Below are 72,089 nucleotides of genomic sequence, written 5' to 3'. Positions count from 1 at the left end.
TTTCTATACAATACTAGTAATAGCATATTACATCATGGCTATTATCATTGACAATCCCTTTTCGACACGAAGCTGCAACGAAAAACATTTTCGTTGCTTTGCAACGAGCTTTGCTCTAGTTTTGTTACTTTATCAATTTACAGCAATTATTCAAATTAGAGCTTCGTGAATGTTATATTTAATTATGACGTATTCTCACGCCATGTAACGGTTACATGGCGTAAGAATACGCACTGTAGAATCAAAAATTAAGTACATGTTTGATATCCACCGCATACTGCGCTACATGAATACAAGTAATAGGTATATTTATTATTAAAACAACAGACCGACGATTAAAATTGTAACTGTTTCAATTAATACCTACTGAATTGTTAAGCTATTTGGTATATATACATCATTTTACCATTTTGTAGAAATTCCATACAATGTAGGAACGTTCCTGATGTAGATGGTGATACGTATCTTGCTCGTACGTCCACTGTTTGATTGATTGTGACATTTAATAACAGATATGACGTTTCATACGTTGGACAACCAATTATCGTTGTATTTTGAACAACTACTTCTGTGTTACATGCATATCCAGCTCTAGATACCACAAGCAGACTACCTTCAAACGACGGGGTCACAATACAAGTGCACGGCCGACTGATTTTATAGAAATCCACGTATACAGATGGTCCATGTTTTATCATTCCTCCACAGCTAGATAGTAGTGCCCTGTTTCCAACTGCATAGAAAGGACAAATTCAATAAACAAACCTTTTTTCTAATATTGAATTGAAATTAGTACAGAATTTATGACGTATTGTACTCACCATTAAATGGACATTGACCTTAAAAAAAGAAAATATGATTCCTTAATTTTTTTTTACATAATTGTCGACGCAACACAAATTGGACACCAGTTTAAAATTTACAGGTTTTGTAAACAAACAAATGTAATATAATCAAGCATTAAATTGTTTAACAAATTCAAATTTTTTTGGATAGATCTTAAAAGGATTAAGCAACATCAAATCAATTTTTTTAGGTATTAACGGTGACTTGAGTTCCATAGCCAAGACATCATCGTGTGCCTCGACAATTTTGTGTATTGGCTATGGCACTCAAGTGAAACATGAAAAAACTGACCCCTGTAGAAAGATGACCCCCTCCATAGACAAGAATAGATTATGGGTTACCCCATACATCAAAAAACTGTCAATCGAACGAAGAATGACTTATATTTTCGTGAAAAAGACAAAGGAGGCAGCGAGCTAATGCTTATGAAAACTTCTTATTTACATCTCTGGGGAAAAATTATTTTTACGTTAATTTTGTTTTCTTTCACGTATTAGATATATATCGATATTCTTAACATTTGCTGTAATGTTGTATTTGTTGATCATGAATGGAATTTTTTTCGACGCAATGGTGAACAGAGTACCTGATTATATAGATTGATTAAATATATTTAAAAATATTACATCTAAAATGTTGATAAAGTAAAACGAATGGCATTTACATGTAGTTTACATTATATCTTTTTCACGTATACAAAGTTCCAACTGCAATTTTATGTAAAAGTAAATAAAGTACATCTAGATCTGTGATCACCGTGTAGAAACGGACTTAAGAATAGTGTTGTTATTTAACACTGAGTTTTTATGGAGGTTGTGTGGTCAACAAATTAAACATAAGACATGCATATATGTTCACATACGAACATTAATAAAGGGAAAAGTAAAAAAAAAAAGCTTTAAAATTTATAAGTTTCCTATATTGTTAAACAAAGTTTTTCTTCAAAGGAGATTCATGCAGTCTAAAAATGGCCATGACAGTCAGATCCTCTTTAAAATCTTTTTTTGAAATGTGATTTCATAAAACAGCAATGCTGGTTGTGAATTATTTAATGTGAATTGTTCATGCATTGTTTAAGTGAAGCCAAAACGGTATTTTAGGGCTTAAGATAGATAGATCATTTGAGTAATAATTCCAAACAGTGAAGGAGAGTTTTATCATTGTGGTTTAATAATTAATTCTTGGTGCTTCACTTGCATATCCAGTACTTATTTGTAAAAGAATTTATTTAATACGTAAATGCAAGCATAATTCAAGACCAATATAGAGTATATTCTGTCATCGCAAATAAATAGAATTTTATTATATAGTGACGTGTATCTTGAAAAAATTTCAAAGTGTGTTCACTCGTAATAATGAGATGAAGGTTACTCGTTGTGATAATTTTACTCTGGTACATTTTTTCAATATCAAACTCCCATAGACAATTTTTTAAAGTAAAAAAACTAAAAGTTCTCAGTAGTTTTAAAGGAAACTTAAAAATAAAAGACAATATATGATGATTATGACAATTTTAACTTTTACAATTCCTTTTTCTTAAAATTCGTTGTTTATTTCAATTTTTTTCCATCCCCCGTTTTTTTAGGTTTGAAGCCGAAAATATCGAAAACAGTAAGATATACAAAAAGTCGTCGCGAACGATTTTGTATATCATACCTTGAATTATCTAATTCCAAAATTTCTTATAATCAAAACGTAAATTTGATACAAGGGTCGTTTTGATATTTTGTATTTTGCAAGTGTAAACCGAAAGTAACTATATAAACCGGAAGTCCAAAAACGAACATTCGGGAGAATAATTAAACATTAAATTTATACTTTTTCTTCTGTTTTCAAAAATTCGCCAACGAATCCTTTTCGAGAATAATAATAATTAAACAGAACGAAAATAATAGGTGTCTTCGACCAAAAGTCGAAAAGCCCTAATTAAGCAGATGTCGTATCTTTTAAAAAAAAATGAAAACACGTCAGGTGATAAATTTTTTTGTCTCAGTAAAAGAAATATTCAGAACTTTTACTTTTTGGCTCTTAACATTTACAATCAACTTACCATATGTTGTCACAAAAATTGTACCGATCACAATCACGCAAAATGGACCTTTCATTTCTACCCTAAATCAAATCACAAAGAGTAGGAAGTTGAAAACAATTTTTTCGTAGAACCGGTGATACAAATTTAAATTTACAACCTGTTTGTTTGCTTCATGTTTTTACTGTATTTGATATCCTCTTCAGTTTTATACGGGGTTGTATAGTAGTTCATTGCTGCTTTCTAAACCCTTATACGGAAGTGTTAAGTGCACATCCGGAGATTCAGCTTTATTTTTCGATTCTTTCGTCTAAAGTTTATAAAAGAGATATCAAGATGCACAATATAAATAAAGTCTTTGTGATGTTCTCAAACACCATCATTTAATATTTTGAATATCATGTACATTGCAGATCTAAGACACTTTGTATGTTAAAAAATGTATGTTACATAATTTATTTATTATTAATTTTATTACATACATGATAAAGCTGCACACCACCAGAAAGACAAATAAAACAATACCTCCAGCTGTAGACAATGCGATAATATCGGAAGAGTTGGAGAGTTAGTAAATACATAAAATTCAACACAAGATCGGTTTTCCTTCAATTTTAATTGAATTAATAAATGATGATATCATTATAAAAATAAACTGAGTGAAAGATGACGTATTATGTGTTAAAGATTACATTTTCTCAAATTGCAATGAAAAAAAAAATCCACTGATGATCATGAAAATTCATCTTTTGTGTGTTATGGACCTTTTATGGTAGTGTTATATTTTGCTTTCAAAAAATAGGACAATGACCTACTTTTTGATTAATGGTCATTGAATATTTATTGGAAATTAAAGAAAAATCCTTAACAATTTTACACTATGATTAAATGGCAGTGACATTAATTAAATACAAAGAATGAAGTTTTCATTTAACATTTTTTTTATAATAATTCCACTCCGAATGTCCTCTATCAGTTGTAAAATCCTACTTATTTTTTATTCAATTAAACAAAAACTAAATGATAACAACGCTTAAACATTTATAGTATTTATACTAAGTATATTGACCTTACTATGCTTACATAAAATATCTCTGAGGTCAGTGGTCAAAATTTTGAGATATGGCGTCTTTTATTGCATGTTTTTAAGCATTTTCTATCTTTTTGTAGTGTGTGCCATACAATTACCTAAATGAAGATTTTTCTTAACTATGATGAACTCGACACGTTGAAAATTGATCATGTTGAGAATTGACCCCAAATCGGAGTTTTGATCTGAACTGGAACTTACTCTACACGGTTTAAATGTACAATCATGCACATATCTGGAAGTTTCAGTTTTAAAATTTTCATACTTTCCGATACATATGCGGACTTGGCTGATTTCTTTTAGGTTGATATGATGTCCGATTAATCATTTAATTTTGAGACTGAAAATATGATATCCATTTACTTTTACAATACTCTGTACGTAAATGAAGCTAAAAATTTAACAGTTTGCTGCGGAATGGAACAGGCGAGTCAGGCTAGAATACTTTTTGACATAGAATTGATTTTCATTCCCTCGTGTGAAAGAATTTAAACTTTTCATAATATCCGATAAATATATCTAACAAATATATTACCCGATAAGCACCTGACGTTGTATATTTTTCTAATAATTGAAAATATATAACCTCTATACAATTGTATTGGGTAAAGGGTATATATATATATATATATATATATATATATATATATATATATATATATATATATATATATATATATATATATATATATATATATATATATATATATATATATATATATATACACACACACACACACACACACACTTATTTCTATTTTTTTTTTTATGACTTAACAATTTTTCAAATTCTTGCCAGATTAAAGTTAAGCAGGATCAAAACCCTTTGCAGTTCTAAACAAAATAAAAAAAAAAAACCACAATAAAGAAACAATTGAACCATATAAACATGTACTACAGTACTACAGCTTATCACATATTTTTGCTATAGCTTTCATACTTCTTATACATGTATCTACAATTTTTCATTAGCATATTTTCGATCAAAAGCGTTTCTGTTATGATATTTTTTTATTCATGTTTATTTGGATTTGTGTTACTTTTATATTTACTGGAAACAATATATGCTCCACAGTAAGAACTACCAAGTTAAAAAGTTCATACATTTCTCTACTTTTATATTTTCTAAAAAAACTGATTGTTTATCAAATTTTATTAAAAAACAAACTGTCTCAAAATATATTCTTCAACTTCAGTCCATAATTCTTTTACTACAGTACATTAATATAAATGTTAAATACCCTCTTGATTTTTTTTTATTTACAGAAAATGCACACAGGAGACTCTTTTTTTGTTTTGAAAAGATATATATTTTTCGGAAAAATTCTATGAAGAATTTAGAATTCTCATCCATGTAATTTTCATTCTCGTATAGATTTAAAATAGAGTTCAAAGATTTTGTTCCGTGTTTCTTGTGCATAGTTATGGCCCTTTAATCTCTATCTTGATTTAGATGTACATGTTTCTCCCTGTTTGCAGCCTTTATACGCTCAATATTAATTAGCTAGTGGAAGTAAACTCAAGATATCTCTATTATACAATTAATAATAAACAGTAGGATATGATCAGGGATTACAAGCCCATATTCTTTTATGATTTGTAAGTTTGATATGTATAAATCTTTGTGTATACAATCTGGTCCTTACAGCAGTTCTTATACCTCGTTTTTTCTACTTATCAACAGACATATCTCAATAGCTGTTATACTTTATTGACACTCAGTGAAGAGATAACTTTTTTGATAAAGGAAACAAAAAGCAGCAAACACTGTGCCGGATAATTATGCCAGTGCCAAGGTGGCATTTTGCACCCGTCTAAGCTGCATATATCGAAAAATTCAAATATGCCATATGATTGACCATTGCTTACAGAGTTAACAACCACCTTTGTTATCATTGTATCTCACTTGTCAGGTGAGATTGTATCTCACCTGTCAGGTGAGATATTTACCTTTCAAAAACAAATTCCTATAGGAAAAACAATATTCCTATAGGTAATTTGAAATTTCCAATCGGAATACAAGAACTTTCTATAGGAATTTTAATTCTGATAGGATTTGATAAAATCCGATAGGAAAACTTAATATCCTATAGGAAAACTACATGTCTGAATCAAATTCCTACAGGAAATACTATTCTCCTACAGGAAATATAATTCCTATAGGACTTTTAAAAAATCCTACAGGATTGTCAATATTTACTGTAGGGGAATCAATTCTTCTATGGGAATTATCATTTTTCTATGGGATATTTATTTTTAAAGGTAAATATCTCACCTGTCAGGTGAAACACACTAAAAACAAAAGTGGTTATATACTCTCTAGACAATAGTCTATAATTTGGTATAAATGGATTTTTCCTAAACTGCATCTTAAGCGGGTGCAAAAATGCCACCTTGGCACTGGCATAATTATCCGGCACAGTGTTAACTGTTGTTTACTTTTCGAAACTGCTAAACATGAATATGATGGCCTGGAACTTAAATCAGAAATCCAAGTAAAGTTTAAAGTTATGTAAGAATATGCCAGTATTATTTACTTGATTCAAATGTCGTTTTTAAACACCAGAGTTATATTCAAATGGAGTTAATGCCAAAGCCTTTTTAGTGTTAATGTTTCTTTGCAACTTGCTCTGTTATATACCGAAGTTTTTTTTTCCATTATTGATTGATATCGTTCCTATTCAGTCATGGTTGAATAATGTACTTTAGTAAAAGAAATATATATCTTTTCTTTTTTATTTGAAATTTAAAAAAACAGACTGAAATAATGATAATAGGCAATGACAAGTGATCAAAAAAGCGAACTGAAGCTGGTTATTTGTACAAGGCTAAACGATAAAAAAATCTAAATACCAAGCAGGCAATGCAATCCCCCATCACCACCATCCCTGTATCCACCTTAAAAAAAGAATGGACCAAAACATGTACACATAGAATATGTAATAAAATTTAGTCAATATTTATTTTCTAGGGGTGTTTTTTCTACAACCCACACAGAGAACTATGACCGTAATGCCATAATTTCTACGATGTAATCCATTTATTCTACACTTCTACAATTCAGTGGGTCATTTTTCTACGTAGAAAAATGACCCTCGGTCAATATTCTACAGGGGTCACTTTTCGTCGTTACACAGGCGTACGGTCTTTTGGTTAACCCTCATTTAACGGTATGATATAAATATCTAATTATTTGTTTCATTAATTTTGTTGCGATCATCAAATTACTTTTTTTTTTACTTTTTGCTAATGCAAAACTTACAAGTTAAACACTGTGACATGATTTCGAATAAATCAAAACTACACTTTAACCACAAATTGTCATTTTAATAATTCTTGACGACATGAAAACGTCATTTCAAGATTGAATTTTAATTTATTTAATACACAGAAAGTTGTATACAATTACCGTTTTGACTAAATGATACACATTAGATAAAGCGTCCTAGCATGCTGTTTGCTGACATATGTTCTGCTTTCGTATCATATCCAACTTCATTGCAGTTGAAACTAACTGCTACTGCTACTCTGGTATTATACATGGATGCTGTTACTTTAAATAATGTCACAAGGAGATCACCAACAAACAATGGCTTTTCAATACAGGTACATGGACGGCCTTTTTTTATTCGTATTACCGGAAACAAAATATCTAGATCTCATCGATCCATCATAGCTAATTATTGTTCTCGAAGCAGCTTCAAATTGAAGAACAGTGGCAAAGATGTTAAACTCAGATTTACCGGTTTTTTGCAATTTGTACAACTCCGTGCTTTCCTCTCCTTTATTTATATAGTTCGGCATTGTATATCATTGTGGATCTAACACACATCGTATTTAAATTAATTTCATTAAATGATTTTGAATTCTTACAACGTAATAATGTATTGAACGGAAGTCAGCTTGAAGATTATGCAAAGCTGTATATTCCATTTTTCATTACATCACATGCACTTTGATTGTCATGCAAACGTACATGTACTTCGCAAACTTTTTAACATTAATGTAACATGGATGATAATCCATGCACAGCCATTTACAACTAAACAAAACAAATTGCATATGTGATACAGATGACTTCACAAAACTCGTATCGACCTCCGGGACTGATACTGGATATCAACCCTAGGGCTGATACGGATCCGTATCACATCCCTTGCGGAAACTCTCTGCCTTTTTTCATTTGTGCATATTTACAGACTAAAAAATAAAATATTTGTTAAAGTCGACATTTTTAAGTACTGTTGAAAACTTCAAAAGCGACCAAATGTTTATGAGAAATAATCTTTTTAAACCTGGGAAATTCCGGTTCTAAAGCTACATGTTGGTTAAAACAATAAGATTTTATATTTTATTTAAAATATGTACATAGTCAGACTATTTTCAAATAATATTTAAATCAATGTTTAATTAATAAAGTATGTAATAAATATAATAATAGATACCCTTTTCCTATATCAAAGCCAGTATCAGCTTTCGACTAACATCATCTCTCGGGCCTTCGGCCCTCGGGCTGATATTGGAGTATTGCTGTAATATGGAAATGGGTATCTATTATTCTCTATTTGATATGAATTTTAACATTTTTATTCCTTTTCTTTGATCTTTGCGCACATGATATTAAAAAAATATCTTTATTTCATTAGGGTATGAAATTTTTATGAGACATATTTCGTATTGATAAAATTGTGATAAAAATTCGGTAAGATTTAAATTCACTTGACTTCCGAATCAAATGCCGTAATATAAAACAATTGACTGCTAACACTGATTACCGGTATTAAAGTACAATAAATTGAGTCCATAATTTTTGTAGTTTAGTAGATTTATATCTAACCTTTATCTTAATCATTAACTGCACGTGCCATTGGCGTATAGAACGGTGAGTTCTTTCCTCATCGACATGCATTTTATCAGGAACTGGAGCTAAAAAATGATAAACGATATGAGAAATGTGTATTTATCAGAAAATACGATTTTTTAAAATCCAGAATGCGATATATTTGCTATACATTCACAATTTTAAATTTAAAAACACAATAAGACATCACGTAATAAATTTTCCAGAATATATATCAAGTCCTAAGACTCATGTTCTAATTTTACTTGATATCCTCTTCAGTTTTACAGGGGGTGTATAAGGGGTTGTCTGGTTCATGTAGCTCATTTTGCGGCTGTCATAAACCTTATACGAAAGCGTTAAAGCAATATGATCTGCATTTTGCATGTTGATTTTTTTTTAACCAAATGTTCTCTTCTACTTAAATGACAAATCATCATGGTTTTTGGGAGTTGATTTTAATCAATTCTCCTTTGCAGTAACTCAGGCAAACCAAAAGTGAAACAGTGTTTGGACCTAAGCACAAATCAACACCGCTGACAACATTTAGTTCTAATCAATAAATTCGATGTAATGAGTTCTTCAAGGAAACGCATTCATAGATACCTTGTAAAAAGGCAGATTTTAAATGGTACGAACAATTTAGATATTTTTTGAAGTCGTACATTTTATGTATTCCTACGCCAGAGTTCAATATAGTCTCGTTCAACCAGAAATCTTCGACAATCATAGAGTCTTTCTTGCTTGTCGGAGATTAACGGATACAGTTGAGAGCCTGGTTAAACGATAGTAGAGTTCAATTTTGTTTGGATCCATATTATGTCTAATAAGTATTTCGATTACTAATACGTAGTTTGATGGAATATTTCTTTGAATATTTCACAACATGATTGATATTGGATTTTCACGAAATTCCTGTAGGATTCATATTATAAAAATGTGCGTAATTCAAATACTTATAGGAATTTACTTGCCATGCAGAATAACATATCGTTGATTTTAAAATAAATAAAAATCGATAAATTCAACTCCCGTCAGTACTTCAGTACTTTGATTAAATTTGTTAGCCATAGTTTTGTGGAAAAAGCCGTTAAGAAGCTTTTTTGGGGAATTATTGTCTGTACAAAAACTGATTTGCTATATATTCCTTAGAAGAGAAATATTTCCTTTGACAAAAATTCATGTTTTTAAATATTATTTATCATAAAAGTTTAAGTTATATGCAGACGTATCATACCAGCAGGTTTTAGCAGCAAAAAAATGTACATCATGCACATGCACAATATAAATAAAGTCCTTGTGATATTCTTATTCATAATCATTTAATTTTTCTAAATATCATTTGGCAAAAAAAAAAAAAAAACCTAACAAGTTGTTGCTTATGTTTGTACGTCGCAGATCAAAGACACTTTGTATGTAAAACAATTTATGTTACATAATTTATTACATACATAATAAAGCTGCACACCACCAGAAAGACAAATAAAACAATGCCTACAGTTGTGGACAGTGCAATAATATCGGAAGTCCATCGGAAGAGTTGGAGAGTTAGTAAATACATACAATTCAACACAAGATCGGTTCTCCTTCAATTTTAATTGATCACAATGATATCATTATAATTAATAAACTGAGTGAAATATGACGTATTTTGTGTTATAGATTACATTAACTCAGAATGAAAAAAAATCCACTGACGATAATGAAAAATCATCTAAATTGTGTGTCATAGACCTTCATGGTAGTGTAATTTTTTGCTTTCAAAAAGTAGGACAATGGCCTACTTTTTGAGTTAATGATCATTGAATATTTATTGGAAATTTTTAAAAAAATCTTTAAAAAAATGTACACTGATTGAAAGTTTCTTAATTGTGAAAATAATCAAAATTGCTTAACACTTTTACAATAAAATATAGTTCATTAATGGCAGTGACACTAATTAAATACAAAGAAATAATGTTAATGTGCCGCCTCAGTTATGTATTTTATTTGTGTTCGTAAGAAGTGTTTTCGTCATTACTGTCAAATGACGTCATTAAACTTTGAGTGTGTCATGCCGCGCACCATGTTGTTGTTGTTTTTGGAAAGTAATATTGGAGAAAACAGTTCTTTACCCATGTAGAATAAATTGGTTAACTGACTGTAATCTTATTTGGCATCCCACGGATCAACAATATTAGTTAGTGACAGTACATTTAAAGAACCATCCCTACAGATACTGTCGGATACTTAGAGAAGATATTTTTAGATCCAGAGAAAAAGGATTTGTTCCTACCAGAGCGAAAAATGACACCAAAAGAATATACTTGTGCTTAGAAAATGTTGTTAGGATATATGTACCTTGAATAAATGTTCAGACAATCACAAAAAAATTAATCTAAAAATTAACCTGTGATGCATATTTGCGAGAAAACATAACATCAATAAATATTACAACTAATGATAAATATACATAATTGTTTGTACTAGATAAAGTCAAGCAATATTTATAAAAAGAGTAGAAAAGAAAAACGTAAAACTATATGAAATAAACAATGTCATAAAATGTTAGCTCTCTAAGTTTGTTTAATTTCGGCAAAACAGACACCTTCAGTTATTTTATTTTTGTTAATGGTGGTTGAGTGTTTTGTGGCAGCAGTGTTATATTCAACTTCCATGTAGAAAAGACCATCTTCATTACGTTTCCTTACCAGAACCTGTGCTGTGCCTCTGTTTGGTTTACAAATTTACATAAACATCACCAGCACTGACCTCAGGTGTATCGTCACTACTTCTTTTTGGAACAGCATTGACGGGCATTGAAGACGCACCATGATCTATGGGTTTATTGATTAGAAGAACGTCATAGTTCGAGTTAATTTCTAATTTGTCCAAAGGTTGTAAAGAGAGATATAGTAGGTCGTTGGGCAATTCAGGGTTGCTATCGAAGATTTCAATTTTATGGACTTTGTCTACTTCCGAAGATCTTTCCTTGTTTTTTGCACTCCTCGATCTGGGAGATTATAACAAAAACATTTACTGATAACCAACAGGTTAAAAATATTAAGAGTTAAAATATAATTGTTGTTTAAACTATATTATCATTGTATTTAGAAGTAAATATTTAATACCTCTTCATTTTCATTAATACTAGAATAAGAACAACAAGCCCAACAAGTATTATCGCGCCTCCAGCAACAGAGCCGACGATAATATCTGAAAATTGGAAAAAAGAGTCAGATTTTTGTGTACATTCTAACAATTTTTTTTATAATAAGATTGTTTAACTGCATAATTACATATCATCTCTGCATCATCTTGTGTCGACTCCACCAACAAAGAATCAAAACTTGTATTACCCGTGTTTGAAGACCTGGTGGCATCAGTCTTTTTGTTGTTGACTACCACTGATGTAGACTCTTTTTGTGATGTAATAATGGGCGTTGATGATACAATTGTTGTAACTGTTGTTTCTGATGGAGATCCGCATATGACTTTTAAATTCCCATCGATTCCACCTTTAAAACCAGTAACACAAGAATATATAATTGTCAATCTTGTAGAACAAGCCAGTGGCTATCGTACTGTCTTGTAGTTACTTATTTGGTATTTGCTATTTCAAAACCATATAGGAACAACACCGAATTTTAGATGTGATTATTTAAACAATAAAATGCTCTCTTTGGTGATTATTGCGGACTATAAAGGTAGCTACATCGCATAAAACAAATACATATCCCGCTTTTTTCCCTGTAATAATCGCTACCCTTATAACCCATATGAATCATTTAAGAAGGCATCTACGAAGGAATTTTATTGGTTTCTTCTCGCAAAATTTTGAATTGATCGTTAAGAGTATGTGCCAGTCAAAGTAACTTAATTATTGTTAATTTACACCGGTACGTTAGATGAAAGAAAGAATCAAATTATATTGAAATTAATATGGATATTCTTTGCAGTCCTTGGCTTTTCTTAGGTTTCGGACGTTTTTTAGCGTTTAATAAACTCGCTATTACAGAACAGTGTAGATTTCAAGTCAGGCATCACAATTGCTTGTCTAAAAAAATAGAGGAGACACTAAAGCCGAGATCGTTGCAAAGCAAGGAGTGAGTCTTTCTTGGCAGCTGCGTTATAAACATGACGTAATACAAATTGATAATCTGGCAATGTTACAATTTTAGATTGTAGGTGTAGGTTCTTATTATAAGAGACAACTGCTTTCCATATACATTTTATACATAATGAAGTGCCAGTGACACCCAATACTATTGCTCTCGATTAAAGCCAAGTTTAGATGCAATACTGTATCTCCTCGAGAAACTCTTGTTGACGATCGTAGACAAGCGGTTCAATGCATACAAATAAAAAGCTATAAACAAAAAGGCTGTATATTAAATGCGCACAAAAAGTTGCCTAAATTGATCTTAAAGTTGCTTAAACCAACTTAGGATTATAAATACCCGAATTTACTGTGGATCTATAGTAAGCCAAGTTGTGATGTATACATTTATGTTACTTGATATACCATCGACATATTATGTTATTATATGCCAAAAAGTCAAGATTAATTCTGTAAGTCTGATGTAATTAATTATGTTTACCGCATTGAATTTGTAAACATAAAGGTACTATTTTTGCTTATTTCGAAAGAAGGGGACCGTTTCACTTAACTGTCTTTTGACTAAGATTTATCTTAGGACGAAGCCTTTTCATAAAATCTCATCATTTCTGTTCCAAAAAACTGTCGTATCTTATGATTATTTAAGATCTTTCAGAATGTTCAGACAACTATATACATGTGTTAAGCCCATGGCAGCAGCCAATGTTTAGGTTCAAAAGAGAAGGTTGAAAATTATTCCACTTAGCACAGCCTTTTATTTTCATGCTGTCGTGGATTTTTTTTAGCATTGTAGTTTTAATTAAGTAAATAATATCCGAAACATCCATGGCATTTATCACCCTGTAGCGTAGAGATTCAAGAAAATAATCTACAACTGCATTGACTGTAATATATGTCGTTTACTATCTCTCATGGCAAAAATCTTGATAATTATTTATAAATGTGCAGTGATCTTACACGAAAATCATAATTCAAAGGTCAAGACCATAGATGTAGCAGACTTATGTCTCTTCTATATTGTCTTCCTTTGTCCATTACAGTTTTAGTATACTAGAAAATGTAAGTTGTGTGTTGTGGCCTTTAACTATTTATTACAGTTAACGGTTAAATAACGCGATTTTCTCATTAATGTACTGAACAGTTGTGACATTAAAACAGAAACAGATTAAAAATATGCTATACAATGTTTTGAGAAGTCTTTCTTCTTGCTATGAAAATTCATTATCACATATTTGGCTTTCGCTTTTAAACAGTTGTTGGAAATTCTTCATATTTTAGTTGCATTACAAACAAATTATTAATGCGCTACTAAATTAATAGAATCAGGTACCATTTTTTCTTCATAAAAGAGTTAATCACTGGATTTTTATATATATATCTTTTTCAATACGGGTCTGAGACATGCCATTATTAATTTACTATACAATACTAGTAGTAGCATATTTCATCATGGCTACTATCATTGACAATCCTTTTTAGACACGAAGCTGCAAAGAAAGACCTTTTCGTTGCTTTGAAACGAGATTGCACTAGTTTTGTTACTTTCTGAATTTACGGCAATTATTCAATTTACAGCTACATTAACGTTATATTTAATATATGACGTATTCTTACGCCAAGTAACATTTACATGGCGTAAGAAGACACACTGTAGAATCAGAAATTACATGTATAAAGTTCATGTTTGATATCCACCGCATACGGAGCTACATGTACACATGTGATAAATATATTTAAAATCAAAACAACAGAACAACGATTAAAACTGTACCGGTTTCATTAATACTGTCTGAATTGTTGAGTTATTTAAAAAAACCATATACATCATTTTACCAACTCGTTGAAATCCCATACAATGTTGGAACGTTCCTGATGTAGATGAAGATACGTATCTTGCTCGTACGTCCACTGTTTGATTGATTGTGACATTTATTAACAGAAATGACATATCATTCGTTGGACAACTAATTATCGATGTATTTTGAACAACTACTTCTGTGTAACATGTATATTTTGCTTCTGCTTTTCTGGAAAACACAAACAGTTCACCATCAAATGACGGGGTCACAGTACAAGTACAAGGACGACTGATTTTATAGAAATCCACAAGGACAGTTGGTCCGTGTTTCATCATTCCTTCACAGCTAGATAGTAGTGGCCTGTTTTCAACTGCATAGAAAGGACACATTTAATAAACAAACATTTTTTTTTCAATATTGACTTGAAATTTCTACAAAATTTATGACGTCATGTACTCACCATGAAATGGACATTGTCCTTAAAGAAAAGAAAATATGATTCCTTAAATCTATTTTACATAATCGTCAACACAATACAATCTGGACAACAGTTTGTAATTACAGGTTTTGAAAACAAACATATGTAATATAACTCATGCATTAAATTCGTTTAACAAATTCAAAATTATTTTGATAGGGCTTAAATAGATTTCTGTACCTAAAGAACATCAAGTCAATTTTTAATAGGCCTTAACGTTGACTTGAATGTCATAGCCAATACACAAAATTAACAAAATTATCAATAATGAACAATAATTAATTACCCCCCCCCCCCCCACCGGGCGGTTGCTAGTGCTAGACTTGCTTTTGTGTGCTGACATCATCGTGTGCCTCGACAATTTTGTGTATTAGCTGTGGCACTTAAGTGAAGCAGGAAAAAACTTACCCCTGTAGAAAGATGACCTTTCCATAAACACGAAAAGATTATGGATTACCCCATATATCAAAAACTGGTAATCGAAGAATGGCTTATATTTTCACGAAAAAGACTTAGAAGGCAGCGAGCGTAGGATTATGAAAACTTCCTATTTACATTTTTGGGGAAAAGTTATTTTTGCGTTAATATTGTTTTCTTCCACGCACTAGATATATATCGATATTCTATACATTTGCTGTAATGTTGTATTTGCTGCTCATATTTGGACATATTTTTTTTCAGAGCAATGGTAAACAGGGTATGTGACTATATAGATTGGTTGAATTTTTAAAAAAAATAGTACATCTGAAAACGTTGATAAAGTACAAAGAAATTGCAGTTACATGTAGTTCACATTATAGAGTATTCTTTACATACATGTATACACAATTTTAATTACAATTTTATGTACAAGTAAACACAGTACATCTGTGATCACCTTGAAGAGAAGGACTGAAGAATTATGTTTAACATTGAATTTTTAGGGAATTTGTGTAGCCAACAAATTGAACATTAGATATATATTCACAAACTAACATAAATAAAGGAAATAGTCAAAGAAATTAGCTTTAAAATTTATTAGTTTCCTATAATTTTATACAAAGCTTTTCATCAAAGGAGATTTATACAGTCTACATGTAAAAAGGTCCACTTCATTTTTGTTTTTTTTTAAATGTGATTTCATATAACAGAGAGCAAAGTTAGTTTTGAATTATTTCAAGTGAGGTTTTCATGCATGTTTTAAGTAAAACAGAAACGGTATTTTAGAGCTCAAGAAAGAAAGAAAGATAGATTATTCATGACCAATATACTGTATCGATCAGACCCAACCTAACAGAAAGTAAACCCCAACTAAACCCAGGGTTTACTTTCTGGGTTTACTCTGGGTTTACTAGAGTGGACACAGAGTAAACCCATAGTAAACCCAGAGTGGACACAGAGAGTAAACCCCGTTCAGAAGTATACCCTGAAAGCAGACGCTACATGTGTATTCGGAATATACAAGGGGCAGGAATCGCAGGCAGTAGGATTTTCAGATAAAATACAGGTCTGCTTCACACTTCAGTGCTTATAGTTGACTCAAGCAATTCTCGAGTAAACCCAAAGTAATCCCCGAGTAAACCCAAACTAAACCCCGAATGGGCCCAAATTTTCAAAAAGTAAACCCAAAGTAAACCCAGAAAGTAAACCCAGGGTTTAGTTGGGGTTTACTCTGGTGTTAGGTTTGGTCTGATCGGTACTACATTTGTATGAGTATATATGTCTTCGCAAGTTAACAAATTTCATTACATGTATACAGTGACTTGTTATCGCTCGTAATACTGAGATGAATGTAACTTGTTGTGATGAAAATTATACGTCGGTACCTTTTGTCAATATCTTACGGTGGCTGCTGTAGGATCCTATAGCAGCCACCATAGTATTTTTTTCTAAAAAAAGTGAAAACACGTCGGGTGATAAAAAATCTGTCGCAGTAGAAGAACTATCAATTCTACTATTCAGTTCTTAACATGTATAATCAACTTATCATTTGTTGTTACAAAAACATACCGACAATCACACAAAATGAACCTTTCTTTTCTACCCTGAATCAAATCACACAGACCAGGAAGTTGAATTTTTTTCATATTAACAGTGTTACTTGTTTTTATCCTTGTCACTCTGTCTCTTTTTTCTTTCTTTGCAAAATCTGTCAACCTTAACGATATACATGTACCTATCTTTCTCTTCGTCGCCATTGTTGTTGTGATAGACTGAGCGTGTTTTCACGTGACCGATTTAAGGCAAAGTTTTTTTTTCAAATGTTGTATTTTTTTTAACTCCACAATAATTTTAATTTTTTTTTATTTATTTCTGTATCTTGTTAACCCGACTGATATAAACTGCGTAATTTATTGTGAAGATCTATCTTTATATAACATATTTAAATAAATAAATCAAATATTTCTTAGCATGAAAAAATGCGCCACATATACCTTTAATAGTACGTGACAATACTTTAAGATTACATAACACGATAGAAATTAATTGTAATACGCGTTGATGTGCCTTTAACAAAAAAATAACATAAGGAACAACATGTGTTTAAAAAGGTTAAGCATAAAATGTTGCTACTTCTGTTGTTACAAAAACATGTAGGCAAATAACTTACCCATTGATGATGTAATGAAAGCACTGGTTTTGATTTGAACATATTTTTTATGAAAGCACTGACTGCAAAGGCAAAGATAAACCTGTTCATTCTGTATAAATTTTTCATATCAGGAATAAAAATCTTTTTTAAAAACCCTGTTAAGGAATTCTACACTTAGTAATAAATGAACCCATACCGATCGTTTATTGCTGCTCATGAATCTTTCCCAGGTTACACTTTTTATCTTTTGATAGTTTCAACCGTAATACATATAATTTATATACTTGTCAAAAAAGTACATGATCAATTAAAACCAATGAGAGAAACTACCTAAAATTTCTTTATTTACACAATTCTTTTGACCCGGAGTAATTGACAGGATCAAAACAGATTTTCTACGGAAATTTATAGTATGAACAATCCACATCTTTTCTCCATTCAGAAGAACTCGGATCACCTCGCGCAATGCAACGTTAACATTATCATCCGGGGTACTCTCATGTCGTTTGCAATGCAAAATCCCCGTAGACAGTTTTGCAATACATAGACACATGACAAACAAGAGGGAACGTTTCAAAGGAGAAATATCCGATAAATATATGACAATAAGATATACAACTCAGAATTTATGTATGGTTACATGTAATAATACACTATGAAACAGAGTGAACGTGTATAGTTGCGTGGTTCCATGAGATACTTCCGAAAAAAAAAACCCCACATATAAAATACTTCCTGTCACAAGAGAATGATCGACTATGATGCACTTTTTTATTACCATTACCCAAGACAGTATACACATGGCTACCAATTGCGTTAATACAATTCACCTTAAAGAATGATATAATTGTATATATTTTCCTTGTAGCCGACTCCAGTTGTATTTAATTTTAATAAAACGTGGTAAATGCTTTCTTTTTGCTATAATAATAGTGATATGTACTGATTTATTGAGTCGGGCATATATTTTACAATGTACGTGTAACGTATTTGCTTATAAATCCTAAAACGTAAAATTTATTTATTAACAATCAATTTCCGTGTTAGAAAAATATCGTTATGTTCTTCCGTATAACGCGGGTTATCATTACTTTAAGAGGGCTGACTTTTCGTGGTCTTTTTTTTTTTTTAGACTGTATTGATCTTGTTTAGAAGTAGAGCTCTGAATAAAGATTAAGTAAAATACTTAAATTCAAAAGCTAAAATTTAACGAATTTTCTTTCCTAGATGTGAGTTTTAAGCTTAAAAAACAAAAAGTAGATCTAATGGTTAACGTGTGGACCACCAAGCGTCCCTAAATTGAAGTTAATTAGAGTGTCCACAGGGGACATGTAAGATTAAAGAGGAAGATATACATGAATTGATCATAAAAAGAATTTTGATAACCAGACGCGTCATTTTAGGGGCGATTTTTTTATTAGACATCTATGTACACATACTAACATCAATAAAAGGAATAACTAAAACAAATAGCTTTAAAATTTATCAGTTTAATTCCTATATTTTTATGCAAATATTTTTTAAAGCAGATTTACAGTCTAAAATTGGCAATGACCATTAGGCCCTCTTCAAAATCTTTTCTTTGAAATGTGATATCACAAAACAGAGACCAATGTCAGTTTTGAATTATTTTCAGTGAATTTTTCATGCATTTTTTTAAGTGAAACGGAAATGGTATTTTAGAGCTTACATTTAAGATAGATATATAGATAGATTGATCATTCGAGAAATAATTCCTAACAGTTTAATAATTACATTGTTATAATTGGTGCTACACTTACATATCGAGTTATTTGTAGAGGAAATCATGTATTACGTAAGTGCAATCATAATTCATGACCTATATAGAGTATATCATCGCAAATAACATAATTTCATTATATAGTGACTAGTGTATCTTGAAGACATTTCAAAGTGTTTTCATTAAAAAAAATGAGATGAAGGTTACTCGTTGTGATGAGAATTATACTTCGGTACATTTTGTTTATATCTTACGGTGGCTCCTATAGGATCCTATAACAGCACGGAAGTATCTCGACCCCCGGTCATAATTCTACGGGGGTCTATTATTATGCCGGCCGATAAAGTCTAGCGAGCTACTTCCGTAAACATTGCTCTCACCAAGTGGGAAAATCGACGATATTTTGAAACGAACTCTAACCGTTTAAAACGAAAACTGAAAGCATGAGGACAACATTAAAGGGGCATGGTCACGATTTTGGTCAAATTTTATTTTTCTGTTTTTATCATTTGCAATGCTTTAGAAATGCATTTCTAATGATCAAATGAAATTTGGGTGCCAGTCGTTGAGTTTTAAGCAAGATACAGGGCTCACAATTCTTCGTCATGTACACAAGGGTCGTGCCCTGTTTTTGTTTACATAGGTTCAATAAACCTATATATACTCTATTATTAAACAGTTCCTAACGATTAACACATTTTTTTAGGTCTAAAACTGGAATTTTCACTTCAACATTCGAAATGTAAATAAACGCTTTGTTTACATAGTGAAGAATTGTAAGCTCTGTAACTCGCTTATAACTCATCAAATGACACTGGAATTTTGGTTGCCTATTTAAAATGCCTTACTTAAGCATTGTAAATATTAAAATCGATAAAATGATTTTTAATCAAAATCGTGACAAGCCCCTTTAATATTTAATTCATACAAAACCGAGTAAGTTTTGGTGTTAACATTATCTTATTGACATTATTCTATACATATTACATGCACGATGTGACACATAATTTAATTTAGGAAGTTATTTTGTTCTTCCTTTCATCATCAAACCAAATGTTTGAGGTCATATCAATACATTAGACACACAGGATATGAATTAACTAAGAAAGGAAGTAAAATTAAAACGCATATTATATCTTTCTAACAAAAGATAAAAACACGTCAGTTGATAAAAAAATCTGTCGCAGTAGAAGAAACATTATGTACGTTTACTATTTGACTCTTAATGATCGATCAACTTACCATTTGTTGTCACAAAAAACATACCGATCACAATCACACAACATGAACCTTTCATTTCTACCCTCAAATCAAATCACACAAAGTAGGAAGTTGAAAACAATTTTTTTTCATAGCACCAGTGTTATTTATTTAGTTTTAAATTGACAACCTGATTGTTTTCATACGAGTTCAGTCAGCATTCAGATTACACACTTTTAAAAAAACAATCAATGTGTGTGTTATTTCCGTTATATCATTGATCCGTTGTCACTGAATTTGCTCTTTTGATGTTTCATTGTGGACAACTGTTGAACGAAATCTATAATGCGCAAATTACCACTTAACATATTTCTATCATTCTTGACATGACCTTTAATCTTTATATATTTAAGCAAATCAAGATATGCTTTGCATCTTATTTTTGTGTTTTAAGACCGGTCATACTAAAACACGACTGCAGGTGAAAACGCACCTACCGAGAGAAAACCACACGCCTGCCGATTACCTTATGGATAATCTAAATATTTTCTTCATAAATCAGCACAAAATTAGTAAAAATTTGGTTTCTTACATTAAATCACATGCACTTTGATCGTCATTCAATAATACGTTTACTGCGCAAACATTGTCACAGTTATTTAATAAACATGGATCATAATTAACGTACAGCTATTTATAACTAAACAAACAAACTGCAGACAAGTTAACTTTGTTCACATCAATACAAGCCGTTCCTAGGACGTCCTGGATTTATTTCTTTATTTCAATTCATTAAATACTGTTAGGTAAATTTATTATAATGTAAACATTTTTATTCCTTTTCTTTGAGGTTTTCTCACATAATATTTAAGTATGTTTAATTCCATTTGCGTATGAAATTTTTATGAGACATATTTTGTGTTGATAAAATTGTTATTAGAAAATCAGGAACATTTAAATTCATTTGACTTCCGAATCAAATAGAGTAGGAAAATGAGGCATAGACCTTGACATATATTCTTGAAATTTTAGTATGTGAGTGTCTTATGATGATTTTTAATTTTCAAATTGTAAATGTATAGCAAATTAAATATATCACATTGTATATATAAAAATTATTTGTACTGATGAAAACACATTTCTCATATCGGTTATCAACTTTTAGTTCTAGTTTATGATATAATATATTAAGTCGATCAGAAAAAAATTAACCGTTCTATACGCCAATGACACGTGCAGTATATGATTAAGATAAGAGTTAATCTACTTCCTTATTGCTAAAATAATGGACTTAATTTATTGTGCTAATATCGGTTATCATTTGAGAACTGTCTATTGTTTGAGATATTATAAACATTGTACTTAATAAGCCACGGTCACACTGTCACGATTATTACTACGATTGCCCACGAATTACTAAAAGTTAAAAATCGCCATTATTCGCTATTTCAGTCTTGCGATAATTCTACAGACAATGTTTTTTTCGAATCTAAGACACTCGACTACGATATCTGCTTGACAATGTACATTTTTTTGCGATTTTGTGCAACAGGACGAGCTGTGGCGATTCAGGTACGAATTTCGGCGATTAAGTAACGAACGCATTGATATCTTCCAACGAGCAAGCAAGATGGAAGACGATTTTTATACGATACTCTCACCAATGATTACGGAATTGTAAGATTGATGCATGTAAATACGTTTTTGACGATTATATATCTGGTATGTTAATTAATAAAGTGATTAAATAACAAAAACAAATAAATGATTGCATTGTTGCTTGGAAGCATTTTTAATTTCACATAACATAAGATCTAGATGAATAACGCAATTAGAGTAATATTCATACATATTATAAAAGATATATGAAAACACATACACGTTGATGATTTGTGAGTTACGATTGCCAAAAGAAAATGACTCGCTTGCTCAAGCAGGATGAAGATTTTGTTCTGCAATGATGCATCGTAGTTGCCTTCACACAATGTAGCTTGTATAAATCAAAACAAAAAAGTGCGTTAATTTTTTTATTATCCCTTTTTAATATTTAAAGTATGGTAATACGGCAAACGTAATTTGAATTAATGCAAAAATAAGTAATGTTTCTTAAACCACATAAAAATTATCAAGCACATTTTAATTAAGATAATATTTACATTCAGGGTATATTACTCCTTACATTTTTATTGGAAAGCTGCAACATTTAATTTTCTATAAATACACTTTGCTAATTTATGCACCTTAAGCTCAAATATAAACGTTTCCACGTGTTTTGAGCATATTTTTTTCTTTACGATTAAACGAAACTTTCAATTTTACATAACCAATTTGATATGTACTTTTAAAAACAGTCATTAATATATATCTATCCTTGATAAAAAAAAATTTCCTTAAAGTTTCTGGCACTTTATTTTTTGTCGCGGAAGCTAAATAAATAACATATTAATATGCATGGCTGTTCCATATTCCTGACAAAGAGCGTAAATAATTGCTTTATAGCGGCGATACACAACATTACCTACAAATAGACATTAGTATTAAAATAAAAATATAAGCATTGAATGCTTAGTTTTGGATTTCGTCGGTCCTATGACCGCGTAAGCCCGGTATGATAATTTGTCTGCAACGCTTGATGTGTCATAGGACTGATGACATTAAAAAATAAGCATTCAATGCTTAATTAAAAGCATATACAAACCAAATAACAATATTAATAGTGCAGTCGAACTCTTCTAAACTGGTTTTATAAAATACAAGTTACTTTCTATACACATCACTAGCATACTGTTGATCAGTCAAGAAATAAAAAAAGCACAAACAACACCATTTAAATAGTAAAGAAAAGGAGTGGTACATCAACATAAGTTTGTAAAAAAAAAGTTCAATCATCACTTTTTAAAAATTTTGCTTTGAAATCTTTATCAAAAGCAAAAAAGGGTCACAAGCATTATTTTACAAGCACTTTCCAATGCGGAACTTTTTTGGCTTTTAAAGGCAAAACAAACAATAATATTAATGTTTACGTATTGTCAGCATATGCATGGAAAATGAAATGTTTACTTATCATCAGTTATCACACTCATGCTATGATACATGTACTCTTAACGTATTACACTTGGCTGTGTATTCTTTCAAGCATTTTGTTTTGGCGAAAAGCCGTTTCCGCTAAATCAAGATCATCGCTAAATGCTTATAATTTATGTAAAAGAACAGGCACGTTGAGAAAAACGCCAATTCAAATCCACGCTAGTTTGTTGAAAAATCGTTCTCCACCAAATATTGGACACGCTGGATATAATAGGTTTACAGTATTTTACAAATTGTTTCAATCTGTTTTCTGGGCATTCCAATGTCATGTGTTACATGTATGCATAAAACAGTTTTCATGAATAATTTAGATCAACCATATAAATGTAATACAGGGTGTTTCACAATATATGTCACACATATTAACGAGTGTCAGGCATAGTATCAAAGAAACTTTAATATCTTAAAGAAGCATAATTACTTAAAAGTATGATATTGCAAAATATCGGGAAAATAATTTTACGATGAAGTCACTGTGACGTTAAAATTGATGTCATAATTTCAGGTGATTTCAAAATGGACTATAATTTACAACAAAAAGCTGAAATTGTAAAACTCTATTACAAACATAAGTATCCTAAAATTTTACAGAATTTGTTGAAGAAACAGTATCCAGAAAACAAAGTACTGTCTATATATCAGATATTAAGATTGCTATGAAGTTTAAACGAAAGGGTAGTGTAAAGGATGAAAGACACTTAAATCCTGGCACTCCCAAAAAGCCAAGGTGTGAACACATTGACAGAGTGAGGTCTGTCATTGAGGAAACACCTAGCAAGTCAGTCATGTCAGTGTTAAGAGAGATGGAGTGCGACAGTGTCCGTGTCTGAAGTGTATTTAGAATTCTGCGGTTCGATTTTTGTCTCACAAGTTTACAGTAATGCAGCATTTAAAACTAACTAGCATTAAAGTTGATTGGATTTTGCAATGTGGATTGAAAGGCTGAGCCAGGAATTGGTGGAAAGCATATGGTTTTCAGACGAGGCACACTTTTATTCAAATTTATTTCAATGCATCTGAAAATAAACAAAACATGCGCTTTTGCGGTCCTGACAAACCAAATTTTTATGAGAAAAAACAAAATCGGACAAAATCACTTTTGGGCTGCAATTTGGTCAATAGAAATCATTCGTCCTTATTTTTTTTTTAAGATTCTGATGGAGAGTGTGAACGTTGAACGATACCTAAATTTGCTGAAAAGAACATTTTTACCAGCCCTGCAACAGAACACAACCAACTTCTCGCGATCGAGTGTTTGATATCAACAAGATGGAGCTACATGTAGTCCACGAACAGCTACAAGAGTGCTTGAGTGGTTAGACGACACATTTTCATGACGATATCTTTCACATAAAACTGAAAATCATGGACATCACATCCCCCTGGTTAAAATCATTGGATTTTTTCCTATTGGGGTATTTGAAAGACAGAGTTTATACCGACAATCTTGATGGGATGAAGTAACTTAAGAACAATATTAAGCGAGGAATCCGCCAGTTATACAGTGAAACATGCAGGGCAGTGATACGGAATTGCCGCACACGTGTCTCTAAAGTTTAGAAAAGGTAAACATCTGGAGCATATCACTTGAGGTTATCGTTGCCGTGGAAACGGAAGTGGAGGGTGTCTCATATCCCTGACATGAAATATTAATTTTGAATATCTCTTGCTGAAAATGATATATAAATTGTATTTGTAACTGTGTTGTTATCATTCTTTTTGCCTTTAGATTTATGACAATTATATTGTTAAACACCCTGTACTACTTCCAATATTGAGTCCAATTGCAAGTAACATGAATTCACCTGTAAGAAAAGTTTAAAAGACATTCGTGTTTATGTAGTTTTCCTGGCGTGAGATAGAGTCGTACTGGTTTTCAGATTCCCCTGACACCGTATTTCCAAGTTCTGTGTAGGTTTCAGCATTAGTTGCTGTCCCACTTCGATGGTCTTTTATACCTTTACAGTTAGATTTCCCGTTCCAAGATTTCTTTCTATTGTGAAAAAATATAATTTCCTTGAAATATGCCCATGTAAACTCAATGCTGGCTTGCAAAAACATAGCTTGCTTACATTTATAACTTTGTTATCAGATTACTTTTTAAAGTTATTATGACAATGTTTTTGAAATATACACACCATATTTTGTAGTGGTGTAAAAATAATAGCTATACATTTATTTCATGTTGATGTTGGACTTAATACATGGTTAAATCATCCATGAAATAATTTGTTTTATATAACACTGCAAACTATAAATTCTTTATTTTACGCGAGTACTTAATTCCGCGATTCCGCTATTTTGTATCAAATCGCGAGAATATAAAATCACGAGCACAATTTTTTGTTATAAATTCCTACAGTTCAAAACTGAAAAAATAAAAACAAGATTTTAAAATCTGCAAATGTTGCTTCTGTCGATTTTATGCGAATATGAATTTCTCGCGTTTAATAAAGAATCTACAGTATGACGTCAAAATGGGTGTTACTTTTGTAAGGTTATTTTAGATAAGAAACTCTCAAGATTTGTTATCATAATCGTATATGTTCTTTATCTAATATCACGTTTTGTTATCCATTAGGTAAAGCTAAAAAATAAATAAAAACCACACATAGTTCGATACAAATCAAACAGATCATAAAAGATTTTCTTTATCATATCATGTCTGTGAATGATGTACAAATATAAAAATAAACTTTTATTAAACATACCTTGTTTTGATGTATCTACAAAAATATATATTCAATATTGTTGAAACTGTCGAAATCATCACGAATAGAGCCAACGAAATTTGTAAGGACAAAAGTGACTCGGCTGAAATAGAGTGAAATAAGAAAAAATCGTTTGCTAAAATACGACCTTAATATGGATGCGGAAAAACAGTAATTACAAAAGGGGTGCTATACGGATCAAATCAGCCCTGCATATCGACATCATCCCTAAAAAGACCCTTATCTGCACAAGAAGATGATAGATAAGATATTCTATGTAATTAAGCATATTTTCTGTATTTATAACTTAGTTTTCGATAATGCGTTACAGAGTGAGAATATACTGTCTATTAAAATAAGAAAAGAAACGTTTAAGGTATTTTCCAAATTCTACAGGTTCTACATGAACTTATTGCATTTGACAATAGTTTAAACGAAACTTCTTTCGTAAAGTTGACAATAATCAGCAGGTTTGGATTTTTAGATATCATATATTAAAAAAAAAATCTACCAATTAAAGAATCACATTTATTTTCCTCCGACAAAGTAGCAGCAGTTGACCCAGTAGCATCCGATATATTCTCATTTATTGCAGATGTAGTTATAAGTTCCACTGATGACAACTCAGAAGTTGTACTTATAAATCGTGTAGTAGACGAAGCGGTTGTAGTAGATGTTTCCATTGATGTTGTTTCTGCTGAATGGTTACTTCAACATACTACACTAAGATTTCCACCTAAACCCCCTGAGAGTATGAACAAAATGTAATAATAAATCCAAGCCTGTAGAACAAGTACATGCATTTGAAAACTGCTTTCTTTTGAAACATTCATTCATTTTTTGGCAATAGATTGAAAATCATACTTTGGAACATAGATATTATGATAACAATCATCGTAAAACTAATTTGCATTTCATAAAGGTCAACTTCACTGTAAAAAGCAGCATAATACATGTATCCATGTTGTATAAATGATACATGTGAAAAAAGCGGTATTTTTTATCATTTTCATACATGTAAATATGATTGGGTTTTTTTTTTTTTATACTTTTAGTAACATTAAAGAGGAAGTTTATAAATCGGTCAAATTATTCAAAAGACGAACATTACAAACCTTAACTCCAATCATAACTTAAAAATGAACGACAAGTAAGTAATTGTACCGTTTTCGTTAAATCTCAAACAATGATAGAACGCTCCTGATGTAGAAAGTGATGAGTATTCAGCTAGTACGGATACCGATTGATTGATTTCGACATGTAAAACGGCAGATACTTCTGATGCCTGACAATTAAACATATATCTGTAAGTGTAAACGGTTACAACGGTTACTTGTGTTTCGCATATACGACCGATTCCTTTCATAGACGTTACGAGCAGATCACCATTAAAAGACGTGATCACCGTACAGTAGCATGGACGGTTGATTTTATAGAAGTCAATGTAAATATATGGTCCATTTTTGGTTGATCCATCACAACTGGTTACAGCAAGGTATCCAACTTGAAAATAAGGGAAATAAAAAATACACATTTTTACTTATTTGCGCATCATGTTGTTATTCAGATAAACTTGAGATAAATGCTTACTTTTATACGTATTATGTAATATACAGTTTACAAAACGTACCATTAGGTGGGCATTGACCTGAAAATAGATCAAACTCATTATGAACCGTGCTTTCTGAAGAAAGATATATGTATTACTTATCTAGCATTTCATAAAGAAATCTGGCATTTAAGATACAGGCATTTTCATACCACAAGAAATTTATTTGACGACATTACCTTACCGATTTACGATTTCAGTTTCTCAATACAACTACTTAATAAAATCTAATATTATTTTCATGCATTATAACAAATTCTATCATTACTTCTTTTGATATCAGGTGTCGAAGTATAAAAATGCGAATTGACCTGTACTTTCTAAAAATAAGCTTTAAAAACTCGGATTGACCTGTACTTTCTAAATATAGATAAGGGAAATTTTGCTCTAATGTTAAAAAAGAATTTGATTGGCTGGCGTGATTCACCCCAACCAACCAAAAACATTCTCCGCGAAAACAAACAACAAAGATGGAAGTTGCAGACGTTAAAGTAAACGGTCGTTTTGCGACAATTAATGACGCGGAAATGAAAGTTATAATGGAAAATGTTGATGCAAGGAACACTTCAACAGGGTAACTGCAACAGCCGTTAAGCTATTTCGGGAATATCTCGAGTCGAAAGCGGAGGCTTCGTAAATTTCGAGTGCGAGAAGTCAGACGACTTGCTAGCTAAATTTTACATGAAAGCTAGAACGAAGGATGGAGATATGTATAAAAAGACTTCAAAAATAATTTACATTTGTATAATATATCTGTTTAACTACTATTCGAAAATGTTTTAATATTTCATTATATTTATATCAAATGCATACGCGTGACATAATTCAATCAAACTGCAGTTGTAGTATTACTAAAAATCATTTTTTATAATTATGAGTAATATGTTGTAACAATTAAAGTCACGCGTTTGTATTTTTGAAATGAATTGTCCGAAAGAACAAAATCGGTATTCCAAAGTGTTACCTGTGCAGCGTCAAAAAAATGAATCTGTGCTTCTTTGTAAACAAAGGGGGTCTTTATTCCAACGTTTACTTTCATTAGTCAAATGATAATACCAACACTACGTGGCCAAATAGAGCTCTCACTACGTGTTGATAATACCCCCCCCCCCCAAAAAAAAAAAAAATAATTTTTTTTTTAAATAAAACAAAAATTCTGCAGCATTTTTACCTTGGATATAAGAAGAGAAGTAATTTATTCACATTTAATTAATTATTTTGTAAAAAGAAAGATATAAATATAATAATAAAAACGCTTTCTTTGAAGATTTAAACTGGTTATGATTTATGCTGACTATCGCGGATTACGTATTTCTTCTGCGGGCGCAGATCCAGAAAAATATTCCAGGGTGCTCCGACGGTTATTTGAGTTTTTCAGGAAGGGTCTGGGGCACATTTTCTGGTTGTTTATTAATGTAAATTTTAAGAAATTTGAATTAATTTTCCACAGGGCTCACAATCTTTTTGATCCCTTCTCTCTAGATATGCGCATGCGCTGTATTGTTGCTACCTTTATATCCCACATGAATAATCAATGAAATTTTTTGTTTTGTTTTAAAACTCACATTTAAATTGTGCATGTCGTACTTTCTTAGAAACAAGCAATAGATTAAATTATAAACTCATATATTTAAAATTTCCAAATTTTTAATTGTAAGTTCAAAAACAGTTTTAATCTTTCTAAGTTATAGTTTTTAAAATAAATGTTGGGGTCAAGTCGGGCATACAGTGGTAGCAACGTTATTGTTGACAAACGACACGCACAATTCTAATACACGAACGATCACGCACGATACACCAACGATTCTTCACGATACACGGACGATCACTAACTTACTGAAATTTCACGATACACGAACAAAAACGATAAAACAAGCAAAATCAAAATTAATTTTTAAGATTAGAATTAAGGAAACGTATTGCATTAACTTGTAATGCTTCATGTTTGTATTTTATTGAAAAGCAGCATGTACAGTAGCCATGCACTGTTTATATTTAACGAGTAAACAATTTTACACACCCATACACAAAAATATAGGATTCATACACAATTTGTTTGTCTCCATAACAAATAATAACTTAAGTGTAAAAGAAATGAAGATAATGCATAAACTACACGAAATTATTTACATACGAGTTGACTGTTTATGTAATCCAATTCCCTCACGTGCGATTTAATTATGAAGGATACAGGTAAATTTGTTACCTTGTTCCATAGAATTTCGATTTTACACAGTCATCCAATATTTTCATAATTTACAGTACATAATTGATTTATTTCTATTTATTCTAAATTTTAAAGCGTCTTAACAAATTTTATTTCAAACAATTGTTTATACAATGTACCAGATAGGAATGCGTGTCGCGATTCTCATTTGAAAGAAAAACGTTGGGAATTATCTTTTAGTTTAAAACGTAGAATGGGTAAGCTTGACCGATTGCATTTAACGTTTCGCTCTTGCTAATATGATTAAAATTATGTGTCAAGATACAATGGATGTTTGATATAGGCTGATTACAAAATTATGCAAAACTAACTCGACCGAACAAATGATAGAATGATCTGTGGAAATACTTGCTGAATGTATTTAACGAGTAAAGAGAGAATGAATGTTAACAGCTGGCAATGGTCTTCTATAAGTTTAAAATTCACATTGTTTTACAAAAAACTACCTGTCGTTGTTTTAAGAATAAATCCTACCATTCCGTAAAAAAAGGTTTTTTTACCGACCACGCACGGTAACAAGAGGCCCATGGGGCCACATCGCTCACCTGAGCAACAATGGCTTTATAAGGGTGTTCAAAGGATATTGTGCCATATGGCCCCTCGGTAGAAAAACAAGAAAAGGATACCATAAAAAAAAGTGTATCAAAATTTTACACTTATTTTCCTTCACTTAATCTTTGACATTGTACCATTTTAGCAATACCATTTTTACCCAAAAAACTAAATTTTTGCTGGGGGTACACTGTTAACTTCCAGTTTCCTTTATTTTAGTTATGCCCCCTTACTTTATAAAACGATCAGATTATATATGAGAATATGCATATAGGTACATATTCATCTTCAACTACATTGTACTAGCTAGTTATTGTATTTTATTGAAAAAAATCTTATTGCTCTGTTTTACTAAGGCCCACGTACCCTTTATTTTCATTTTTATTAAAAATCAACATTAACAAATGGCTACAAATCAAGATGATTTTCCGCTGTAATGTTTTCTTAAAAATAGCGATAATACATTTATCCCCGTAGCAGTAATGTTTTAAACTGTTTTAAAGAGGTCGTTTTAATTTAATTGTGTCTGAAAAACCAACAAAGTTGGTGTAGTTTCATCATATAAGGTGGGGGCCCCAAAAAGTTGTTACAGGATATCATCCTTTAGTTTTTTCTGTACAAGTATTTAACGTTTAGTGAGACATTTCTAGTGATAAATCAAAATGTCAGCGTCAATCGTAGAATTATAAGCAAGATACAGAACTCACAATTCTGCTTGGTTTGAGTCAATTTTTTGTTCACAAGAGTTAAATTCAACTTAAGATTTTTAAACTTTTTATTTCCTATTCAGAATGAACAAAAGCATGGCCTCAGTTCTGTGAGCAAAGCTCTGTATCTTGCTTATAATTCGTAACTTGACACAGCTGAATATGGTTAGTAAAGAGAAAATTTTAAACAATTAAAACAGAGGAAACATGCACTAAAACAAAGAAAAAGCACAATTTATTTTTCATTATATATATATATATATATATATATATATATATATATATATATATATATATATATATATATATATATATATATATATATATATATATATATATATTTTTTTTTTTTTTTCTAGCAGCAAAAACAACTATCGTTTAGACTGAAAATGCAGAGCATCTTAACAAAACAAGTTGCATTATACCGGTTATCAACCATAATGTAGAGATCGTACCGAATTACCAATAGAATGTATAGTATTTATAGTATAATACGTTGTTAGTGCATCAAAATTTGCTAATTTGGCACAGCTAAACAATTAACTGTCTGATTTACCGAAGCTGTGCAAACTTGTTATATTACAAGGTCATTGATGTACAATACGACCAACAGTTTTGTAAAGCAGCTATTTCAAGACTATGTTTATTTTACTTCAAAAACTTTTACCAAGAACAGTCAATGACTTTTTATCTGGCAGATTTAAGATTAGTAACAAATATGTTAAATTTTCTAATTGATGCATATACATGTATATGCAGATAGATGAAGTTTGTGATGTCAGACGTAAAACTGAAATTATACAGTCAACTATTTTTTCAGTCTGTGTTAATTATTTCTTCCTGAGCATGAAAAGTATTCAAAATACGTTCATTATCACACCACATCTTCTATCCTCAATTTTACACAAATAAATGTTTAAAAAAGATATAAATGATGTAGAATTTAATTTTCATCATATTAATAAAGACTTCTAACAATAGTTTTAATTCAAAATATGGCTTTACCTAAAAACATCATTAGCATTTGTAAGACTATCAGCAGATATACTCAAGGCATCATAAAGACCTTAATTAGACTGGTATATAAAACCTAACACAAAATTTATGTTTCAACTTTGTGTCATATACATCCGTGAAACATTCAAATATTTACTGTTACATCAGTGAAACTTTGAAATATCATTTGCACTCATCATCATCTTTATTAAGATCAGATCTCAAATTTACCAATGCAACACAAACGATCAAGTAGTCACGGAGCTTCTTTGCGGAGGTAACTGGAACTACCTGACTTAGTAAGCGGAACACAACACCTTTAAACGTCCAAAAGACCTTTCCATGGGAATCCGTACGATGGCAATTCGTCGCGTTTTTTTTACATCCTCTTCTGAAAGGTGGTCTTTACCTTTGGTATACGTAAAAGCTGGAATGTTAAGTTTCACTTTCAGATGAAAGAGCAAGTCACAAATGGTAAAGCCACGATCGGCCATGATTTCATCTCCTTGAAGACGGTAGTTTAAAATGCCAAATTATTCTACAATTGCTTTATCACTAGAAAGTCTCCCAAAACCCTTAGAAATGAACATTGTTTGTCCGTGTTATGCGATACCAACCACATAATTTCCTGTATTGTGGGACTTGTAATGACTGTAGGTTTCACCTCTTGTTTACAAGTTTTTTGCTCGTTAATTGAAAGTCTCGGAACAATCAATGATGATTGTAGTCTTTGGATAGTTTTCACGAAAAGACTGGCCTAGTTGCTCGAATTGTTTCACGGGGAAGCAAAACTTATAGGTTCTTCAGTTTCAAATCTTTAATTTAAAATGGTGCATACATGAGACCCCGGTATTCCATATCTGTTGGCAATATCCCCGAACAGTAGACTTAGCCGTAACTTTTTAGGAACCAACAAAACTTGACCTGAAACAGGAATGGTAAATTTAAGTGGGTCATCCATATTTTGCATAACACTCAAAACAGTTTTAAAATTTTTCAAAGGCAGTCCTGTGTACAGCAAGGATAAGAAGTCGGACGATATGTCAGCAGAGGTTAAGCGATAATGTAAAGAGATGCAGTTTACTCCCTTGTCTTCAGTCTCACCGGGTCTCATTGGTGTTCCTGTATCTCTAGATCCTGAAATACAGGGCCTTGCATATTCCTGCTCGTGTAGTGTGGGATCTATCCACTGCGTGCCGATCTGCTTTCATTCATTTCTGTTTGAGTGGAAAATGATGTTGTTTTTGGTTCAATGGTAGACCGATCAGTGTTGACAGACTCAACTTCATCTTCAGAAACCAATACAACACACAAAGAACTTGACAGTTCTGTCAAGCTAAGAATATACTTCAAAATATACCAGGACATCCCTGATTATACAAACCTTATTTTCACACATTTTATATGCAACCTTATTTAAATAGCATATCAATAGTCTCATGCATATTCACTGTAACAGTTATGTTAATGTTTTCATTCATAAATATTCGGGTTGGCAGACCGTATTGTCAACCCGAGTTTTTCTACAGGGGCTTGGTTGTTGGATAGTGAAGTTCTTAATTATTTGTTCCCGAAGAAACAATTGATTAAGATTGGTAATCTTATGAGTATTTCTGTGAATTGCAATAAATAAATTCACTGAACCCCCCCCCCCCCCCCGTTTCAGTCATGTTAAAAAAGTGTATTCAATGTACATTAAAAAAAGTAAAGGGACGACACTCGCCATCTTGGATTTATAGGGGGTCCTCGTTTCAAGCTATGTTTTAAACAAGTTCTTCAATTTCTCCAACGATTTCTGACAAGATATAGTTTGGAAAATATTCAAATGACTTATTCCTATCGTCTGACTTCATCTGTATGCTGCATAATAAACACATCGTTCCGAAATGTACTAGATACTTGCCAAACTTATCGAAAGCAACGGAAGTTTAGTTTTGAGTGACGTAAATTCTCCATATAATCACTGAGATGTTCCGAAAATGTATGATAAATCTAGAGAGAGCAAAACTTCCGCGAAAAGATATTCCTCTTGGTTTATCCAATGCTTTCGGATCTCCTCAGTGATTACATGGAGAGTTTGCATCAACTTCCGTTGCTTTTTAACATGACTGAAACGGGGGGTTTTAGTGTATTTATTTTATGCAATACATAGAAATACATCTAAGATTACCAATCTTAATCAATTTTTTCTTCGGGAACAAAAAATTCAGAACTTCACTATCCAACAACCAAGCTCCTGTGAGTTTTTCCGCATACTACCGTTCGACAGCGATGCAAGCGCAGTTAACCTGGGTGTTGGATATCGTGCTGTTGGTCGCCCGTCAATAAAATGCGTGGAACACACGAACATTCCGATGTAATGCCCGCTGCCATTTCAGTCTCTCGCTCTCCTCTTTGAGTATTTTATGCAGGCTGAACGGGACGACACAGGGGCAATCTTTGTGCAGATTAACTCCGTGCTCTTTGTATATTGATTGCTTCCATAAATAAAACACCTTTCTGTCGATAGTGCAATTAAAAACTGCACAGTACAGTTAAAAAACTGCACAAGATTCCCCACTTCCGCCTTTATACATCTTCAAGGTTTCACGGTTGTAATGGCGGGTGCTTCACGTGACTATTTATGTGCACAGAAAATATGACGTAATTGCGGGAAAAAGTCGTCTATACATGAGTGATTTGATTCAAATCCCTATATAGGGAGACATGAAATTTAACATTTTGATAGACGGCTTTATTTTCTTCCTTTATACGCAGTCAGTTTTTATTCAGTATCAGCTGAATTAGAGAAGACAATTTTTTAAACATTAAATGCATTAACACTATATGACTATTTTGGCCCTGTCCTAGAGTCATAACCCATACTCCAGGGGACATTCAATTTATACTGTTAGTCGAGGACTTCCTGTTAAACATAATTATGAAGTCAGTTTTTCTTAGGAGTATAGATGAACATTTTTAAACCTTTTTATGCTTTAACACTCTATGGCCAAATTGCCCCCCCCCTAACTAGGTCCTGACCCAGGGGCCATTTCACAATTAAGGTAAAGAGGTTAGTGGTATCATAACCATGCGTTGTTTTTTCCGCCTGTGGCGCCCCGGGGGTGGTAGAGCCATGAAATTCACAATTCAGATTCCTCTTATTCTCTTACCATAGAGATGCTTCACACAAAAAATGCTAACAATTAGCATTTTAGTTTTTAAAAAGAAGTTAAAAGTGTAAAAATGTTAACGCACGACGCCGGACGAAAACAGATAGCAATAGGTCACCCGAGTTTACTCAGGTGACCTAAAAAGATTTGTTGCAGGCATCATGATGTGGGGAGGGAGGTTAGGAATTGTGCTAATGGATGGGGTGGTTCTTTATTTTAGTCGGGAGATAAACGGAGTAAATACCACTCTCCCTGAGGGATGCATGTACCGAGAGTGTTTATATATTCTTTATTCACAAATTCCTCTAAACGAAAATCCACACGTGATTTATAACTTAAAAAGTAAAGACATGGAACACATGGAGCACTTACCAACCTGACTAGCAAAACCCCTACAACCTCATGATAAAAACTTAAGTTTAATTCGGCTTTAATTCCTATTCCATTAATCTACATGGTCTCCGATGGCAATCTTCCCTTTTTCTTATCTTTGTCAGTCTGTCTCTTATTTCTTTCTTTGCCAAATATGTCAAACTTAACGGAATGCCTATCTTTCGTCGCCATTGTTGTTGTGAGAAACTGCGCGTGGTATCACGTGACCGATTTCAGGCGAGATTAATTCAAGTGCTGTATTTATTGTGGACTCCAGAATAATTAGAAAAAAATATTTATTAGTTTCTATATCTTTTTAACCCGATTGATATAATTTGCGTAATTTATTGTGAAAGTATATCTTTATATAACATATTTAAATAAATAAATAAATCAAATATTTCTTAGCATGAAAAATACACTACATATACCTTTAATAGTACGTGACAATACTTTAAGTTTACAAAACACGATATAAATCAATTGCGACTCGCTTATAATGCCTTTAACAAACAAAATTAACCTAAGGAACAAAAAAAAGGGTTAAGCATGAAAATGTGCTACTTTTGTTCTACAAAAATATGTAGGCCAATAACTTACCTATTGACGATATAATGAAATAACTGACTGCAAACGCAAAGATAAACCCTTTCATCATGTATGAATTTCTCTTTCCAGGAAGAAAATTCTTTTTTAAAATCCTTGTTAAGTAATTCTTTACCTATAAATTAAGGAAACCTTGCCGATCGTTTATTGCTGCGCATGACTTTATAGTTTTTCCCAGGTTACACTGTTTATCTTTTAGTCATCTCAACGAAAATTCATATACTTGTAAAAAAAAAATGCATGATCAATTAAAACCAATGAGAGAAAAAATACCCAATATTTCTTAATTTACATAACTCTTTTGACCCGGAGTAATTGACAGAAACAAAAACAGATTTTCTACGGAAATTTATACTGCAAAATATCTATATTTTTTTCTCCATTCAGAAGTACTCGGATCACCTCGCACAATTTTTAACGTATTCATCAGGGGTACTATCATGTCGTTTGCAATGCAAAATCCCTGTAGACCTTTTTGCTATACATTAAAACATGACAAACAAGAGGGGGCGTTTCAAAGGAGAAATATCCTATAAATATAGAACAAATAGATAAACAACTCAGAATTTATGTATGGTTACATGTACATGTAATAGTACACCATGACACAGAGTGAACCTGTATAGTTGTGTGGTGTCATGAGATACTTCAGAATGAAAAATACATTTAAAAAAATACTTCCTGTCACAAGAGAATGCTCCACTGTGATGCACTATTTTATTATTAATGCCCAAGACAGTATACATACGGCTACAAATCGCTTTAATGATATTCATCTCAAAGAATGATATAATCGTATATATTTTCCTAGTACCCGACCCCAATTGTATTTAATTTTGATAAAACCTTGGTAAATACTTTCTTTTTGGTACAATGTATTATAATAGCGATATTTACTGATTAATTGAGTCGGTGATATATTTTACAATGTACTTGTGACATATTGGCTAATAATTCCTTAAACGTTAAATGTATTTATTTACCATAACTTCCGTGTTAGACAAATGTTGTTATGTTCTTCCGTACACCCATGCCAATGTTATTGTCATTTAAATTAAGCCCACGTGGTTTTATTTGACCCTCTCAGTTTCGCAGTAAAAATCGTGCCTCTTGTTTATAGTCTATTCCCTATAGAATATATGTGCTTGTAGTCATATATAAAAGTTTATTGATTTTGAACATTATCAACATTAATTGGTGGATAAAAATGAGTTATAAACATAAATGTGACAATAGAATATTTTGGTTTTTGGGAGTTGATTTTAATCAACTCTCCTATGCAGTTACTCTGGCAAACCGGAAGTAAAACGGTGTTTGGACCGGGACATACTAAAGACCTGAACGATCTGAAACGTTATATAAATGATATACTTTTATGTTTTGCATAAAAATGACTTAGTGTGTGTGAATATTAGTCCCCTACCGGGTTCATCTGAGGGGACTAAAGCTTTCCTCTGCGTCCGCCTGTCCGTCCGTTTGTCTGTCCCACTTACACTTTTTTTCTTTAAGCGTTTGAGTAATAATATGAAATTTGCTTAACAGCTTCAAAATGTCAAACTACAGATCAAGTTAACACTTTTGTAGCGTCTGGTTGACATATTTTCGAGAAAATTAATTTTTTATATTCCAATTTTTTAATGTTCGGGTTCGTTAGGGGGATTGTTGTGTATTAAATAAACGAGGCAAGTATGAAGTCAGTAATAATATCGTGTATTACTTATATCATTCCTTTTATTGTGTCTTACAAATTAATAAGTTCTGTAAAAAAGTATCAAGCATTGTGTAGTAAATTTAATCGACAGTTTTTTTTCCGACGGAAAAATCCGGTTATTAAATGGTGAAATTGTAAATATATCAGATGACTGTGTGCATATTGCTAGGATTTTGATTTCTGATTATTTATGAAAACAATACCAGCTTTTGAACTGAGTCATTTTTTGGCAAAATATTGCATATAGGGTACCCTCATTGTACGGATAACTCCTCCTACAGTTTTCAAGATAGGAAGTTGTTCTTTTGCAGATCAATTGTACATATATCAGAGGTGTGCATATTGCTAGGATTTAGATTTCCGATAATTAATGAAAAAATACCAGCTTTTGAACTTAGTCATTTTTGGGCAAAATATTGCATATAGGGTACCCTTTCACCTTATCCATTTCACTGAATACAGGTTGACATGGATTATGGATACAGTTCACATAAAAGAAAACCCGGTTTGCTGTCACATTGACAGCTTTTCACTTGTTGTATTATTACAATCGGGTTCGTCATCGGGTTGGTCTGTTGATTCGGGGTACAGAAGACGGTAAGAAATAAAATTCTGCATAACAGTGCATTGTTTTCGCAAATTTCTACCAGCAAATACCTAATGGACTTGGCGAAATTACAGGAGATAAAAAAGAGAGTATTATTTTACCCATTTTTTTATTTCATTTCTATATCAACTATATTATTTGAATTTCTTCTGTTCTTTTATCTCTGATTAAAGCATTACATCTCTTTTATAACAGTTTAAAAAAAATGTAAGCTTTATTAGAATAAAACAAACCGGTAAGGGACGTGTAATGCTTATGTAATACTCTCAAAACGCTTGTTATATTTCTATACAAAAAGTTGATTTTAATCAACTCTCCTATGCAGTTACTTTGGCAAACCGGAGTTAAAACAGTGTTTGGACCGAACATACTAAAGACCTGAATGATATGGAACTTTATATGAATGATATACATTTACTTTTTGCGTAAAAATGACTTGTGTATGTGAATATTATATTTCCATATAAAATGTGGTAGAAAAATATCATGAAATGACATACATATGGATAAGTTGGGCAAAAATATACAAGACTTGAAAATTTGAATTGACCTGAAATTTTATATACAGTACCGATCAGACCCAACCTAACACCAGATAAACCCCAACAAAACCCTGGGTTTACTATCTGGGTTTACTTTGGGATTACTTTTTGTAAATTTGGTTCCACTCGGGGTTTACTAGAGAATTGCTTTTGGAGTCAACTATACGCACTGATCGGTACTGTAAATGATACGTTTCTAGATCTATGTTCAGTGCCCCCCCCCCCCAAAAAAAAAAAAAAAAACGAAGTTTGGGAATGTATATAGGAATCAACTTGTCCGTCCGTCTGTCTGTGCAAAATACGTGTCCTTTCCATGTCCTCTTATGAATAAACATTGGAAGTTCTTACTTTACACAAAGATAGCTTATAATCCTAGGATGTGTCATTACCTTGACCTTAAGTCATTTGAGAAAGGAGAAAGGTCAGGGTCACTGGCAGAAAAAAAGTGCAAAATTCGTGTCCTGTCCATATCTCTTTTTATGTAGACACATTGGAAGTTCTTATTTCAAACATAGATTGCTTATGATCTAAGGTTATGTCAAGACCTTGAACCAAGGTCATTCGGGCAAGGTCAAGATCACTGACAGAAAAGTGTCAAATTGAACCAGCAGGTGTGTTTTGACCTAAGGTCATTTGGGCAAGTTTAATGTCATTAAATAATGCTTAATTCCTCTCTGTGTCATATTTTGTATGAAGGAAATGATTCGAAGCTGGAATTTGACACAAAGCTTGCTTATGTCAGGCCACATAAATTAATTTTTAGATTCTTTTACCCGCCCGCTTCTCTGAGAATTGCCTGACCCGATGTTTTTTTGGCCGGGGGGGGGGGGTGTGGAAAAAAAATATGAAATAAAACTCGGTATTCCAAGAGGCTGCTTGACTTGTGGATAATCGTGTTCGTTATCATAAGGATGCAAATGCCTTTATGCATTAGCAGTTAAGTTGAAATAAAATGGAATTTAAAGAAAAGAAATTGGTTTGTGTACTCATATTTATTTATTATTAAATTAAAGAAAAACAGAGAGTAGTTATTTACGGAGCTTAGACGGCGAAATAAATAGCATGCATTATTTTCAATTAAATAGTTATGATGTTTTTAATTAGCGGGGAGAATCATTTGTGAGCTTGCTCACAGTGCCTCTTGTTTTGATTTGATTTAATTTTTAAAGCGTCGAACTCTGTGTGATACGAGTTGCTATACTTTAACTTTAAAGTGTTAATATCCTGCAAGTAAAGGAACTTTTTCGCTTTAAGGCACTACTTTGTTGTCCTATATATTACACTGTATTCTTAATTTTAAGATAGGTATACCCATCTAATGTAAATCCAGCCACAGCCCTTTGTTTACATCAACATCGGAATACGTTTCATACCAATATTCACAAATGGTAACTTACTGATGAAAATAATTAAATACCTAACAAAAACAGATTTCTGATATTATTACATTATTTCATCAGACGTTATCAGGGCCATTACATCTTTGGTGTCAGTTTTTATCATATAAATTGAATAATGCTCAAGTGATTTAATAAAGCATTAAATGAAATATATACTTCGTTTATCAATTAATGATAAATATTTTTATTTCAAAACTTTTTTTCATTTTGGAAGTCACTTGGAACACCTGATTTTTGAAATGCAAAATCTCCGTAATAAAACGTGAAAAGCTAAATGGGCGCTTTAAAGAGAAGTCTTGGCGTTATTTTTACACTGTTGAATGAACATCGTTATAACTCTGAGGTTTAATTTTGATTATATTGAATAATAAATTTGGTAGCATAAACATCTGGGGACATAGTTCAGATAACAAGACTACATGTGTACCGGGACTCTTTAATGCAATTCGTCGATTCCCTAAGATTTTTTGGCTTTGGCTTTTTTGTACGAACTCATGAATGTTCTTTATATATCTATTTGTCGATAATTTTTTTTTTTAATTTTGTGATTGTGTGCCTAACTCACAACGTTTTATATTACCTTTATCATAGATAAGTTTGGGTTCCTAAAATAAAATTTTGAATCGAAAAGAAATCAGCTTAATAGCTATGCAATGCTGTAGACTACACCTCTGGTGTTCTTTTTCTAATTTTTGGTTTTTTGGTTTCTTTACTGTCTAATAAAAATCTTTTGTTTCTTGTGATCCTAAAGGTTGTACTTTTATGTGGTGCATATGCCTCCCTGTTACGTTAAAGACTGTGGGTGTGTACCGCAGACTATATACACACGTATCCAATGGAAGGTGTGGTTTTCAGTTCTCTTTTAATTTATATTTGTTTATTTTAAAACATCTGATATAGTTTGGGGTTGTGTGGTAATATTAAAAAAACCTCTATGTAATTAATTGTGAAAATAGTGCATTTATTGACTAAATACATTGCCATGTGTCCAATAGAAATTGCATTGGGTAAGACGCAAGGCGTTTTTTTATTCATAATCTTAGAACACAAAGCAAGTGATTAAATAAAATAAACAACAAAATAATTTTAAACCTCCAAATGATTAATACATGAACTTGGATAACAATTAAAATGATTATCAGACAATTGAGCTCATATATATTAACAATAAACAATCATTTTTTATACATTTGAAGTGTATGATAGAAAAGCATACATGTATGCATATGAACTCCGATAAATCGTGCAACTTTTATGCTTTGTACTCTTCAATAAATGACTAGGTTTGGTCTTAAATCATTAAGAGATTGAATTTTCGTAAAAATAAGATTTGCACAAGAGACAATAAAGCTGCACATAAAAAAATTGTGGAAAAGAAAGTAAAAGATCACATAAATAAACAGTGTCAAAAATGTACGTTCTTCAAGGACACTTTATTTCGGCATAACATGTGCTTATAGTGAGTTCATCTTTGTCATCGGTGTTCGATAGCTTTGCTACAGCGGCGTCTTTTTCAACTTTCATGTTTTCGTACCGAAATTTGCTGTTTGATTTACACACATGCGCATAAACGTCTCCAGTACTGACCGAAGGCGTTTGTACTTTACTTTTTTTTTGAACTGCATACACCGGCATTGAAGATTCATTATTATCAATAGGTTTATTGTTAGGAGGAACGTCATAGTTTGAGAGAATTTTAGTTTCCGATTTTGAATCCGTCGGTGGTAAATCATGTTGCTTTTCCTGATCCGAAATGTACCCAAGTTCGTCTAAAGGTTGTGACGAGAGATATAAAGGATTGTCAGGCAATTCAGTGTTTTTATCGAAAACCTCATTTGTATGCGCCATATTCGCTTCCAAAGATATATTTTTGTTTCCTTCACTCCTTGATCTGACAAATTTACCAGGAAAACTTTATAATCTTTACAAACTAATATCAAATTGCTAACTTTTTTTTCTCGTAAATTCAAAACATAGCAAGTTAACGATCAACAAAATCTAGCCTTTATATTCTTAGTAAAGTGATATATTGACACTGACCTGTTTATCAATATTATAGTGATAATGATCAGACAAACAATTATAAGCGCTCCCCCGGCAGCAGAACCGGCGATTATATCTGAAAAAAGAAACGTGTTTCTTTTTATTTGGTTTAAATATACATGTATGATACAAAATATAGTCTAATAAAAAGCAATAATAAATTAATAAAATTTAAAAAAAATCATTAAAAATAACCCAATAAAAACAGAATAATGTCGAATTTTTATTTTACGCGATTACTGTATCAACCCTTATCTTGGATATGTCAAGGATAATATATTGTAACCAAAATGTTGTTGAGTATAGATGTGTAACATTAAAGTTTTAAAATTCAGGGAATTTAAAACTATCTATAATTAGCCGCATAATTATTGTTAACCTGTAGTGAACTCTTCAGACTGAGAAGGTTGGTTTAAGAATCGTTAGCTAAGTAATATTTGTAAGTTATTTCCTCTTTAATTATTTCATGACAACAGTTTATATTTTGTTTTCTAGTTTTCTTGCATTTTATAAGCGTTATGCATTTTTATACTTATGCGGAATTATCGATCCTTAGATTATAAGGGTTAAAACAATCTCGCCTTCTCGCACTGCTGTGTTTTACCACAGTGTGTTTCAAAATATGTTTTATCAGACTTTCCACCCGACGATTAAAGAATAAAGAACTTGTTTTAATTTTACGGAATTGTTTCTCTTTTCCATTAGCAACCAGTAGAAGGCCGAGTGGCATCCTACCAAGGTATTCCCCAACTTAATCATATTCACAATCAGAGGAAATCTCGGTGTGAAAGATAGAGTCAAATGAAGATATACATGTAACATCAATCGCATCTTCTCGGGCCTTTCCGGGAGACTCGGAAAAACACCTTGAATGTATTAACATTGCCGGATGTTAGAATTTTATACAAAATTGGGTCGCTTCCCATTAAAATAAGTATCGGCTAGACAGCCTTGTAAGTCGGGTTTGTGTTATATTCTAGGGTATAACATTTACTTTAATGAAGTCTAGCTTACATCTCAACAGATCGTAAAATGTGTTGTATTTATATCAAGTTTTATAAAAAGGGGGGTCGTCATAGACGCCTTTGTTATACATTCGATGTGTTTTTCCGAGCTTGCCGGAAAGGCCCGAGAAGCTGCGATTAGATATAACATGTATAAACTTTTAAGTTTTAATCCTAATAAATAAAATAATTTGAAAATCCAGAAATAAAATAAAATGAAACTTTAAACATTTCGCAACATTTTGTAATTTTGTTATCTCTTTATCAATAAATATGTAGCACAAATAAAATAAAACATCAATGAAACGTAAAAACATAGTATTTTTGCGCCTGTTTATTCGTAATCGAGTAATCGTAATCGATTGTAATGATTACTCTTTTTCAAGTAATCGACAATACTTGTAAATATCGTAATTTAATCGATTACAGCTAAACTTTCCAGTGTAATTACAATTATTTTTACTGATGACAAGACAAATAACGTGCTTATAACATATAGTAGAAACATTATACTGGGTGAACTCTTAGAGGTTTTGTTGAGTGTATAAAATGAAACGTATCTCGCCTGTATAATCTTAAGCTACAATGTACGATTGACTTGACTAATCACGCACGCACGAACGCAAACACACGGACCCCCCGCCCCCAAAACCCCAACTAAACTTATGAGGTTCTTCTTCTTTCAAAATCGTAACAATAGTATAATTCATCTGCATATTTACATATCGTAATCTCTGATGTATTCTGTGCTGACTCTACTGGCAATGGATATTTATTGGCAGTGGTCGTCTTTAAGGACATAGTGGTATCTGCATTATTGTTGGCGTTTACCACAGATATTGATGATTTAATAGAAGAGGCCTCATATGATAGCTGTGGAATTGTTGACGTGGTTGTTGAAATTGTTGATGAGACACTTGATGTTGTTGTGTTTGATGGAGGTTCACATTTTACGCTTAAATTTCCGTTAAGTCCACCTTAAATCACATAAACAGGAAAGTATTATAAATATAAAATTTAATATTTACATGTACCCTATGAAATAATGAAACAAGCGATAGGTAATAAAAAAAAAACTAAACTGCTCAGCAGTATTGTACTCTTATCATAATAGCCAACAACCTTTTTTATCCCCTCGAGGAACTTGTTGCGAGCGGGATTAAGCATCGCTGCTGTGAGTGTATGTCTGTCCATTTTCAGCTTTTTAGCAAAGTTCTAAGAAAACCCTCTCATAAATGTTCATCAAACTTTGAACTCTTCTTTTACATCTTGAAAGGACATACCCTACTTAATTTCAAGGCAATCGATTAATTTATTTTTAAATTATCATAAGAAATCCGAAATTATTAAACCAGGAAATTTATGTACGACTTGACAATAGAGATTTCCGGTAATGTTATGTCCGATCTGAAAAAAATCACTACCATATGCAATTCAAATCAACAACTTGACATTTTTGGGGGAATTAAAAACTAGTAAAGGTAAAAATAAACCCAAACGTTTTGAGTAATGGAGGATTAAAAGATTGTCCATAATTAAAAGTTGAAGCGGGCAAGATATAAAAGTCCTTCGATTTACATCCAAACAAGCAGTCGAATTTCGGACAATTTTCCCCCTATTACTTATTATGAAATTAGTCTAAACTTAAGAAAAGACTTTAACAAATATCGCACATTTATCACCGGAAAATCGTTTCATATTAAAATGATTGCTGCATATCTACTACTATGGATTGACATACAATAGGCAGCTAGAAGTGTCCATCAGAACAGACTACAGATCTCTAGATCTTCACCTACGTTTCATAATGAGCACCAATCGTTTATGTATGCTTATTCAAACTAAAAAATGCTTTCTGTGGTGATTCATTCGGGATATGAAGGTAGCGACATTGCAGAAAAAATATATATCCCTAACACGGATTACGTAATTTTTTTCTACAATGATCGCTACATGTACCTTCATAACCCGCATGAATCATTAAAGAAAGCATTTTATTGTTTTTATTAACATCTTTCTTTGAACTAATTATTAAATTAATTATGAAAAGTAAGTGAAATTCACTAAATTGCTGTTAATGTATATAAGAACGTTAGCTTAAAGAAACAGCCAAATCGTCTATTGTGAGACTTTGAGTTTGACATCATCATGATTATTTCGTGCAGTCCGTGATCTTTCTTAGGTCGCTGTAGGTTTTGACCAATCGACAAACAGGCCGTGTCAATTTCATCCCCGTCAGTTTCTTATCAGTTTCAGCTGCTGTAGATTTCGAACAATCGATAAACGGGACATATAGATATCAGTCTGGCTGTTTCTATATAATAATGAATTTCGCTAAATGAATCTAAATTTTTAAACTTGAAAACATATGTGTTGAGTTCCTGCTAGGAATAGGAAAACTGTAAAGTCAAGTAAATGTAACTTCCCCTCACCAACCCCTAACAAAGCTTGGGGAATTGGGATAAAATAGACATTAGGAGTTTAAAGTGATTTTAGGAAGAAAAATACTTTATTCTGTTTGATACATTTACATGTCTGTTACTAAATAGTGCATTCCCAGTCCTACAATAATTTATGTCGCGATGGGATGCTCCGCTTAGCGGTGCCCTTGCAGTTTAGTAGATTGAAGGCTGCAAATTTCCAACCGACGCAACCAAATTACACACGAAAATTACAACAATTCTCAAACAAAATCATACCTGATTCAGGATTCTTGCGATGTATGTAAAGGTTGTTTTGGAAATGTAACAATAAGAATCGTACTTATTTTTCCGATTCTTGTTGTTACAATTCCAACAAAACCTTCACATACACAGGGAGAAACCTTGATATGGGGTAATTTTGTATGACACTTGTTGCATTTTTACGTGTATAGTTTGGTTTCTACGGTTTGGATTTTATTTTTAAATATCGTTAATGCATAGTTACCATTTTGCTGAAATCCAACACAGTGATAAAATGTCCCTGTTGTAGATGGTGGTATATATTCTGCTTGTATATTCACTGTTTTGTTGATTTGTACGTTTAACGTATAAGATGAAAAGGATGGCAATGGACATCCAAAACTAATACCGGGTGAAACGCTCACTCTTGTATCACACAAATTTATGATTACTTCCTTCGATGTCACAAGCAGTTCACCAACAAACGACGGAGTCACGATACAATTACATGGACGCTTAATTCTATAGAAATCAGCGTAGACATTTGGTCCATATTTCTTCGATCCGTCACAGCTAGCAATTAAACTGTTTTCAACTGAACATTAAATATAAAGCATTAAGTAAATGGACAAATATATCAATATTAAATTGAAATTATATATAAATTACTCAAAAAACTATGAGTAGCTGTACTCACCATTCGATGGACATTGCCCTAAAAGAAATATAATTACATAAATTTATTTTTCTACAATGTTTCATAAAGATTAGTGTAAGGTCATATAATAAAAAAGCTGTTTATGGGCATTTGCAACGAAGTGCTTCGAAAATAAAAAAAATCAGCACCTGCATTTTCTCTTTTATCGATGAATTAGAGTTACCTCTCTTGAATTTTTTTTCTAACTGGATGTAATATCCCATAATATGTTTTTTTTTTAATATTTTGGTAAAATAGCATTGTCAAGGTAAATAAAATGTCATGTTTAAGGATGAAGCGATATTTTTGTGCGTTAACAAGCAGAGTATATGGGCCTTAGAGCAGAAAAGAATATACTCCTATATGACAAAAATAAATTGATTGAATGTTATAACAGATTTATTTTGTTATTACGACTTCAACAAATTAGATTCCTTATAACAAATTTAACAAATTTGATTAAAAAAATTAAAACGTTACATGATATCGAAAACTTATTACAATGTATATCAAATTTAAAACTATTTTGATGGCTTCTACAGTGGCATACTTTAGCAACACCAACTAATTTATAGGTTTTTTTTTTATTACAAACGAACAAGTATAAAGTTACCAAGTTTTTGTTTACTAATAGGTGTTCCGATCTTTGCATCGAATTTTATTTGTTTTATGACATAAACAATCATTCATTTTAATATAAAAGCGATTAACATTGCTTTATTTATAGTCCATGTATTATCCCTTTAGGTTTAAAAAGATAAATGGGATGTAGATGTAAAAAAAACCAATGGGCACGAGGTATTAAAGAAAAAGGGCTGCTTACCATGTGCGTGTCTAATCCAGATTTAAAAACGAAGGATGGGGGTCATTGCAACTAGTTGTCACCCATGTGTCTACTATAAATAATGGTAGAATGTTGGTAATAATTGATGTTGGATTCTTAACGTTAGCACTCAGAATCATCAGCTTGGATTGAAGTAGTGATATAATGATATAATTATATAGTCTGGAACAGAACCAGCATAGAATTCATTTGCAGAAGCATGGTGTTTTGTTTCATAAACCCCGTTTTCTTCAAATGGACAATTTTTTTTTAAAATTGTTCACGCTTTGCTTATTTGATACAATAGTTTTCATATATTTAAAAGAAAAAGAAATCCCTTAAGCAGAAAGACAAATCCATTGGGAAAATATATGAATATTGTTAAGCGCAGAAAGACCCTTAATAGTAAAATTATTACTTTCGAAAAGGCCCCCATAGGAAATCGGACCGGTATTAAAAAAATGATCTAATTAATTAAAAATAATTGATATAGAGGTAAAATTATGAAAGGAATTTTATAAAAATATCATTTGTAAAATTAATTAGAATCGGCTTTGTTCATCAACACTAGTAAAACAATGATATTTTTGTGATTTTATTAGTGATTTATATAACCGCATATCCGGAAAATGCATTTTCTGCAATGCTAGCAACCCTATACTCGCAAGAATGAATTGATGTACCAAACAATGTGAAACCATATTCATTTTGTTTATTCTTTATTCGATTGAATTAAATACAAGACTGTTGTTAGAGAATGAATTGGACGCATCAATTTTTAGCCTAAAGGGAAACATCCCACTATTAATACATTAAATAAAACCACCCCGTATTTTTGGCGAGATTTTCTTAATTTTTTGCATTTCAAATTTTAAAAATTCAAATAAATGTAAACAAACATAATAAGTTAGCACAAGGGCTGGTTTATGACCTAAAATGGTTTCTGTAAAAAGTCCACTGGGTAACTTTTAATTCATATCAAGCTGCTCTCAATGTTATTGTTTGAAGCAGACTTGGAAGTGTCTTCTTATCATTAAAAATATTCTTGTGAATATTCTTGTGTTTAACGAAAGCAATATACATGTATCAATGGAAAAAATGTTTGAGTATCTCACATTAACGAGAATGTTATTTCTGTAAAACAGGGACAATTCTCTTTTTTTAGGGAGATAATCCCTCTTGTTATGTAACACTTAAGGGAATCATAAATCAACTAATCTTACCTTTCGCTGTCACAAAAAATACAGTGAGAACAAACACACTAAGAGGGCCTTTCATTTTAACACTGTATTTGAAAACACAAACCAGGAAGTTCATGCATAAATCAAAATATTATACATTTATTTTCATAATACCGGTTCAACAAGTTTAAATATGAAACTTGGTTGTTTTTATATGAGGGCAAACATGTGTGTTTTAAGACTACACAGCAATTTATTGTGTAATACCGAGGTATGGGTGTGTGTCTATACCAAACGGATCGAAACGCAAATGATCAAAACAATTTTAAAGGCACACATTAAGACAATTACTTGAATACGATTAACAATATGGTTGTCAAAACCGCCTAGATCATTGGAGTGCTGGTTAATAAGATTGTTTGTGCATTTTGTATTGAATTTAAATTCACGTGACAATCGATCAAATAAATCTAAAATTTATGTATAACTTTCCTTTTTGCATGACTAGAGAGAAGAAGGAAGAACGATTCGTTTCCCTATTATACCTTACATAACTGGATGAGATTGTAAGTTGTAAGCACACACATAATTAAGTGAATAAATTTTACCGTTTAACGTTTTAATATCCACTTTCTAAAAGGCTATCACTTTTTATATTGGTTTCTAACAGACAAACAGCATAGATGACATCGTAACAGTTTGGTATTTCATCTTTATATTAAAGATATTAAAAACCCATACAGAACTGTTTTTTCCATTTCAAGCAAACCTATCAAATTAAATAATTTTAACCTTTTTTAACAAATCACAACGTTTCCTGCCAATTTTTAAAAATATTTTGTTTTAAATAAAAAGCGGTTTCCTTTAATTTATAATGATATAATTGTTATATTTAAAAATAATAATGAAATAAATATTGATATGAATAAGCTGGCAGTACATTTGAATGACAACGTCCTAATTTTAATTCAAGAAAATATCTAGTTGCATGTATACCAAAAAAAAAAATCCAAGTCGTTAAACTGTATAAATACTGGTTTTACACGAAAAACAGCATTAATTCGTTCCTGATAGATTCGTCACACGGTTTATAAGGTATTTGTGTTCATGTTATTATTCCCTCGTGAGATAGAGTCGTACTGGTTTTCAGATTCTCCCGACACCGTATTTCCAAGTACTGTTCATTTCGTTCATTCCCACCTCGAAGGTGCATTATAATACATAATATATAACATTCTTGTATCAATCTGAGTCCCAGGTTTGTTTCTAAAATAAATACGTTAAACTTGAGTAATTAAGGAAAATACATAAAACCTTTTTGTTACACACAGTTACAAAAATATTACTTTTATATTCTTCCTCACTACTTTTGTCCGAATGGCAAACAAAAGTGCAAAATGAATAAAAACAACAAATATTACATAGGAACGCTGCTCGATAGCGTCCACATTTATAGCAAAAATTGTGTATTGTTTATTTCATATTTACTTATTATGAATATATGTGTATGCACATGCATGTACAGTATATACATACACATAGATAATTTTAAGACACCCCATAGTCATAATAATTTTTTTCCGAGCCGACCCAATTAGACGGTATTTGAATATTTAATTTCTAGTCAGTTCCGTTTTTAAAAAAAGTTTTCATTTGATTGATTTCTCTACGGCGTAATAGGCTATCTGTAAATTGTTGTATTAACAAAGATTAATAACCACTTTAAGAGTAAATTTAAACAAATATGGCCATTTCCTTAATCCAATAAGCTCATTATCTTCTGGAAAATCTTTAAAAATCCTGGGCATTATACGTTGTTGACTTTTATTTATTAGTTGAAACTAGGTCAATTGACGACACAACGCAATATAATAAAAAAATTATCCTAATTCACAACATTTCAGAACATTAACAGGCATATTGTCGACATCACAGTTTTACCAGTCTTGGGTATTTTGTACATTTCCCATATCTATTTATTTCGGCATTTTTTTTTATATAGTTTAACACACATCGTTTTATGTTTATTTTGTTAAATGATATTGACTTCCTACAACCTTATAATGTATCGAACGGAAATAAAGGTTGCATATTATGCAAAGCTGTAAATTACACCTCATTTTCTTTTAAATTTTCAACATTTTTATAACATCCTAAAAAACATATTGATCATTGATGCTTATCGTCGTTTTTTGAATATTAATATTTAGTCACTGTACCTTTACTAATGCCGACTTTACATAATAGATGGTATTGCTTTTAGTTATCTTTATTATGTCTTATCATTTTCAAATATTTGATGTTTTTGAATGTTGTGACAAATAATATTGATAATTCATACAAACATAATTAATCGTGAAAAATATGTATTTATTGGCTATTATTAATACATTCTAATGTGTCAAGTAGACACTGCATTAAAGAAGAGTTTTTTTTTTACATACATGTATAACCTTAAGAGACAAAGCTTAAGAAAAACATGAAAAATATACAATAATATTATCGAGAAAATCCAATAATACATGTGCTTCGATAAATATTAAAATATATGTATACTTGCGTGCAAATGTTTACATACAAGACTATTGTGTTTGTTAATACAAGAACTACGACTGGTAATTAATTGTGTTGCATTTCTTATTTCAGTTTATCATAGAAGATCACTACATCAATAAAGATTACAACTGATAGTGAGTATACATAAATACATAATTGTATGATCCAGAGACAACAAAGCTGCAGATACTAAGAGTAGAAACGAAAAATGTAACACTACAATATACAATGTCATAAAATGTACTTTCCTTAAGTATGCTTAATTTGGGCATAACAGACACCTTCAGTGATTTCATTTTTGTCATTGGTGTTTGTTTGTTTTGTGACAGCAGTGTCTTGTTCAACTTCCATGTACAAAAGACCATCTTCATTACGTTTTCTTACCGGATCCTTTGCAGTGCTTCTGTTTGGTTTACATACCTCCGCATAAACATTGACAGAACTAATCTCAGGTGTACGGTCCTTACTCCTTTTTGGAACAGCGTAGACCGGCATTGAAGACCCACTTTGATCTATAGGTTTATTGTTAGGAGGAACGTCATAGTCTGAGTTAATTTTTGTCTTATTTTTTGATTCCGTGGGCGGTAAACCAAGTTGCCTTTCCTGATCTGAACTGTACCCTAATTCGTCCATAGGTTGTGAAGTGAGATATAATGGGTTGTCAGGCAATTCAGGGTTGCTGTCAAAAACTTCATTTGTACGCGCCATGTCCGCTTCAGTGGATCCATTTTTGTTTCTTGTACTCCTCGTTCTGAAAAATTAACTTACTTCTGATACCATTCATAATCTTTTTGGGTGAACAAAGTTTTCAATTTTTAAGATAAGTACTCTTTTGTAATAACCTAAAGAATTCTAAATAATTTGGTTTTTTTAAGTGAATCGACTATAAAAATACAGACCTTTTTATCAATACTAAAATGAAAATAATAAGTGCAAGTATGATTGCACCTCCACCAGCAGAACCAGCGATGATATCTGAAAAGGAAAGAAAACGTGTCTTTAGTTTTGGTTTCTTCATTTAAATATCCTATAAAATTTTTCATATGATAAATAACATCTCAGAAATCACAGTTGCTTATCGTATGAAACACCATAAAAAGATGGGTGGGTTAAGGTGGGTTAAAACAATGAAATTTAAGGAGGTTGGGACCTGAAATAATAGTAATGTCATTTATCAGAAAACGTTTTTGATATAAAGATGGGGACCTAAAATGTTCATTGTATTAATTTTGTGACCCATGTCACATGACATTTTATTAAAATATAGGACCTCAAACAGAAATGATAATTTTCCTGAATTTTTTGCTTAAATTTGACATAGAAATTTATAGTTTGAAGAAATCAAACAAATATATACAGTTTGAACTATTATTTAGTAATGATTTTAATACAGTATGAATTTAAACACATGTATTGACTATAAAAGTAAAGTTAAGTCAAAGTTTGAAATCTCTTGCTTTACTGGTGGCTTCAAAGGCCAGTACATAATGAACACAACAACAGATGTTACAAATGTTTGATATATTCAAATTATAACGCAAGTAAAAAAAGTATAGTTATGTCATCTGTCCAACACTTTGCATACAAATAAACATACATTTGATGTATCATTTAAAAGTAAAACAAGTAGGGGTCACATCTTAAAAATTTGAGATATAGCTTGAAAAAAGCTAATTTTAGGCCAAAATTGGAGTTTATTTTTTCATAACTTCTATGAAATCTAAGCTTAATATGCCGAAATATATCCAAAGAAATATCAACATATTGTTTAGATATGTTTATAGAACAAAACGAATATATCGTTATACACTATCCAGAAGTTTGGTTTGCACAAACAATCAGGAAGCTAAAGTAACTGTGTACTCTAAAACTATTGAATTATGAAAATTGTCTATTTTCTTCTTGAAAACCTTCCGCCACAAAATATAGTCCCTCACTAAATTCTGTAAAAATGTAATTTAAATTTTTTTTTATTCAATATAGTTTATTTGGTACAGTAAAATATAAATATACTACTAACATAAATATGTGATGCAGAATTTTCCGACGATACGTGACCCAACACCTAAGGAGCAAGCCTCTTTAAATAATTAAACGATCAGACATGTATAATTTCGTCCGTATTTTTTTCTTAGTCTTATAATACATGCAAATGCACATCGTTGTCATAATAGCGCGTTGTTGCTAATATTAAATTTAGTTATAAACTGGTGCCTTATGAATTAATTTTTAATTTATAAACAAATAAGTTTTATGTTTTAGTGTTCCCCCCAAAATAGTGAAAACCTATGTAAATTCGTTACAAAGAAACACCGATTAGATGTATATTTACATAACATTTCCGGAGCATCTTGCGTTGTCTCAATCGACAAGGAATCATAACTGACATTTATCGTGCTTGAGGATAGGGTGACATCTGTTTTCTTGATGGTGTTTACTACAGATGAAGATTCCCTTGATGATGGAATAGGAGACGATGCATGTGACAACTGTGTTGAATTTAAAGTGGTTGTGAAAATTGTTGTTGGTGAGGTTGTTGTTGTTGCTGTATCTGATGGATATCCACACATCACACTAAAATTGCCATTCGATCCACCTGAAAACACAGGAAGAGAAATTATTTATGATAAAAAAACCCAAAACAAGCCTTTAGGGTATCGTTAATTTTGCAAGATAACCTTGGCATGGCTGTTGCTTAAACGCGGTACATAAAGTGAAATAAGAACAATATCAATAAATCACTTTAAAAGGGTATTACAATAAAAAAAGAAAGGTCTATTTAATTTGAATTGTTAAACATGTCACATGTCTATTGAATTGTTATTACTACGAATTGTTCTTGTTTCTAATTTATTCCTAAATTGCCGTTTCTTAAAGCGTGGAACAAAAAATATATACCAATACATTATGAATAATGTCTACTGACTAGCTAACTATTAGCGTTGTACTGTCGGTTGCTTGAAATGTTTGATGTGTAGGTCATTATTTTGTAATCGGCTGTGCGAATTTGAGGTAAACTTAGTTTTCAATATTACATTGAAATGGTAATTATGTGTTGTCAAAGCACATGTCTCACAACAACATAGACGTCAGTTTTGCTGCATCATCTATTTGTGAACCTTTTCTCGCCTCTTTAAGTATCATTAAATATAAAAACAAGGATTTAATTTAATTAAACAAACCAACCAAAAAATTGAGTTTTTTTTGATTTTATCAGCGATCGATGTCATAGATCTTGATCTTACGTTCGCCCGTTTTGAATCAGCATGATTCCCGTTTGAAACAAGATTACCTTTGGTGCGATTGTTTACAAACAAATTCACAACACGTGCTATCTAAAATGCTCGACTAAACCAACTGCATTATCGTGTTCATTTATTGCAACAAAATCACTAGATACGTTTATCGCTTACATTTATTTTGAAGGCCGTGCCCGATAACAAATAAATTTACATATCAAATTTTATTTCTATCGGGCACGGTCTACAATTAAAATGTAATCGATGAACTTAAATAATACTTAGTGAATTTTTACACCTTATTCATTCGCCATTTCTTGATTAAGCTAATTCATACGAAGTCTTATGCAATGAGTAGTCGATAACCAGGGAGGCAAAGTTGGGTTTTTTGTACACAATTTAGTTGAATAAATGGAATAAAAATCTTGTAATACGTTTAATACTTTAAGGAACTTATTTCTTAAGCGCATTTAAAAGGCGGTGCAGAGCATGAATATTTGGACGATTGCCAATCCAGACGATCGCTAGAAGGCTGCCGAGCATTAGCTCGACGCCTTAAAAATGACATTGTATGAGAATAAAACGTTCTTCAGCTTAAAACAACGTACGCACAAATAATTCTGAGGAAATCATACAACTTTTTAAATGATAATATCAACACTTATTCTTTTGAAAGAACTTTACTTATACATGAACATTACTTGTCAATAAACTATGAAACACCTGCATCAGAATTACTGCCTACACTTCTTATATTTCAACACATTTTATCCGATAGCAATTTGATGAGAATAATCAAAAACTTACTTTTATTATCGATAAACTATTTCGAAATGCAAAAAAGTAGTAAAGTGTGGACATGCTTTGACAGCTTTAAGTCAATTTACAGGTTATCAAAAGATAATTTGCAATAATATATTTCATTAAAAACTGATAAAAAGAATTCGTATACTTAGGAATTTGGATATGAATCAAATGTTTGACTAATCCAAAAAAAAAAAAAATGAAATGCGTCATTTCGTAAAAATTTGATTTTTTATGTTCTTTATACTTTTATGGTAACAATATACATGTACTGTTATTATGCGAATTGTTTTATTTTTCGTAGTATCACTTAGTGCAAATATATACAGCTGAAATACGCTTTTTATTATAAAAAGGCAACTTTTGCATCAAAACTTTACTTGAATACTCCTTGGTTGGGGGTTTAAACTATGTATCAATACTATTAGCTATATTAGTGAAAATTCATTTGAAGTCAAAGAGGCAAAATGTCGGACGTTAAAATGAAAATCCTTTCCAACCCCCCCCCCCCCACCCCCCCCCCCAAAAAAAAAACAACAACAAAAAAACAAAACAACAAAACAAAACAAACAAACCCAAAATGAAAAAAGGAATATTCTTAACAATCATGTTTGACTACATGCACATGAACATGCATTTTTTAATTGGAACAACTTGATATATTGAAGTCAAACACTTGTACATGTAGGTTCATCATACGAGAAAAAGTTTTAAACTTTAAGTTATTTCATTCTTTCATTTATATATTACTGCTTCAGTCAAAGAAGACTTTTGAAATGCGGTAACTGATACAAAGATAAATATATACCATTTTGTTGAAATCCAATACAATGATAGAACTCTCCTGATGAATAAGGTAGGATGTATGCTATTTGTATATTCACATTTTGACTGACTATGACGTCTACTGATTGTGATGACAACTTCTCAAGACGGCAGCCAAATACAATTTCGTTTTTAACGATAACTTGAGTTTTGCATCCAAATTCGACCGCTGTTTTCGATAACATAAGTAAAGTACCAACAAACGATGAGGTCAAAGTGCAGGTACATGGACGGTTGATTTTATAGGAGTCAATGCTGATATATGATCCATACTTCGTTGATCCGTCACAACTAGTAACTGAACTATTTTCCTCTGGAAAAAAAAGTTGGAAGCATTCAGTGTACGAATAAATTACTCATTATTAATTGAAGATAAAACAATTCTGTCTAATAAATAGTTGTGGTACTCACCATTTCGTGGGCATTGTCCTTAAGGAAAAAAAATGAATGTGATTTAATAAATCTAGTTTTCACCATCAATATATTTATACAAGATTTGACATCAGTTTGAGATCATATTATGTAAACCTGTAAACATAAACAATTTTAAAATAAAGTATTATATACATATAGGATCTCTCACCATTTAAATTGTTAATTATGATATTTATCCAACGAGTTGTGTGTTTCATCCCCGAACCTTTGCGAGGAAAAAAATCATAATAACCAACGTAAATAATGTCAGATTCGTTCTAACACATGTTTTACCAGGTCCTTTGTTAAGGCCAAGATCTAGTAAATGATTCCAGAGTGTCTTTTAGGTGCTTAAACCATAATGACATCATAATTGATTTGAAGATTTTTTTCCAGTACTTTACGGCTTTAAAGGAATTACATAGAACATTGAACAATTTATGGATGTTCTATGTTAAATTATTGGAAAAGTAATCCCGATATCCATATTCGATTTGACATCATTTTACAGAGGAAGTCAAGAGCTTGTTTAATTCCGTTTTTGGAGAGACTGTAGGCATTGTAGGTATATTTTATGAGTCAAAAATGGACAAAACTCCGAAATTAGTTCCTTTTTTCCTTTATATTTCATTGAGAGAGACAGTTTAAAACATGATTTTTCATTTTTTTCATTTTTCATTATTTTGAAGCATCATTAAAACAATTTATATCTTTAGTTTTATAAACCTGTAGGCACCTTCCATTTACTATATCTTGACCTTAAATCTTTTCGGTAAAAATTATTATTGTAACCCGCACAACACATTTACTGCAAGACGTCAACAAATTTACGCATGGAAACCAGTTCCTTGAAGATTAACAAACATACCTTCCATTTCGAACATATATTTTTCTCAATTCATGAAAAAAAGTTATTTACATCTACAACTCTACACTTTTCAACTAAAGTATTTTGTTACTTATTCGTTCTACGTCATTCATCCCTCTAAAACAACGTCATTTTTAATTATGATGTCACGTGGCGTACGGACACACGGTGTTATTTATATAGATTAATATAATTACAAGGCAAGTTTTATTTCGCATCCTATGTTAGCCCGAGGTTGCTGTATATCAGCTCCAAAGCCGTCAGGCTCGAAGGATGATATACAGCGACCGAGAGCTAATATTGGATGCGAGATAAAAATTGCCTTGTAATAATTCTTATAATTATCATATACTTATAGAGAATATCAAAGAAACAATAAAAAAAAATCACGTGATGAATAATTACTGTAAACGTATTATAGTTGGCATGTACGATATTTTGCGGAAATTAGTTTTAGAACAAGTTGGCATGGATTTGAATTAGCGTATTCTTGAATGTGACTATTCTTATACCTACATGCATGACATTTAGCGCGCGATGTACTTGATTTAGCGGAAGTCGCATTCCGCCAAAAGCGCTAAATAGAATGCACAGACAAATGTAGTACGTTTACAGTATTTTTAACAAATCACTCTCTGTCTTTTATCCCATCTCTGATAAACTTCCCTGGAGTTTCTGCACAAGCTGTTCGTTAATTGTTGATATGGGCGTTCAAAGATATTGTACCATATGGCCCCTCGGTAGAAAAACAAAAAATAAATATTGTAAAGTATTCGAATTTTATACTGAAGTCTTATATTTGCATACACGTAATCTTTGACATTGTATCTTTATGGAATACCATTTTACTAAAAAAAAAAATCCTAAGCAAGATATACTAAAGATTTGGTAAGGGTACACTGTTAACTTCCAATTCCCAATATTTTCGTTCTGCCCCTCCCCCTTCCCCCACTTTATAAAGCGATCAAAATATCTGAGAGCATATATGTACATTTCCTTTCTCAAATTCTTACAAGTTATTGTGTTTAAAAAAAAATTACTATTATAGTTATTATATTATATTTTAAAAAATCAATTAGATGTGAAGAATACAATTGTGCCTCAATGTGCTCAAATTAAAAACATTAAAAAATTTATTTTGTCCTCCCCATTATAAACGCTTGTTGTTTACCTGGCGTAAACTCGTGTGACTTTAACACCATACTCACTTGATTGATGAATAAGAAAATGTTGTCACATGACATGTTAAAGACCTATTAAAGTCAATGTATTGACAGGCATATCACTCTAGTCTACTAAGGCCCACCCACTCTTTTCATCTTTATTCAAAACAATAAATAGCTACAAATCAGAATGGTTTTCCGCTGTAACATTTTCTGAAGAATAGCGATAATGCCTTTACCCCCGTAACAAGTTTTGTAAAAACCTGGAAACTGTTTAAACGGTGTCCGTTTTGTTCATTCGGAAATTCATATGAAATATTAAGTTTCTTCTAAAATAAGTCCACATACTCGGATAATGTCGACCCGGGTTTGCCTACCATTTTACCAACTTTGAAGTCAACAATCATCAATAAATTCCAAAATACGCGTTGTTGTGCAGCAGTTTCTGCACCGAATACAGATATACCGGTCCGTAACATATCCTGATTACCCCATTGCAATGACTAAAGTCGTAAAAACAAAAATACTTGTCAAAACCTGTATCACATCAAATATCAACCCTCGACCAATATCTGCCCTCTGGAAAAAATATCAGCCCTCTGGCTAATATTGGAGTCGTAATATGGATCATAATATCCGTTACGTTTATAAATAATGAACTATTAAAAAAATACATGCGGTATTGAATTTTTCGCCCACCCCCCCCCCCCCCCAATTGAAGTTCTATAGAGAGCTTTTAAAATTAGATTAATAAAATTGGAACATATTGAAAATGAGTATGTGAAAGATTATCATCACTTCATGGCTTCATTATGCAGAAATGACGTCATGGTCATATTTTGATAGATTATTGTTTTGGAGCAAAGTATGTATATTTTTCGACGGTAAATCGAGGGCATGCTAGCTCAACTATCATTTTAAACTATATGTATAATTATATGAACAAAAACAGATATAAACATCGTACTTGAGGAGACATGCACTTTACCAGTTTCAAAGGCAAAAACCGACATTATTTCCATTTGTTTGCAAAATTGCGGTAACTTCCCCATGTTAGTAAATAATCAGCTATTGAATTCTGAAATCTTTTATCAAGATAAATATGATAGACATCCTCTGTATAATGTGTTTTAAGATTTGATTTGATACGATAAAATTGGTTGAAATGGGGGGGGGGGGGATTTCTCTGTCTGAAATGGATTCCTTTGCTATTTGAGAAATAAACAGCAAATTAAAAAGATCACTGTGATAGCAATGATTTAGTACATTTCTATAAATGAACCATAGGTTACTTTATATGATTTGTGCAAAAAAAATGAATTAATCATTTGTGAAATATGAGACCATTGCATTCCAGATGTTTGTACGATGATGAGGCAACAGTGTTTACATAAATAAAATGTTGTTTGTAGATTTCAAATAATATATAAAATTGTAACTTCGTTTTCTTCTGGCGTTTCTTAACCTTTCTTTTTATTTAAATGCATCATTCTGGGATCCAAAATCTTTCTCCATAAACCCCGTTTCAAAATGACAACTCTTTACACCATTTCAAGTTTTAATTCACATTTTGATGATAGCATTTTATCTCTGTTACTAAACGTGTGTAAAAATGCAATGTGTCTCACTGACATCAGCATTGGTGCTGCCCTCTCTTAGATGCTTAGAGATAGCCCAGAAGGGAGGTAATGATTTTAACTATATGGCAGATTCGTGGATTGCAAGAATTAGTTATTCTAAGTGGTATATCTTCTTACTGAGGAAAGCTGTGTCTAAATGGTTTTCAGGTATCATAATACACACCAAACAGACAAATTTAATCCCTTTATAATTTTTTCATGTTCACTTCCTTTAATGAACTATGGCCGTTGTTATTTAAAAATTAATAAACATTGAATTAACCTTTCTGAGAAGAAAAAAGATAGACTGAAAGGTGAACCAGACGAATTAAAGGTCTTTTCAGAAACACACGAATTTATATAAATCTTTTCTCGTAATAACAAGATCTTTTCCCGTAATTACGAGATCTTCTCTCGTAATAACGAGCTAATTAACTCGTAATAACGAGATCTTTTCTCGTTATATAAGAAATAATTGACAATGTAATCTTTCTCGAATATTCTTAAATACAGTTAATTATTGTAACGTACTAAGTGTAGTTATGAAAAATTGATTATCATCTATCATAATTTGTGAAGAAAAAATGAATTTGTTCAATTCGTTACTTCATAGGCACGCAGATAGCATCAGTCCTTAGATAGCTTTATATTTATATGTATCCCCTTTTTTCTTACGGAAACTTAGAGTTAATTCATAACTCTTTAAAAACAGCCAGACTGAAATCTACACGCCCCGTTTATCGATTCGCCGAAATCTACAGCGGCTTAGATTGACAGAACTGAAATTGACACACCCTCTTTATCGATACCTACAGTGACCTAAAAAAATCACGGAATGCACGAAATAATCATAATGATGGAAGACAAACTCTCACAGGAGACGTTTTGGCTGATTCTTTAAGCTAACGTACTTATGTACATTAAAAGTAATTAAGTGAATTTAACTTACTCCTCATAATCAATTTCTGAAAGCTTTACACGCTATAATTTACGTCAATTTTGAATGACAGTGAAACCGCATGTGTTTTTCTACTTATAAAAGTTATCCTTAATCTGTAAATTACAATGGTGAATTCCATCTCGTTACAAAGATATATATTTTTAATTGTATATTTTCCTGCCAGGAAAATATACCTTTTCATGAATATTGATGCTTGACAGTTGTTAATTTGAAATACATACATGAATAATGAGTAAAATACGTTTGTCATTCACGATACCCTTACTTCTGCATTAACACGTACATGTATAGGATCTATAAATAGCACATAGGGGAAACACACAGGTCGACGTCATTTTTTATAAAGGAAGTATTCATATCTACTCACAGGCTTGTATTTTTTTCTTTTGTTTGTACTCGTATATCGGACAAATTTATGCTTTACTGAAAATATCCCTTCCTTTGTGAAACTATCACAATTATGAAGATGTTGACCCTTCACCAGTTTCGGTATGATAGACTAAATTTAGCTGTCAATTTCACGTGATAGATTGATATTCACGAGGAGGCATTACTTTCCTGGGAGGAAATTAAATATTTTTTTATATTTGATATATTTGTTACGTGATCGAATTGAGCGTTATAATTAACAGCATAAAGATAACTTTCATTAGTAATCAAACACATACATTTTCCCCTTTATTCAAAATTGACGCAAATTATAGCGTGTATAGCTTTAATTAATAAAAAGAAAGATATTAATATGCGCAAAACAATGCTTTGTTTGATGATTCATGCGGGTTATGAAGGTAGCGATCATTGCAGAAATGTTGTTTACATAACCAGCTAACGCGGGTAATTTCTTTATTCATAGTTCTTATGATCATTCTTCATTGCGTGGTAGTACTATTGCCGATCAAATTCGCCTGGTGAATAGACGATGTAAAAATACAAGCAATTAATGATACGATGAACAATGAAATTCAGTTTATGAATCTTTATATCAATTGTTATAAAATATTTCGACACAGATTTTTATTTCTTTGAATATTGGTTCTGATTTTCTATACTTGTTCGTATACACAGATCACACCTACACGCAAATCGCTTCTCCAACCTAAAATAACATCGCGTGCATAATCTAAATATGACCTTTCGATTTTGTTATTCCATTAAACTATACATTTACATTTAACACATTTCAACAACCAGATCCTCACAATAAGTAAAAAGCTTTTAATGACGATACTTACATTGTATCATGTTGTAAGACAAGTGTCCGCTCTTCACTGTACGCATGCGATTTAGCTGACGTTTTGCAAATGCTGGCCAAACTGTTTTTATTTCATTTAACTATTTACTCACAATTTAAACTTCTTGTAAACAAGTCACGGAAAAATACCCAGTAATCAACAAATGAATGTTAGAAGTGATAAATGTATAAACAACAAAAAAAAAAAGCGAGGAAAAGAGACCAGTATATGAGTTATAATCATGAAGTCAGAAGAAAATTATTAATGAATAATTTCAATTAGGAACTCTCTTTTAAATATGGATTTAAGAAAACATAAAACTAAAACGTTTTCATTCGATAATTTGTTTAGCTATGTAAGAGGGGCCAAGTCGCGCGCGGCGCATGGCGTAATCTGTACTGTTATATTTAAACTGACTGACAGACAAGCACGTGGAGTCCAGAAATAAAGTCCCGGTCAAATGACCGACTATAGATACTTAAAGAGAAATAATAAAGTTCAGTGATAAAACTTAAATTAAAATAATCTCTCTCTCTCTCTCACTCTCTCTCTCTCTTCTATTCTCTCGCTCCAGAGAATCACTTCAAGCTATTTAAAGTCGTGTATGTACACAATGTATAAAACATTTCATAAAAATAATCAAAATAGCGATGCCACGAATTGTGTGAGCATTAATATTTTACAAATCGGCGATGCAAGTTTAGTCGAAAACCAAAGAAATGATTTAGGTTAAAAACTTTATAATTAAGATCGGAAATTAGATTAAAACATTTTTGTAATGGTTTTAATAAAAACAACAGCGTTTGGTTTTAGTATGTGTTATCTAATCCCGTGTAAAAAAAAATCTAGCAAAACATTGAACTTATCTGGTCAGCGATAATCTCCGTCCGTATTCATCGACAAAATTAATTCAATGTCAATAAGCAGTATATGGAAGTATATGTGGCAGTATAATTATGTGCACCCTTATATATTGCACGGTACAGTACGCTTTTGTCGGCTGTTTTGGGGTGGGATTTGCATATGTAGCGTTTGGTCGATATACATTCGAGAACAATATTTTTTTGTATTACAATTGTTTTAATGTTGTTCGTTATCGAATTCGGTGTGTATTAAGTAGATGATGCCAGTATCTGGTATGTGATAATATCGTGCGTTACTTGAATTGTACCATTACTTTTATCATTTCTAACAAACAAATAATTTCTGTAAATAGTGTCAAGTATTGTGTTGTAAATATGATCGGCAGTTGTTGTTTTTTGTATTATAACAATCGGGTTCGTTATCGGGATGGGCTGCTTAACTGTTTGGTTTGATTCGGGGTACAGAAGATGGTGAGAAATGATACTGTGCATAACAGTACATTGTTTTATTAGTAAGAGCATTATTTTAACAACTTTGTATTTAATTTCAATATCAATTATATAGTTTGAATTTCCTCTGTTCTTTTATCTCTTATTAAACATACATGTAACATCTCGTTTATAACAGTTCTGAAATAGTTGAATGCTTCGAAGTTTTCATAGAACAATACAAACCGGTAGGGGACGTGTATTGCTTATGTAATACTCTCAAAATGCTTGTTTATTTCCCCTCGTGGACAAAGGCAACATATGAATCTTGTTTTAAACGGCTAAGCTGAAGGGCGACCCTATATTTTTATATGTATACAGAACTGATTTAGCTCTCGGTACTATCGTTACCACTAAGTATTATATGCATGATACAATCATGCATATTGTGACACGGAATATATATCAGTTATTTTTTTCTGATCATCAAACCTAGTGCTTGAAATTAAATCACTTAAATATGAGAAGAGGTCCTGTAAAAAACCACTGGAAGCATTATTTCATATCATGGGTATTATTTAGCTCTTAAAAAAACAATTTCAACTTACCATTCGTTGTGGTAAAAAATATACTGATCACAAACATCCACAATGGACCCTTCATTTTTACATTGAATCAAATCACATACACCAGGAAGTTGAAAACAGTACCGGTTTTACAAGTTTAAATTTAGAATGTGTTTGTTTTCATACGAGATCAGTCATGCGTGTATTTAGATTACACACATTTAAAGTTCCTGTGAATTTGCTGTGTAATCCTTCCATGGCACTGATTCGCTAACATTTAGAAAAAACTCTTTATAAATGTCTTGGTTTGGATAACTTGAAGAAAAAAATCACCAGGCTGAAGCTAGCAGCCACTCACAACAGCCACTAAGCCCGTAGAAGCTAGCAGTCAATAAAGAAATTCATCAAAGTACTGAGAGTACTCGGACAGAAAATTATATTTTACTTAATTTTCGACATATTTTAATTAATATCAAAATGATTAATGCTCAATAATTTGTACGAGCATTGAAGACTTCCAAAGCAGTAAAGCTCGCCTGGATAAGAGTTAAAAATGCGTCTTCGTTGGATAGAAATGAAATACGTCTGTACGGGTGATAAGTTATGAAAATAATGTTATCCAAGTGTAGTCTTATTTATACAAATAGAAAAAACTATATGCATCGTATAAAGTGATATGCAAACGCATTATGATATAAGAGACATGGTAAATTAAAGTAAATTAAAAGGTATTAAACGATACAAATACCATAAAAACCCCAAGCCAATCCAGTGTGGCAAGATAATTTGTTTCCATCGAAGCTGAACATGTGCATGTTGAAAAATTTATGCTCTGGCCTTTTCACTCCCCCAAAAACAACATCAATCGAAAATTAAAAAGACATCGTATTATTACGAATATGAGACAATATAACACCCAGGATTGTGATTTTATTCTCATAAAAAAAGTATCATACGTCGCAGTCAAAAACAGAGAAAATCATCAGATAAAATTAGGATTATTTTGTCTCTTAATGCTTAAAATCAATAATAAGATGAACAATTCAGCTTGAAAAAGAACTTGTACTGGTGTATTGAACTAATGTAAACAAAAGCAGGGCACGAGCCTTGTTTTACACGACAAAGAATTATGAGCCCTGTATCTTGCTTACAACTTCACTACTGACTTTTCAACATTTTGTTTGTAAGTAGCTTGCCTCGTTTAATAAACTGTTCATTGTAGAGCATGCTCTTGCATAACGAATAAGCTGAGAGACATAAACCCCATAAGCAGGTGATGATGGTATATTGCTACGTATACATAAATAAGGGTAGTTGACAATAGAAAAATTTAAATCATCACGTTCATCTTTGAGTTTTGTTGTAAGGTTACCATTTACGTCTTTTTCTAGTAAAATATCCAAGTATAAAATAAGTGTTGGAATCTATGGTATCTTTTATTTCAAAATCACCGGGATATATTGAGTTAAAATAAGAGTGAAAGTACTGTTGTTAACGGATGAAACATCATCAATAAATCTAAATATGGAGTTAAAGGTCATAGCAAGAGCCTTATTCTTTTCTTGAACAAGCTTTTGAATAAATTCTGCTTCATAAAAATATAAAAATAAGTCAGCCAAAGGGGAGCATAATTTGTGCCAATGGGAATTCCGACTGAGAAGCGTCGAATTCATCAGAGTTCTAAAAAGTTGAAGTATAACCGTTTATATACATGAAACAAATTAGTACTGTATGCATTTTTCGCTGTTAATATTTGAAATAATAGAATCAAGAATTTCTTTTTTTTTAATGAAACAAATAGTCTATAAAACTGATTTATTTTTTCTAGTTTTCTAGTCTGTCAGTGAATCAAAGAAAAACAAAATAATTATCAAACAAGTTGTGTGAAGAGTGGTGACAGCAAAACTTTCAGATAAATAAAACGCGTACTGTATTTATTTGACAAAAATAAAATGGTATAATCAAAGAAAACAATGTGCAGAACAACATGACAGCAAGGACAAACGACGTTTATTAAACATTCGTATTCATGTAGTTCTCCTGGCCTGAGAGGGAATCGTACTGGTTTTCGGATACCGTATTTCCAAGTTCTGTGTAAATTTCAGCTGTTGTTGTTACAGTTCCAGTTCGAAGGCTCATTTTTACATTCGAGGTTTTAGATCCAATATTTTTCCTGACAAAAAAAATAATTTATAGTTTTATGACAACAAAATACATGCAGTATTATTATCATTAGTAGTAGTAGTTGCAAATGCGGTAGTAGTAGTACATGTAGTAGTAGTAGTAGTAGTACTAGTATGCATTTATTAAAGTAATGCTTTTTCTTACATGTTTTTTCAGATCATGTTATAAAACTTTTCAAATACTTTTAATTAAGTTTCAAGACTTTAACTTTAAAAAATCTAAATACATTGTATATATGCTTTCACTGTATATAAGCTTTTACGAATGCTACATGTGTAGGTATCATCTAGTTACTGAATGAAGTGAAAAACATGCAATGCCATGTTAATATCAAATTAAAACAATGAAAAACTACCTCAATTTGATGTGGATAAAGAAGTACATATTCGTTATTGTTGAAACAATGGAAATTACCACGAAAATAGCCAAAGGGATTTGTAAGGATATAAGGGACTCATCTATGTTGTGAAATGAAAACAAAGAAGTGTAAACTCATTTTACAGATGCTAAGAGCAGTAGAATCATTACTAAATACATGATGCATGCAAATAGATATAATCTCTCTAGTCAACTCATTATGAAAATAAATTTATCATAAATCATGTGGTCTCTAGCTCTAAGATAACGAAATGAATTTATTTAGAATTAATTTATTGACAAAAGACCCCATTCCTTTGACAAAGCTAGCTTTTTATCCTTATGTTTGAAAAGTTTAGAAAATGATACGTATATAATTACCGGAAACCTCATCTTTGTGACCACATATACATTCTTTTGACATAGTGGTGGCAGTGGTCTCGGTGACATTCACATCATTTTGGATTAATGCAGATGTCGGCTCTGTAGATGAAACTACAGAAGATAACCGTGAACTAGCTGTAGAAGTTGTTGCTATTATGGTTAGTGTTGACTCTCTTGCTGTTGTTGTTGTTGTTGTTGTTGTTGACGCTGTTGCAAGGGGACTTCCACATACTACACTTAGATTACCATTCATTCCACCTAAAATTGTAAATACATGAAAAATAAAATGTTTTTTTTTCGTCAAAATGGTACCAATTTTTCTAACACAGAAACGTAAATGTTGCTTTTTTTACATTACCTTTGTTCATTAAAAATACCAAAACATTGACATACGGATACTAATCAATATACAACCCAGATAACTTGAATAAAGTGATAACAATATGTGACAGGTGATTTCTTCTGTATAATAAATAACACGATGACTCAGTTTTTTGATTATGTAATTTAAAATTTGCACATTTTAAGAAGTTAAGAATATTCATCATTCATAGCATGATATAGAACACCATTGTAGATATACAATCAACTTAAGATATCTTTAAATCTTGTAATATACTATCAATCATACCGTTCTGTTGAAATCCTATACAATGAAAAAATGTTCCTGATGTATATTGTGATGAGTATTCTGCTCGAACATCCACTGGTTGATTGATGTTGACGTTCAATAACTGAGATGAAACATATTGTAAAGAACAACCCATAACAAACATTTTGTTAATGACAATTTGCGTATTGCATACCGATACGATTACTTTCCTTCATACAACTAGCAAGTCTCCAACAAACGATGGGGTCACGATACAAGTACATGGTCGGTTGATTTTATAGAAATCCACGTAGACAGCTGGTCCATATTTTGCTGATCCCACGCAGCTAGCTATTAAACTTTTACCATCTAAAGATAAGTGGAGAATATATTTAATTAAATGTATAATATTTAAAGTATATTGATTGTCAATGTTGTTGTTTAAATGGATAGTGAATATTAAAATAATGTAAATCATACTGACCATTAGACTGACATTGACCTAAAATGAAAAAGAAATCAAAAGGGAGTGTATACATTTCAAAAACATTTATATGTAAGAAGAATGGCGGTACGCGGTAAAAATGTAAGGAGTAAAATGAACGTGCGGACGCTTAAGAGGCTCAACCGACACTCAACTCAACTCAACCACATCTACTCATTAAAAAATAGGCTGATACCTAGTACATGTCCTTATATGTACACCAGTTGCATATAACTCGGTTACATACCCTCTGAAGTAAATATTTATATTTGCCTGGGGTTCATGCAGATTTTAGCTCTGATCTATTCATACTAGCTGACAAAAAATCGGAGACAGTATTGACATTAAATTGGATTTAAAGGTATGGTTGCAGATATAAGCATGAAATATAAAACACGAAGTTGAAAGACACACGTTGCTTACTTACATTCATGGATACTAATCAAATTCGTAGGGATCAAAATACAACAATAACCACTTCCCCTTTTTAGAAGGTTTTGATTGATCGAACTCTTTAGCAAATTTATCATACTTTTCTGACAACATGTATCAATTGTTGTCCCATTAAAACTTACAATGAAATATTGATTTTTAAACGCTGTGCATTTGCTCGCCCATACATTATGGGATTTTGTTCTACTTGGTTCATAAATTCATGAATAGTTCATCATATCGTTTTTTTATCCAAAAATATATGTACTAAGAAAAAAAATCACAAAGTCTCTGACTTTAGTTTACAGAAACAGAAATAAACTATCAACTACTGTGGTCTCATCAATATTCGTGGAATACCAATTTTCGTGGATTTTGTTGTTAAGTTGATCCACGAAATTAAATGTTCATTGCAGTGCAATTTCTATTAAGATTTTGTATTGATAGGGTCATTGACCTCGAATGTACGTATCCTTAAAACTGTGATTTTCACTTTATCCACGAAAATTGATACCCTTGAATATTAATAAAACCACAGTATCATAATTTGCCTTCAAAGAGATAAATCTTGACTTTACGCCAATTAACAACAAGAAGAAATCTAAGCGTTTTATCTATGTGGATTCAGCATGACCATTGCTTACTTTCACTTTACGAAAAAGATGCATTTACTAACCTTTTGTGGAAGTTAAGAAACCACTGACTGTAAACGCAAAGATAAAACCTTTCATTGTCTATGAATTTTCGAACTATGAAGAAAAATAAATCTTAAAAAACCTTTCTTGTTTATGACGGCTTATAAATAAAGAGCATCAGAGCAGAAACTTTCAAAACTAAAGTAAAGTACTAGGTGTTGTGTCCCTTGTAAAGTATCTAACGCGTCACGTTTTTGCTCATAATAGACTTGATTGTTATGCCATAAATTAGTTACATGCTTTCATTTCATCAACACAAAAATAGTATTAATTTATTGATGCAATCTATAAAATTATTAACATTATCTAAAAGAATCTAAAATGAATAACGTTAACATATTTTTTTCTTAGAGTTTTAATCTTCTCCTAACTACACCCCCCTAAAAAACTATTTAAAAATACAAAAACAAAATAAAGCAAACAAACAAACGAACTAGAAACAAGAACGAGTCAGTGTGTTCTTTGTTTTTAAACATAATTTTCTATTTTTTCTCATTGACAAACAAACTGATAAGTACATCCATTTTAACTGTACATCACTATATAATCATTTTGTAGAACAACATTTTTTCTTAAAGTTCAATGTTTTTATTATTATTCAATAAAATACAAATAGCTTTACATGAACGCAGATTTGTAATTTTACTTCTCTTAGCCTTGCTGTTACATCTGTAAGCAAAAAAGCATGTATTATCAATTACAATCATGCCGTTCTGTTCTTCGTGTATCAAACAGTCAAATATGTATCCGTTAATATCAAAGTAACTCAGTCAAATGATTTATTTTTTAAAATCAATCTAAGTTCCCTCTTTTATTTACATGCATATATATCTTATATATATGTACATGTGCTTAATAAATTACGTCTATTTTTGTTTTCAATCTTCTAATTAAGGACATTACGCGCTCTTGATCAAAAATATTAATTCAACGCTTCTTCTTAGATACATGACAAACAAGTTGATAAAACAGGACTATCAACAGTCTCGTTTTAGGTAATCATTTCGTACGTTCTTTGGTCGATAACGACCTTGTCAGGAAATACAATCTCCCACTGGGTCGCATGCTGACTGACGTTTTTCTTACTAATTGTTAGACCATAATTAGTCATCTAATTGATTACGGACTTTTCCGTTTTTTTCGATTACGACAAAGAGCACACGGCGGTTGTGACCGGTCAGCAGAGGATGCTCACTCCTCCTATGCACCTGATCCTACCTCTATCTTGTCGGAGGTCCGTGTTGCTCTGCTTTGAATTTGTATTCGTTTAATGGATTTTTGAGATGGTTGACAGTTTGTTATAATTGTCATTTTTTCATGCACATATTTTCATGTAATGTGTAGTTATACATGTAAATGTTAAATCTCTGGTCCATATTATACATCTATGTTTTGAGTTTCAATCTACATGATTATAGATAAATTAGAACTTAATTGTTTACATTCACTGACCTTTAAAGATCACCTGGCCTGACAATATAAAAACAAGGGATCAACCGAAAATAATGTAACAGAAGTGATAAAATCATAAAAAATGAAATATGATCCAATCGTAATTCAAATTTTAAAATTTAAATAAAAACAATTTCTTCTGATGATAACATATTGTTTATAATACACTGTACATGTAGGAGGTAAGGATAAAAGCAACAAGCTGGCGACGTTAACTTAATTCTGACGTTGTGTTTTAAATCTATCAGTTAGACCTTAACAAAAGGTTGGCAGTAATATATGCTATAATTCACACTATAATGTGTTTTACACTGCATAAATCATAACTTTTTATTAATGCATCAGATATAGAAATCTATTTGGTTTTCAAATACTTTGCCGTCAGCTTCTAGTATATTATTGGCTCTACAAATAGTTATGAGCGTTGTTTTAAACTTTGGTGATGACTTATCCTTTTTTTCAGAAGTTTTTTCCTTCTGATTGTTTCTCTTCCTACAATTCACTTTATTTATAATCAAGTAGGGTATATACTTTCATAAAACATTAGAACTTCTATCAAAGTCTATCAAAATGAACTTTTCAATTT

General features: G+C 31.5%; 3 protein-coding genes and 2 long non-coding RNA genes across 6 annotated transcripts; all 5 read right to left on the bottom strand.

The window, feature by feature from the left end:
• Window positions 1–10,835: 10,835 nt before the first annotated feature.
• Window positions 10,836–20,803, bottom strand: LOC117680590 (uncharacterized). The gene is made up of 6 exons (XM_066071594.1): window positions 20,737–20,803; window positions 15,164–15,181; window positions 14,738–15,073; window positions 12,144–12,302; window positions 11,916–12,000; window positions 10,836–11,797 (listed from the first exon to the last, which is right to left on the bottom strand). The coding sequence occupies exons 1-6, from the start codon at window positions 20,789–20,791 to the stop codon at window positions 11,524–11,526; spliced, it is 927 nt and encodes a 308-aa protein (XP_065927666.1). The 5' UTR covers window positions 20,792–20,803; the 3' UTR covers window positions 10,836–11,523.
• Window positions 20,804–25,431: 4,628 nt separating this feature from the next.
• On the bottom strand, window positions 25,432–36,805 carry LOC117691695 (uncharacterized). The gene is made up of 6 exons (XR_004603369.2): window positions 36,708–36,805; window positions 28,123–28,140; window positions 27,657–27,995; window positions 27,019–27,237; window positions 26,493–26,595; window positions 25,432–25,774 (listed from the first exon to the last, which is right to left on the bottom strand). It is a non-coding gene; the product is annotated as an uncharacterized lncRNA (long non-coding RNA).
• A 5,105-nt stretch (window positions 36,806–41,910) lies between these two features.
• Window positions 41,911–49,533, bottom strand: LOC117691687 (uncharacterized). 2 transcript variants are annotated; one of them, XR_010709296.1, is made up of 6 exons: window positions 48,204–48,322; window positions 47,381–47,398; window positions 46,949–47,278; window positions 44,743–44,997; window positions 43,014–43,092; window positions 41,911–42,864 (listed from the first exon to the last, which is right to left on the bottom strand). XR_010709296.1 is itself a non-coding variant. In XM_034478302.2 (6 exons), exons 1-6 carry the CDS (start codon window positions 49,518–49,520, stop codon window positions 42,396–42,398), a joined length of 1,245 nt encoding a protein of 414 aa, XP_034334193.2. In that variant the 5' UTR covers window positions 49,521–49,533; the 3' UTR covers window positions 41,911–42,395. The 2 variants fall into 2 exon arrangements, 1 of the variants encoding a protein (XP_034334193.2); XM_034478302.2 differs by lacking the exon at window positions 48,204–48,322 and adding an exon at window positions 49,427–49,533.
• Window positions 49,534–51,737: 2,204 nt separating this feature from the next.
• Window positions 51,738–65,078, bottom strand: LOC105340441 (uncharacterized). The gene is made up of 6 exons (XM_066071257.1): window positions 64,966–65,078; window positions 57,220–57,237; window positions 56,792–57,121; window positions 54,273–54,536; window positions 52,840–52,915; window positions 51,738–52,691 (listed from the first exon to the last, which is right to left on the bottom strand). The coding sequence occupies exons 1-6, from the start codon at window positions 65,018–65,020 to the stop codon at window positions 52,190–52,192; spliced, it is 1,245 nt and encodes a 414-aa protein (XP_065927329.1). The 5' UTR covers window positions 65,021–65,078; the 3' UTR covers window positions 51,738–52,189.
• Window positions 65,079–67,461: 2,383 nt separating this feature from the next.
• Window positions 67,462–69,033, bottom strand: LOC136271855 (uncharacterized). The gene is made up of 3 exons (XR_010709850.1): window positions 68,480–69,033; window positions 67,846–68,106; window positions 67,462–67,565 (listed from the first exon to the last, which is right to left on the bottom strand). It is a non-coding gene; the product is annotated as an uncharacterized lncRNA (long non-coding RNA).
• Between the last annotated feature and the right edge of the window lie 3,056 nt (window positions 69,034–72,089).

This window comes from Magallana gigas, chromosome 9, assembly GCF_963853765.1.
Source record: "Magallana gigas chromosome 9, xbMagGiga1.1, whole genome shotgun sequence".
Lineage (NCBI taxonomy): Eukaryota > Metazoa > Mollusca > Bivalvia > Ostreida > Ostreidae > Magallana > Magallana gigas.
This window is presented reverse-complemented; position numbering and strand designations above follow the sequence as displayed.

Bases quoted from the DNA above. Each gene is read 5' to 3' on its own strand.
- LOC105340441 (XM_066071257.1), bottom strand. From the start codon at position 65,020: ATGAAGGGTCCATTGTGGATGTTTGTGATCAGTATATTTTTTACCACA. The intron at 52,916-54,272 runs GTAAATATACAT...TTTCCTTTTCAG, and splicing joins AGATGCTCCGGAAATGTTAT to ATATCATCGCTGGTTCTGCT. The intron at 52,692-52,839 runs GTCTGTATTTTT...TTAATTTTTCAG, and splicing joins ATTTTAGTATTGATAAAAAG to AACGAGGAGTACAAGAAACA.
- LOC117691687 (XM_034478302.2), bottom strand. From the start codon at position 49,520: ATGAACTTCCTGGTTTGTGTTTTCAAATACAGTGTTAAAATGAAAGGC. The intron at 44,998-46,948 runs GTAACTATGCAT...ATGTGATTTAAG, and splicing joins TGTTGGATTTCAGCAAAATG to GTGGACTTAACGGAAATTTA. The intron at 43,093-44,742 runs GTAAATATGCAG...TTCTTTTTTCAG, and splicing joins TACATCAGAGATTACGATAT to ATATAATCGCCGGTTCTGCT.
- LOC117680590 (XM_066071594.1), bottom strand. From the start codon at position 20,791: ATGAAAGGTTCATGTTGTGTGATTGTGATCGGTATGTTTTTTGTGACA. The intron at 12,001-12,143 runs GTAATACAAGTT...TCCAATTTTCAG, and splicing joins CACCAGGTCTTCAAACACGG to ATATTATCGTCGGCTCTGTT. The intron at 11,798-11,915 runs GTATTAAATATT...ATAATCTCCCAG, and splicing joins GTATTAATGAAAATGAAGAG to ATCGAGGAGTGCAAAAAACA.